Here is a 64,012-nt window from a genome sequence, read left to right on the forward strand (position 1 = left end):
AAGAGTGTGAACCTTGCATAATCTGATCCCTTTAAGTGAGTGGCAGCTAAGGTAGCAGCATCTGCCCAGCACCCAGCATCTTGTAGCTGCATCAGATATGAGAACACACTTCTCTAAGAATATTAATCATATTATATTGATGACATTTCTGTTAATCTTTTATATGGAAAAGCTACAGAAGTGTTCAGAAAATTTTCTGAGAATATCCAGAAAGTTTCACTTGAATATGTTTTCCATAAAGTTTCTGAATTGCAAATGCCCTGAAAAAAGCATTTCTAAGCTAACTAGTAAGGAAGCCATTTAACACCCCAGCACGTTGACATACATCAATCTAAATTACAAGGAATCACTTGTACCTTGTCAAAGGGACTTACTTTAATTGCCACCTGAAGTACCTCAAATGTTGAGTTCTATGTACTCTAAATTGGAAGCTTCATTAGTTAAAGGTTGGTATGGCAAAATTTATGAGGAGATCAGTACCTCCTCCAGTTGTGTAGCCCAAATTCCGATGAAACATAGTAATAAAAAAACTTCCAAGTGCATCATTTAATTATTAATGTGTGTTTAATAATCCCTAGCAGCTTCTGCCACTAAGATCAAATTAAGGTTGGAATCTGCAGATTTTAACTGTCAAGGTTGCCTATTTTGGAATGCCACAGTTGAAGATATTTTAAACTGTAATAGAATTGATTCTCACAACCCGTAAGTTACAACATTAACAATTTAATAAAAAAATACTTTATTAATTGACAAGAAATTCAGAGTGATGCAATAGTTAGAAAAGGAACTGCTTGAACAAATTAAAAGTTTAACTTCCATAACATTAAAAATTCTGCAGCCAAACTTTTTCCTGTCAGTTTTTTCCTTCTGTTTTAATGTTCAGTAAATATGCTAAATTGTGCACCCAGTTCTCACTTAAAGGAAGAAAACAAAATTTCCCTGAGATAATTAGAACTTCAAAATCACCAAATGACCATCAAACATCCAGGCTCTTGTTTACAACATTATAAGATTAACAAACTGTGAGCAGTCAAGGGAACTTTAAAGTTGTTTGCATATGGTTGGATGTTTTGGTAAATGCTGCCTAACCTGAGAACACGCTTCTTGATATCTTCCAACTGCACATAGAAGATGAGTGCCAGATAGTGACCTGTCAGCTCTGACCATGTTGGCTGCAACAACCTAATAAACAAATTTCATATTAATACATGAAATATATTTTGGTACACTAACCATGATTTGTATTTTGATGCCTAAACACATACATGCATTTCCCAGTTAAACTCACCTTCACTGCAAGTTCATGAAGAGATCTTGAAACAGCAGAAGAGAGAGCTACAGCACGAAGCGCATTGACATAGAAGTAAGAACTCTCTGGAGGTGTAGAAAGCAATAAACTAACTGCAGCTTCTAGATTTCCAACTGACACAAGCCTGAGAGCCCCAAATGCAAAAGGAATTGCAAGTGAGTATATAGCTAGAAAAGTAATAATCACACCCAAAATATTAAAGGAAAACAACATTCAAAGTGGTTTCAATCACAAAAGAAGTGAGACCTAATACAATGTCTTGCACATTATAATTTCAAATAGAACAGCACTTAAAAAATCAATATATTTGTACAACAACTACCTTGTTTCAGAAGGAAGAGTTCGAGCCAAATAAATAAAGATAAGCCATATAATATCAACATAATGATAGAAGAAATATAGATTTACTTACTCATGTACACGTTTCTGCACAGCCTCTTCACCTTCTAACTTTTCATGCCAAGAAATACGCTCACTAGCACTTTTCCACAACTCTTCTTGGTCAAAAGCCATCAACCTTTGTTGACCATGACTCTGCTAAACAAAAAGAAAAACTCGGTAAGCATTTGAAATTTTAAACAACAATTCAAATGTGCGCCACTAAAAGGTATTCATGTGATAGAACCTCAACCGATGCTATAAATAAGTCTTACCAATGCATCTCCCTCCATTTCTTCTGTCGGTTTTCCCTTTGATGATATTCTAGACAATAAAGATGTTTCATCAACCTCAGAGACAGACTTTGTTGTGGGCCCTTTTGATGGTGGCTTTCTTGATAACTTAGTAATCAAATGTTTAAGGGCTTGAGGCAGCTGAAGCCAAAACAGAGCTTCTGAGGATTCACCAAATACTGTTGCTGCAAAAGCAAACCTTGCAGCACAACCTTTATCCACAATACTGGCATACAACTTGGCTCTCTCGTCGTCAAGCATGCAACCTTAAAAGATGGAAATATCGGTAGGGTTTCTAACACCAAAAGTATAAATCTCATGTGGAAGAATTCTCATAATTGAAAACTCAGCATAAGAAAATAAAAACCTTCTTTTCGATATGGTTCCAATACTTTTAGAAGCATCTCTGGCACCACAGAGTCTCCAAGAGGTGGTATGTTGATCATGTATGTGCGAAGATCCCCCACAGATGAAGGAGCTCCTGGAATTAAGTGAGGCCTCTTTTCTATGGTCGTACTGCAAGTATTAAACCAAGAAGGTTTAACACCCAATTGCAAAATCATTTGCAGTGCCTGCAGATATTTAATAAAACACAATAAATACACAAAGAGCTGATGACAAATATATATATATATATATATACTTTATATTTATACAAGAGTAGTAGTTATTCCCTCCGTCTCATTATAAGCTTCCTATTAAAAATATTACTCCGTCTCAAATTATTTGCCCCTTTAGCCAGTATTATTTTTTTCAATAACATGCTCATTTATTTAAATAGTCTATCCTCCTAAACTACTCTACAACAACTACTCCAATTAATGTGATGTTTTACTTTTTTGTAAGGGTATTTTAGTCTTAACACTGTATTTTACTATAGAAATTAGCACGACTGATCATTTTCTTAAACAGTGTTCATTACCTTAATCAACACTTCTAATGAGATGGAGGGAGTAGTAAAATTAGTAGAAGTGTTTCAAGAAAGGGAAAATAAAGTGAATTGTGTTCACTTAAACTAGCAAGTGGAACATAAAACTGACTTGTATTTCTTCACAACGGAAAGAGGAAAACTCGATTCATTTTCCTAGTAGAAAGCTTGTTCAAGATCTACAGATGATAAATTCAAAATGACTCAGGCTCTACATAATCATTCCATTTTGTGAGTATATTAGTGTTAGCTTGGTCCAGTGTCTCAACTCTCATGTAAGCACATAGTTAGTTTTTAGAAGCTGCCATTGTTGAGACAAACTCCATAATTATTGTTTTGGAGACAAACAAACAATTAATTAAATCACTAATTATGATGCTGATCATATTATCATTTAACTTGTGTTTTTGAGTGATATCACATGGTGAGTTTTCAAACAATCAAAATTGATTTCATCATCAAATCCTTGACTCATCTCATATATATAGACAAGAACACACTTTTATGAAGTATGAAATCATTTGGAAGAATACTCAAAGGAATGTCAAACTAGATTGATGGAAGAATGATTGCAGAACATTTTGGTTGTTTAGAGAGTGTTCAAAAGAACCATCTGGTTATCCTTTATAGAAGACAAAGTCAAGACAAATTAGTTTGGTAAGTCCAAACTGTAAATTAAGAATGTCAAAATCGCACATAAGGCTGTTGAGATTAAATGAACAATCAAGAGACTCAAATTGAAGGCCCAAATGTTCAAAAGAGTCTCCAGATTGATGGATCGTGAACAAGGAAAATAGGACACTGTACTAGCACTTTTTTGCAGAAAGCTACACATGCTTCTGATCACACAACGTCAACTGACATTTGACAGCTCATTCTCACACTTGTTCGCGTTTTCCTTCAATCTAAATCAAGAACGTTTCGGATTGGTCGTAAACATTCTAGACAGTAATATAAACATGTGTTTAATTGTTTTAAAACAAATCTGACACTTGGCTAATGTATCTAACAGCTATATACAACTTTATCTGAGTTTTCAAACCTTTCTTCATCTATAAAAAGAAGATCAATCAACATACAAACGCAAGAGTTTCAAGAGCAATCGATCTACACTTGATCATTTAAGCTCAAGTTGCAAAACTCTTCTCTCAAGCAAAACTCCAGTGCTCTCACTATATACGCGGATCATCTTATCTGAGTGTGTTGTAAAAATTATTTCTAGACTGAAAGGTGATTGTAGAAATTCCTTTCAAAGCTCAAAGGTGAATGTTGTAATTGATCAAAGTGTGATCATGAAACATAGTGCAAGGCAATACGTTCTGTGTTGAGCACATTAGTGGAAATCTCATAGATTGTGAGGATTGGACGTAGCCTACTTTGGATGAACCAGGATACATCCTTGTGTGATCTTCTTATCTCTTCTTTATATTTATCTTCCATCCACTAATCACATTTCACTTGTTTATAAATTGAACTGTTTCATTTAAACTAACACATACAGAACGTTCTAGAGATTAACTTATTTCAACTAAAATTGTTCTTAAGTTAATTAAAGTTAAGTGCAAGAATTAAATTTTGAAAAGGAATCACATTTCAAACCATCTTTCTAGTGATTGATATTGCGACTTCAGCCATATCAGCATAAACTATTGTAACTGCTTTTGAGTTAGTTTTCAGAGGGAGGGTGTAGGTTAACACCTCTATTAGTGTAAGTTCGCTCTCATATAAATTCTTGTAATTTGATCTTTGAGTATATTGGTTTTAGCTTGGTCCAGCTGTTCAAAACAGCTTGTAAAGCTAACACTAATATACTCGCACACATTTCATTTGTTAAAATTTCCAATTTAATGTTTTACAGCTGTTACCACACATAAAATCTATCAATAACGATTACAGTGATTGCAGACATTCACTGTGGGAGTTGATTATATATAAAGATTCCAGTTTTATAAAATTGCAGCCAAGGCGCAACATGTTTTTAACAAACCTCCATACAGAGGTTATGGCATTGTGGATTTTGAATGGTGGGCCATGGAAGTGATGCTAGTAGGTCAAAAGGCAGGAAATGGATACATTGACCCAATCCAAAACCCACAATTGGCATTGTGGATTTTGAATGGTGGCCTTTAGCCTCACGCTCTCCACTGAAAATTTTAATCCTCAAACTCCCATCTCCGGCGAACTAGCCTCTCTCATTCTCATTGTTATCTTAAAAAATCACTTTTCTGTCATCACCTTACCTTTGTTTCTATTATCTTAAATCTGTTCTCATGGTTCTGGTATTTTGTCCTCCACTAGTCCACTTTTTATTTGAGCATTTTGTTATCTTCGTTTTATTCTCATCCTGTTACTTTCTTCTGTTTTTGTTTCACTAGTCCACTTCTGATTTGAGCATATCAAATTTCCTACCCTTTTGTTTCACTACTTCTGTTAATATTTTGTTTTTTAATTATACTCTGGAGATTCTTGGAAGGAAGGTGTGTGTGTGTTTATTATGGCCGCCACGCTTACTTCATAAGTTGCAAGGCCATCCACCATATTTTTATGGCAAAATTTTGGCTTTCCTCCCTGAACCGTCACCCACTATTCATAACATCGATAGTTTTGGTAGAACACACTGAGAGAATATAAGATTTAGCTAATTTAGTAAATCAATAAATTTAATATTGGCACATTACCAAAGCATGTGGTGAAGGGAGAAGTATGGGACAGCATATAGGCATTGCCCGGAATCTCTCCTTTGTATTTCTGTTCCGGGGTGCATAACCAGGTCGTTTATCATTTCTGCATGAAAAGAATATATATGTCATTCATAAAGTCAGTCCATTATAGAAATTCTAAAACTTGGAACAACTATTTAGCTTATCATCTATACAACAAGATTTGATGATCGATTCACCTTGAATATCTATCAGAAGATTCATAATGCTAAAACGTTAGAAACATAATGAGCTAAATATCCATCGATGTTGGACTGTGTTGAGCTGAAAAAATAACTCCTCATGAAAAGGAATATTTAAAAAATGTGTATAATAATTTAAACTTTCTAATATCTTTTATACTCCAGCCAGCATGTCCAATACAAAGTCTTCCCTACCTACTTCTCCCTCTTTGGTATGTAAGTAATGTGTGTATCAAGTGTGAGACTCTAACAGGGTCTTTCTTATGTGAGAGTGAGAGGAGCAAATCTTGACGATACATATGCGGTCATTGGCTCCTCTCACTCGATACCTCCCCTAAATACATTACATGCACATAAAAAAATCTCTATAACTTAATAATGTTGGGACCATTAAATCTTATTAATTTAGAGGGGTATTAATCAATTGATAAACTAACAATATATTAATCGAAAGAATGTTTTCTCAGTTATATGAATACAAATTTAATTGCATATAAAATCATTGTATATTATAACACTCAATTACATGAATCAATTTTTTAAAAATTCTTTGTTCATACATATATTTGTGAAAATAAGTAAATGGTATTTGTGGTTTGTAGTATTTGAACAGTATTCATTATATTTACTAGTTAAATACAGTTCAATACAAGTCATTTGGATCTATGGTTCGTTGTACTAGAAATGAATAGACATTAGAAGGGAACTACTATGTAAACATGGAGAAAAATCTTAAGATCATACCCAACAAAGACTTCTCATCTAAAAGGTGTCTGAAAATCAACCATGAACGATCAAAGCGTATAGCATTATGTGCGTATATGAGAGATCACCCCACATGCACTCAAATATTTACAGCAATGGCTTGATGAAAACTGTCATTTTTGGTAAAAGTACAATATCAGACATTCTCAAGTGAGGCAAACTAAGAAATAGGGGCCAATTGGAATTTATAAGGGAAAAAATAGACCGAATCTCTATGAAAGGTGTTTTTAATATGGATGAAACTGGTCTAATTTACAGGCTAAAAGCTGATCATTCTCTTGATCGAAGCAACTTGAAGAAACAAACCATGACAAAGAAAAACTTACAATCGTTAACGAGGATAGCTCAGAAAAGTTTCCTTTGTTTATTGGAAAGAATACAAAACTAACGGTTCGAATTGTCAAAACCATGCCAACAAAAGAACATGGATGACTAGCATGCTTTTTGACAAATATGTTTGTTCACTTGACCAAAAAATGCATGGTAGAAGAAATTTGTTGGTAGTACATAAATATGCATCCTATCCAAGAAATATTGAACTACAAAAAGTTGAGAAGACCTGCAGAGGCACTGGTAAGGGATGGAGGATAGTCCTATAGCTAGAGGTTTAGGGGTACTAATGAAAACTCTAAGTCAAACCATTAAGAGAGATTCAGAGAATATCTTTAGGCCTACATGACCTGATGACAGGACTTTATGACATCCGCTGACCCATGTATCTGAACCCATCTAGTTGAAAAATACTTGGTTTTTTTTTTTTTGAAACGGCCAAAGTTAGTAAGTAGTTGTTATGTTAGTATTTTTTCCGCCTGGTTTGAACCTGGGTCCTCCAATTATTATCCCTTAGCTCAAACCAGTTGAACCTGGGTTCTCCAATTCTTAACCCTTAGTTGTTGTGGTTGTCTATGTTGTTGTCAAAAGGATCTAAATAAAGGAACAACTGAATGACATGACATCATTTATGCCAAGGCTATTTTTTTTAAGAACATTTTAATATCAAGATGAATGTTTTCATAATTACTAAAAACATTTCTCACCATCCGCCGTAGTCCAAGACATTTGACAATACCATTTAGACCAACCATATCTTGATAATAACACCAAGGAGGGAAGTAGCTAATCACTCTAAACTCCTTAGAGTAATTTGTGGCACTTACACATTAATATCAACGAGGCGAAAACTACCATCTGCCCCAGCAATGCAGAGTACCAGTGGATCATTCTTATCAGTCCGCAAGGGCAACCAATCAAGTTCCAACACAAGGGTTCCGGGAAATTGAGGTTGCAAAAGTGAATTGGCCAAGGGGTCAGGGGAGTCCTGTAAAAGATATGTTTAGAATTATGATTGAAAAATAAAAATTGAAAACGGGAAACATTATTTGTTTGCATGATAGTATTCAGTTCTAAAGATGCTTATCATAAGAAGTTCAAATATTTTATAGAACACATGAAATAAAACAACAACTAAACAGCCCCCATAATCCAGTAAAAGTAAAAGCCTGTCTTACCAAATCAAAAACAGAAAAGGTATTGTCATAAAACAGCACAGCAACACGCCCCCGGCTATGGTCCCCTGGTACAAAAGGTGAGAATTTGATTCGCCGAATTCCCTCTCTATGAGTGTTGAATGAGGAAGAATGTCCAGTTGTCACATCCCACCATCTTATGTTCCCCATTCTGTCTCCCATGACCTGGAAAACTAATTTAGTCAAAACCATTATCCAATTTAGAGCAAATTCAGTTTATCTCTGTGAGAGAGATTGAACCAATTCTAAAGCAATGATGTATACCACATGGGGCAAGCGGTAGGCCATTGCAGTTATCAATCCATCTGATGATACAAATGAAGAAGAAGGCCATTTTGGTCTGTGGACAATGCTAACTTTATCAGATAAAACAAAGTACTGTATGAACGTATTGTATATTAAAGGTAATATGCACATCTTAAAAAAACATTGATTATACTGATTACCATACCATGATAAAAGAAAGGGTTAGTATGTTTTTGTTCCATATAAAATTGGCAAAATTTGATTTTAGTCTCTATAAATGTTTATTTATTATAGTTCCTATATTTAACAAATATAGTATGTTTGTAATCCCTGACGGACTAGAAGAATAAAATTTTAATAGGGACTAAAATCCATTTTACAAATTTCATATGAACCAAAAATATATTTAATCCTAAAATAAAATAACTTCTTTGGCCTATAATACCCTTATTGTAGTAGTTAAAAAAAAAGATTGCTTAAATTAATTAATATATTGGTGGTTGAGTTACCAATAAATAATGGGACTATAGGAAAAATTAATTTATGCTTTCTTAATATTATAAAGCAACAAATAATTTGAGACAAATCAAGATTCTAAAAGAGACGGATATAACAAAATGGAGGGAGTAAATCAGATATTAACCGTAGAAGCAACAATGATAAGGATTAAATAGCGGTTAACACAAATTTCACAGTCAATATATCATGAAATACATTTAACACAATGGCAGTAATGCACATTTTTCTCAATGGAAAATTGTTAACACCTGAAATCTCGAATTCTCCGACCGTGCACTTCAAAAACTCCAAGTGCTCCATTCACCAGAGCAAATGCAAAACTTTCAGAAGTATCATCTTGTGGTCCCTCTGTGCTTGAACCCTCTGCTAATATAAATTAAAATCAGTAATCAGCTTACTCTTAATCTTAATAAAATGGTAAGGAACCAATAACTCTACACTAGCAACTATCCCGATAATATCTTAGAACTTCTAACAAATAACCCACTTGAATCTGATGGGGAAGCCTTTGATGGTTTAGATGCTTCATCCGATGCCCCAGATGTTTGATCCTTAGAAGGACGTGGAACTGTTGGAAGAGTCCATTCCAATACCGTAAATGGAAGAGCTAATGATCTAAGCTACATAGAGATAGCAAGCATTATTAACATTCAGATAAAAGAACATAATGTCAACCAGACATCTGAATCAAACTTCCTAATTAAAAAAGGAAGAATGCTATAAAATGTATGACTTCAAAATTAAAAAAGTAAAGTCCAGGCACCAATCAGGAAAGAGAGAAGCTTGTATGAACCAAGTCCAAGTTGCAATCAATAAGGAAGCATTAGAGAAAAACTAGATATTGATCCAAGTAATGGATGCCTTTATCAAGGAGGTGTGTACACTTAAACTGCAATGCCAACTTAGAGCACAATATTTATCCTTGTCCATTTTTAAGAATTCAATTAGATGATATGAAAATATCTTCTAATATCTCAATATTATCTTGTATATCATAGATTATATCTTAAAGATTAGATTGCTATCTTTGAATATCTTAGAGATCTCATAGAATTAGTCTCTATATTTTATAGTTATTATTATCATGATTTGTTTCCCAACTAGCTTAGTCGTAGGATAGGAATCAGTTCCAGTATGGTATAAATAGAGGTTGGTGCTAAGTCTTTTGTTTCACCAACCATAACAAAACATAGTCATAATTCAAAGTTTATAATTCTTTCTTTTCCCTCTTTATAAAAAATCCTATAACTTCATCAAAATAAACAAAACATGACCAAATATAGAAGTACATTAAATTCCTTGGCTTTCAAAATTACGAGTCAACAACAATAAAGTATCCCCCAGACCCTTCACAAGTGATTGCACTCAAGACCATACATACTTAAGCAAGTTTTTGAACTACATTACATACTAGAAAATATTATTTGAAAATGAAAAACTTCAATGGCTGGGTTTCAAGTGCATCTACCATGATAGGATTCTTAGTCATTGCCCAAACTTCCACGGGTGCATCACGAAACAAAATTAGAAGATACCTGAAATATTGTGAATGTCAATAACAATAATCTGAAAGTGAAAATCAATGAAATACTACTGAAAGTGAAAACCATGATGTAATAACAATAATCTGTTAAAAACAGGTGAAAGAAAAGCAAACAGTTCTGATAGACAGAGTTAGAGAGTAAACATGACCATAGAACCACTCCCTTCAAGAAAAAGAAAATAACTTGTGTCCCTTGCTATCAACAATTAAGTTTTAGAATATTAGGAGGAGAGCAAATCTTCACAACAAAAATTTCTTAACAATCAGAGTGGTGAATCTGAGAGAAAAGATAGGTTTTGAGTTCCAACACATCCATCATCTGCAACTCAGATCACAAAATTCTACAGGACACCCCAGAGACATATCAACATCCTTTAAGATCCCAAAGGTAGTATACACAATCATAAATACTTGAACTAAAGTATGGTTCACTTCCACATAAACTCAGCTTTCGTTCAGCTACTAAATTCCATCTTGATAGTACGAATTAATATGACTAGAGCTGTTAAAAAAGCCCCCAACTCCAAGGCCCCCTTAAATTTATTTTTATTAAGCCCCTAATATTAGACCCTCTATAAAAATAATTTTTTTAAAGCCCCGGCCCATTATTTCATGGGGCTTAAGGGAGTGGGCTCAGGGGGCTTATAAGCCCCCAATATTTTGTTAATTTTGAGAATTTTTTTCTAGAAAAATTTTCGAAATGTATTTTATTCGAGAAAAATTAAAAAATATTTTTTTTCTCAAAAAATTTTGTGAGGAATAAAAATCAAAAAAAATTTATCGGTGAAAAAATCGATTCTTTTTTTAAAAAAGTGGGCCTATAGGTCCACTAAGCCCACAATTTTAGGGGGCTTTTAGAGTGGGAGGCTTTTTTTTTTGGGACCTTTTAAATTATAAACTTTTTTAGCCCCTCCAACATGTGGGCTGGAGCAAAAAATTAGGGGGCTTGTCTAATTGACAGCTCTAAATATGACTAAGCCATGCCCATCAGGGCATTCATGTTTTGTATTAAGATGTCAGTACAGAAAAGAAATAGAAAAATGAGCAGCAAAAAGAAGATTCAGGAACTAAAGTAGTAACAAATTAAAGGATCATAACATAAATATAACTTTGACATTTACCTTCCAGATGAAGATGTTCTCAACGCTCTTATTGGAGCACGCTCTGGCTTTTGCAAAACTCGGAACATCTTGTTAAGACCACTTCGAAGGCAGGTCACAACTAGCTTGTTAACATATCCTCCTGATTTTTCATTAGCCTGAGTCCAAAAGCATATGCATAATAATGGAACAAAAAGCATAAATACTGTACAGAAGTATGAAATATAATAAATAGGCAATAAGCGATATGCACAAATCATAAATTACACAGGAATGAGGCCAATAGAAAGAAACGAACTATTTAGGGACTAGGAAAATAAAATAAATAAGTAAATAAATAAAACAATGTAAACAAAAGTATTAAATTATATACCTGAGTATAAGAAAATGAAACCAATCTGGAATTTCCTAGCCATCGTAGTCCCCTAACTATGCCATTATGTACAGATAAACTTGATGTAACAGCATTGGCAGAAACATCAACCACATCTATTGTCCCACTCTGTGTTCCCAAAGCAACCAGGGGAACAGCTGCTGCAGGATAATTTCCTCCACCTTCAATAATATTAGCTCATTAAACAACACTGAAAACACGGTACGCATAATTACAATTTACAATTATAAAAGTTTAGTACAAGATTTGAACAAATATGGGAGTTGGTGGGAAGATGAACTAACGAGCCAGGGTAGCAGTTAGAGAAGGGGTTGGTACTGCCAGCATAGTCACTGTTGAAGAGAGAAGCTGAAGCTGTCCAACTAAGCTAATCTGCATCAGAAGGAAAAGACAAGGAGGTTTACCAATACTAGTAAACTTCAAAATTTGAAACCAACACAGAAAATCTTAATAAGTGCTACCTAGCATTTAGATGCAGTTTTCCAGCATAGATAAGTCAGGACCCAGATTAGGACACATATTACGAGTCAAATAATACGAACTCTGACCCCAGGTTTGGAATGTAAGATCCTATTATCTACCTCTAGGAAAAAAGAACCCATTGGAATGTTCACTATCGTGCAGGACAAAATGATAATAAGAGCAGGAAGGGGGTTACAATTTGGAAAGTATTAAACTTTTGCATCTTTCTTCATCATGTTTATCATCTGGGAAACCAATTAAATAGGAATGCAGACTGCATTTCAATCCTTGCATGTGTGAGTGCAGATTAGTTTTATACATATGCACGTAAAACAGAGGGGCAAGGAATCATACTTGAACCTTGTCCCAATTAAAATGCACAAGTCGATTGCTCATCAATAAGTCAATAAACTGAAGGTACTACTGCACCATTGTTTACTGATTTCATTGTAATTGCCTATATCATGAACTCCTGCAATTTATGTTACCTGCTGTCTCCCGTCAGTATCCAAACCTGATGCAGGACCGAAGCGACTAGGTAGCACTATAACATATATCCTAATGTGACTTTAATCATAGTATACGTCACCTTAAATTATCCTAAAATAAGCCCAAAAATTTCCAACAAGAAAATAACATTTATCATTGAACTACATTTGCCCGGCATTAGCTCTCCTCTGCTTGGAAAGGAAACTTAATCTTTAGCATTTTCGGTTGATCTGGAAATCTTCCATCCAGATATATAAAAGGCACCAAAAATATTTTGAAGAACTATAATTTTTTTTTCTGACTTGCTCTCCAAATTCTATCCAACTAGGATTCATCCACATGAATACTTTACAAACTTGATTGACCAAACGTAATGGAATTTAAGTAGAACAGATATAACCTAATGAAACCAATGTATTACCATCTTTAATGTTCAAAAGTTTGTGGGTCTTAAAAGTTACATCTTGGGCTCCTCCAGAAGTAAAGGTGGTTAAATTCAAAAAAAAAAACTGGTTCTTCCTCTATGAATTTGCTCAGCTGCCTGCAAGAGTATCATCTAGGTAGAGATATCTTAGATTGGTGGAGACTTCAAATCAAACATGCCATCACAAGTGGTACATTGGTATTTGTAGCCTAAATGCTGGTTGGTTTCATTGTATCAAATTGTTAGGGAATTGGGTATTATGGGGTGCCCAAGTCCCACATCGAGTAGTATGGGATGTTCAGCGGAGTATTTAATTGACCAGGTTCTTCCCTCTTGGTAGCTAGCTTTTAAGGAAGGGTTCCCCGAGTTCTCAGATACTTATATAGTAGTATCAAAGTCTGGTTGCTAGTGGCTCGGAACGGGCTAACTATGAAGGGACTGACAAAAAATAGTCGAGTAAAGCGTCGTAAAGTGCAGCCATCCCCTCTCAAGGGCGGTGTTATAATCAGGAATTGGGTATTATGGGGTTCCCCGAGTTCTTAGATGCCAATCACATATCTGCTCCAATGTTGATTTGGTTCCAATATGTAGACTTTATGTTGAATCACTGTTTGGAAAAGCAATTAGGACTTGTGTCAATTACTTGGGAGGGAGATCAAATCTTTAAATGTTGGAGTAAATCCCAAAGAGATCCCACTTCCTCGTGAATGTATCTTGAATAGGAGTCTTTTGACTTTACTTGATGTTTGCAAAGGGAGCAACCCCGATGCATTCATTTATTAGTTTCCTTTGAAAAAACATCTCTTTCTTCCAATCCACCACCTCATACCATTTTATTAGCAGGTCCAATGTCAAGAAAGGAGTTTCATCTTCTCCATCTTTAGTTTCATCTCAGACCACTTCTCAAAGCATCCAAAGGATTGTGGTCACCTTCCAGAATCTACATATAGACTGGCCGCATATTCTCATTCCTTTAAAGCAAGCATTGCACACATACAAACTTTCAATCATAAACCATAACCCGTCCAGTACTGCTCTATGTCTTGCCATGAATGACAGAGACTAGATATGTTTCTCAGCTTCTCGCAGATAACTTAGAATATAGAAACTCCAAAAACTACCAGGAGAGGAACAGAATAAGATATTGTCATCAGGAAAGACTATCTCATCAGTGTTCGGAGCCTCCTCAATCTTTCTCCATATCCAACATGAAGGTTCCCTTAAACAAGCCATCATCCGAGCAACAAAGAGAAGTCATAAAAAATTTATTATTTTATTATTTCATGATAGCAGTGTTAACGAGATAACAAGGATTCTGGAAAATGCATGCATTATGCTTTATGTTAATACAATTTTTCTATCATAATTGAGTTAGAAATGGCTTGTATTTAGTTATAGGCAGGCAGACACAAATCCAATCTGAAAAGAAAAATGACAGATATTCAGTGGTTAGTGAGCCTGTCTAGGTTTTTTTTTTTCTTCCTTTTCTCTGATGTATATCTGGTTCTAACAAATTGGATTACAATTATTTATCATTTATCACATAGGAACCCCCTTCATAGGCATATTTTTACTTAACTGACACTGGCAAATTTAACGATATGCCTGCCATAACACCTCTAACCCACATAGAATCTAAATAGTACTCTAGCTGTACTAATATCATCAATAGTATATCATGAAAAAATAAGTAAATTCTACAATAGTACACTGTCTATTTGCTTGCAACGACTTAAAATAACAGAAAACATGTAGGTAAACATTGAAGTGCACAATTTATTATTTAATATAATTATGTAAATATATAATAGGCTATTAAATGTGTATTCTCTATTTTGTTGTTCTCTATGTTTTCCATTTGAGCCATTGATATGGAGATAAGCCCCCCAAATTTTTTTAACCATTGTTCAAGGTAATGGTAGACAAATTAAGAATTAAATTAATTTTCTCATTTATTTTAAAATTTTCTAATATACCATTTATCCTTCACTTTTTCTTTTTTTGACTAAGCATTTATCCTTCACATTATTTTCTTATTAATTGATAAAGTGAAGATAACGGATTAATAAAAACACAATTTCTTCTGAACTGTCAATTAGGACCGAACGGAGGGGGGTATAAATCAAAGCAAGTTTGTATGAACACTTACTTTCATTGAAATTTCTTCCTGTGGCCTGCCTACATTTAGTTCCCGTCCACGAGCAAAAGATACCATAGTGTTAGAGTTGGCTCCTTGTAATGGTACGGTGCAATCATCATTGACCAAACCCAACTTCTTTTCATCCTTTTGATTGTCTGCATTCCCTTCAGCAGTCAAGAGCCAGTTCCATATTTTTCCATCATCAGATATGGAGATCAAATGTATCTTAGAAATGATTTGGGATTCGTCACAAAAGTCAAAAGGATTATCAAAATCCTCATGAAGGTAAGGAGAACTAGGTACATCGGAACAATTCTTGCCAATGTTCTGGAGAGTGGTATCTGATTGGCGTAAAAGGACGGAGAGTATTGAAGGAGAAGGGACAGAGGTGCCAACAGATGGCATTAACTCTTCCATGGAATACATAATGTGTACTTGCTCCCCACTGTGATCACATGCAGATAAGAATAACTCTTAGTTACAGAAACACGCTTGCAAGTAAATCAGCTAGACAGTGATTTCAGGAAATGGAGAGGGAAAAGAGTGTGAGACAGACCAGAAATGTACGTAGCATCTACTAAGATGTATGCATAGATATTTTTGGGCACTATATACTTTATGTACGTACACCCATGGCCCAACAGTGCTTTGGAAGCTCAAATGACATCAGAAATAATTATTATAAAATATAAAACAGAGCAAAGCAAACCCAATATGGTTACTGAAACAACTCAAAAAAGCAAAATCCACATTCAAATTATAGTTACTTATAAACAATCAAATGCTGCTGATCTGTATCAGGACTAGAGTTGCATGCATCAAAGACTAATATCCTTGGAAAACTTATAGAGAGCAAATGACAAGTAGAAAACATTAGGAAGATAGAATCCTTTTCTCAATTATCCCCTATAACAATAAAGGAAGACATCATCACAAAGATACACCATCTCCTCCCCTGAACATTTGTCATTTGCCCACCTCACTTAAAAAGTCCGTTCTCTAGTCGTATAAGGACAATCTCACATCAAATTCCAGCATTAACATACAGGTTTCTCAAACACCCGAAATTCAAGCATGTTTATACTTACAACAACCAAAATTTGACAAACAGAAAAAGCAATTATAGACTCAATATATATAAAAAGAAAGCTTATAGTTCCAATCAACGGATATTGCATTATTAAAGCACCACTATGTAACTCTCTCACAACCCCTAAAATATATTAAACTACCAGTAACAACCACTACACGGTATTTGACAATTTGTGTATGCGCTAGAATATACTAACATTGATAGGAAAAAGCATTCGAATATAAGAAAAATCTAACACAAGAAACGCTTACGGTTTCCTCCTCCAGGTGCTGAGCTTGCCATCGAGATGAGCACAGTAGATCCAGTCGTTACTCGGATCAGGTAGCACGTCAAGAAGCTTGCCACAACCACGAGGCAAGGCGGAGGAAAATATCACACACTCATACTGCAAATCAAACACAATCAACTCCCTCGGAAACGTTACAAACAAAATGTGGCGCCAATGTTGGGAGAATGCGAACTTCGCTACGTAAAGAGGAAAAGCTGCAGACGCAGGTGCCGCAGCAGCAGCGGATAAACCACCGCCGGAATCTCTCTCAAGCTTAAGCAATTCGCTAGAATCAGTGCGAATCTGAAGCTCCTTAATAACAACACCTTCTTCAGAATCACCGAGATGAAGCAGCGACAATAGAAAACCTTTGAGACCGATCGCGCAGATGCGGCGCGAATCGAACGGATCACGTCGAATACAAGAGAAATATTCAGGCGAAGCATCGTATTTCCAAACGCAACGTCCAGTGGAAGCATTGAAAAGAGAAAGTGTGGAAGGTCCGGTAATCGCGGCGAGTATGAAGAGATCAGGTCGTGCCTGAATCCAACAAAGATCTTGAATACCTTGTTTAGAGTCAGTATCGAACCAGAGAATAGCAGATTTAAGGCGAAAATCAAGAAGCGCAATGCGACCTTGGCGATCGCCGGCGGCGATGAGGAGGTGAGAGGAGGAAGGTTCGGAGGAAAGGAGATGACGGTTGAGAGGAAGAGGGATCCAGCGAATGGCGGTTACGAATGGTGCGGCGGAGGAAGGTGGAGGAGGGATAGGGAATGAAGAGACTAATTGCATAGAACGTGAGTCGATAATGGAGATTGAACTGCCGGAAGGGAATGCGAGGAGGCCGTGTGGACTCAGATCTGAGGATCCGAAGTTGTTGCGACTTGATGGACCTGGGAGCATTGATTCCCATGACTCTTGTGATGATGATGGTGATAATTGTGAATGTGGTGATGATGTTGCTCTTGGAGAAGAACTACTTAACAACATCTTTGATCATTCAAATTTTATTTCATTCACTCCGGTCTCGATAGAGCGTTGCCGTTTCCCAGATTTTTCTACTCCGATACTCTCTACAGACACAAGGTACGGTCAAAGCGCGGAATGTTCTTTTGATGGATCGCTGGCTTTTGATTTTCGTTACTTTGCCGCAAAAGGAAATCAAACTCGCTTCATCATTAATTAACAGTATTAGAGCTCAAACTCATTTTTCAACACCAAATTAAATAAAAAGACTTCAAATTAATTTTTGTCCTATTGCTATTGCTATGTTGAAGTTAGACTTTAAAATATTAAATATAATTTTTGGTCTTTGAAAAGAAAATGACAATTTAATTCACACACTTTATTTAGGTGAGAGAGAAAATATGGAGAAAAAACAAATAAAAAATCATTTAATATTTAAATAAACAACGATTAAAATTAATTTTGACATATATTTATATTTAGATATTTATGCAAAAATAAATTTTATTAATTTATTTGGAAAGTGTAGATCAAAATTGCTTTTGATATATAATAACTATTTTGATTATGATAATTCTTTATGTTACATTATTAACTATTATATGTAAATAAAAAAAATGTATGTATTTGGTAAATCCATCTACGTAAAATAAATAAAACAAATAAATGTAAAAGTGTAAAAATTGAAGATGAATAATATTTTTATTATTATTATTTTTTGAAGAAAAAAAATATTACTTACACTTCCAATTATTATTATTATTATTATTATTATTATTATTATTATTGTTATTATTATTATTATTATTATTATTATTATTTATTATATTTGGAACTTTAACTTTATTTATCTAAAGTTTAAAAGTATCAATTAAAAACTAAAATTAATAACTTTATCGTAAGCATATAGAAAAATAAAATAAAAATTTTCTACTAAGTACCTCCACTTAAACCTTTCATCTCAATCTATATGAAAATTGTCTTTTAATTTGGTAAAATTTTAAAATATTCAAAAGTTTTAAAATAATAATTTTCAGAATTTTTAAAACTTTTAAAATAAAAAATTCTAAAAATTTTAAAAATTTTCAAAAATTTCAATTTTACGAAATAATAATTACATTTCGGATATAAAAATTTAGTAATTGACTTGCATTTGGTGAATCAAACTCAAAATAAAACATATGTTTATTATAAATTAAAGTTTACTTCAATTTATAAAATAAACTGTGTAAATATTAAGTGCAAGTTTTGTTTTAAAATTGAGATTGAGATTGGCAAAAGTTATCTTGAATAACTTTTGTAAAAATACACTATTTATTATGATTTGATAAGTACTACAACATAACCAAACATGCATCAAAAATAATAAAATATTAGACCTATTTTATATATTATGTAAGTTTGGGGTTAACATATTTATTCAATAAAGAGATTTGACTCAAATGATTAATGAGTTATAGTTAGAGATAAATAATTTAAGAGGGTCTCAGTTGAAACCACAACTAAAATATTTTATTGTCGTACTTTAATTTTATTCTGATTAAACTTTAAATTATCATATTTTCATTCGTCTGAAAATTAAAGGATTAAGAAAAAAAAATACATTATCATTTCTAAATTTTATTTTCAAATACATTACCAAATATGAGATGAAGAAAAACGCGACATAATTGAAGATTAATTTTTTTCACCTAAAAAACACTTTAAAAATAAATAGACAAACACAAAATAATTTCCCAAATTATAATTTTTTTCATCTAAATTATATTTCCCAAATTACAAGTGATTTAAAAAAAAAACACAAAGTGAATAAAACTATTATTTATAAACGACATATACATAAATAAATGTACTCTACATCTGAACTTAAAAATACACTAAATTACTTTATTTTTAATGAATCTTGAACTCCCTAATAGTTTTTGTCCATGTTTATTAATCTCACGTAAAAAAATTATTTCGGTTCTTTTCTTTTTTTTTTCTCTTTTTCTTGATTTATATTCTTCTCATATTTTTTTTATTTTCTCTTCTTCTTCATCTTCAAACTCTCTATTACGCTCTCGTCTTTTTTCTATTTTTCTTCTCTCATATTCTCTTTACTCCATTTTTAACATCTCTATACTTGTATGTAATTTTTTTTAATATTCTGTATTTTTTAATTATATATGTATGTGTTTTTTTTAATGTAGTTTGGAAGTTATCATATTTGTGGAAATAATGCTTTATGTCAAATTTGAATTGTATGTTCGATTTTTTAATTTTATGTAAATTTGTATTAAAAAAATGTATTGTGTACTTATTGTGCAAATTTTTTGAAATTTAAAAATATGTTAGTATATTTATTATGTATTTATTGAAAATATATTACTTTGTATATTTGAAAATAGGTAAATACTATTTTATATTTTAATAAATTTTTATTCAATTTTATATAAATTTAAAATTATTTATTTAATTATATAAATGATTTATTAGAATGTTTTATAATTATAATAAACAATTATATATAATACATATTTAATTAAACTTTTTCCAAAATAAATTTATACAATTGAATTTAAATTGTATAATAAATAAATTTTATAATTTTTAATAAGAATAAATCAATTATTTAATTATTTTAACATGAATATATAATAAAATAATATTTTTTTTAGTAGTAACATAATTTTCGAGGACAGGAACGTGAGGACGTATCTGACACATAATATTTGTAAGAATCATAATTCTATAAAACACTCTGACACGTGAGATTTGTGAGAATTGTAACTCTAAGAAATGTTTCGAACCACGACAATAGTGAAAGTTTGAGCCACTGAAAATATTATGTAACGTGACAATGACAATAATGAGGGTCATAGCTTTAGGTATGTTGTGAAAGTAAGAGCTTTGGATAATTTGAGATGATTTTTGTCATATGAATTGTTCTTTTAAATAAATATATATATTGCAAATGTTTTTGTCTAACTATGAGTTTTCGACCAACATTATAACTAAGATCGTGTTGCCTCAACAATGCTTCCTTTCCCGTTACTTTGTTTTTCATTATCATTGTTTAGGACTTTTGACCTTAATAAAATCCCATAAATTTTGTTGTGATTCCGTTTTATTGTAATTATATAATTATATTTAATTAATTGTCTTATAGTGAATATATATATATATATAGAATAATATTATATTCAAAATGATTTATGCAATAGAATTGAATTTTAGACCATTAATAAATAACAATGTAAGTAATATATTATTATAAATTACAATAATAGTATATTATAAAAGAATTTTAAGTTGACAACTAAAAAAAAAGAAATTGATGCAGCAATTGATATGACAATGATATATTTTAATCCCCACATTTCGAATAGAAGAAATACATAATCACAATCTTAAATAAAAATTATTTAGACATACATACAAAATTATACATATTTAATTATTTATTATTATTTTTTATGTATATAAATATTGTGTCTAAAATCTTGTAACCACTAAAGATTTTCTCTTCAAATATATATAACATAATAGTAGACAATAAACAAAATATGTGAAACAAAAATGATTACTACTTACTCAACCTACAAGCTTTTGTAGTGTGAATAATATTTTCACAAAAGTAAATAGGAGCTCAAGCTCCTCGATAACTAATCACAAATTCGTCCCTGTCCACAGTCCACCAATCATCATTAGAATCCTTCTTAGCTTTATTTAAAAACTCAAAAAATGCACATGTCTCACAGTCGTCACGATTGTAATTAAACACTTATTGAACAAAAAGTAAATGGACGACTTTTCAATTTTCGGATTTGAGAAGCAAAAAATTAATAGATTTGAAAAAATTTAATTGATTTAAATTGGACTTTATATTATTTTCAATAAACAAATTATTTAAATAAAATTATTAATTATAATTCTATACTGATTTGTCACATATTGTTAAAACAGTCACGTAAGCACCTTTTAGCCGGTTTGGACAAAAAACTAAATACATATTGTACGACTTAAAAGACTAAATTATTATTTTTAAAAACTAAAATAATTACTTCCATTCAATTAAATAACTGAAATAATGGCATTAATGTATTTGCCTTTACAGAAATAAAAAGGAAATAGTTGTAAAGACATGGACAGAGTGTCTCTTTGTTTCAGCGTGTGTTTGGAATCTCTTTTATGACTAAGTGTCTTTTATTTATCGACATCTACATAACATGTGAGTTGTGACCTTAGACTTTTTTTTGAAATTTTTTAACCAATTTTATATATTTCTACCCCTCTTTCTTTCTCAACACATTATTCAGAGTGTGGGTTCCAATACAAATTGGATGCAGGGGAGGATATGTGTACCAAGAGATTCCTTCCCAAATCCTAAAATAACACAAATTTAAAGGCATACTCCAAAATTTAAATTAATGCCCTTTGAATACCGACAATAATAAAGTTGTAAATATTTTAAGGTTAACTGTTTTTACCACTATATAGAACGACACAGTAATTAATATCAAAGATATAGATGATTGATTAATTTTATACTAAATTAATTAATAGAAAAATTATTAAGTCAAATTTATACAACGGGCTTAATAATTAATGTTGATAAAATTAAGAGTGAATTTATTATTATTATTTTAAATAATTAATTTTGAAAATTTGTATCCGTTTGTTACAATATAAAAAAGTTTAAAAATAGTCTAAAAACTGATTTTTTTATAAACTGCTTTTAGTAATTTCTTAAAAAAAATAATTTTTATAATTAATTTTTAAAAAGTAATTTTCATACGATTGACAAGTATAAAATAATTTGTGATTTTTTAAAAAATAATATCTAAATAATGAAATATCAATATTTTTCTTTGAATCTATAACAAATAAACCTTAATACTATTATCTTTGCAGATAAAAATAATAAGCTTGAAGCCTAAAAAGAATGTGAGGCATAAGACAATTGTTTTACTTGCATCACCTTGCCTCAACCCTAATGAAAAGTCTTTTCAGACCAATACACAATTATTATGAGTTTAATAGTAAAATTCACGTCCAATAAATAAAGAGAAAAAGTTGTTTTTAATTCAAACATGCATTCAATATATTAAATATCTTTTAATTATTATATAAATTGTGTATTTTTTATCTTATAAAATATAGTAATTTGCACTATAATTAACTTAAATAATTGTGAGTTGTCAGGTTGTAGTATGAGACAATACGTTAAACATAACAATATCGACATTTTCTAGTTGTTAGAGCTATAAGGACATTATACGAATTGTATTTACATGACATACAAAAATATTCAATTGAATAAAAATACTAATATTTATTTATATGTAGTATATTTTCATAATTTTAAATATTTGCATAATTTTTACTATAGCATATTAAAAGAAAAATATCAAATGAGATGCGTTTTATAGGTGAGATAGTTAAATTTTTATCATACACTCATGCATATCATAATTAATAGTTATTTAATTGATACATCATCACTTAAAAAAAATCACATGAAAAAAAAGTTACATGATCATTAATATATAATTATGTAATTAAAATTTAACCTTTTCAATATCTCAATATACTCTCACCTCATAAATATCTTATGAAGTCATACAATACGTTAATATAAATTAAAGCTACCAATATTTACGAGCATTTCGATAACATGATACATATCATTCTCAAATTAATCAACCATATTAAATTTGAATGAGTCTTAAAAATGTAACAACTAACAACCTTGAACTCTCAAGAAATAACTTATAATTTTGCATAGTTTAAATGTTTAGTCTTAGTAGTTATACAATAATACCCTACCCGAAAAATTCCATATTTATAACTGTTTGTTGCAATTTGCTACTAAAATATCTTTAAAGTTTTTATTTACGATGTTATTTCTCTGTCGTGAATTAACAAATTATAAAATAAATTTTTTATATTTGATTTATTCACACACGTCATTAGATATTTCTCAGCATTTACCTATCTTTAATTACTCTATTTACCAAATAATGTATCATCCCTCTTTGATTAATTGAGAATAACATAGTTTCCCAGTCAAATTTTCACAAAATTAGAAACAAAAATTCAAGCAGCAAGTAACAAAATAAAAAATATGATTAGCCGAAGTTGGGTTGAGAATCTTCCCTTACACATAGATGATACACCCCCACATGTGTAATGTAATAATCGATTGATGGGAAGTTGCTTTCTTGGCCACATTTGTCTTTAGCCTTGGTACTATTATGCTTACACCCCCGCCATAAATGCATCAAAAATGAATTGAAAAGCAACAAAAGTTAGTACAACCCTTTACTATCATCACAACAACATGACTCTGATATGACACGCACGATGCATCTATTGCATCTGCTCCTCTCATCCTGACCAAGTAAATCACCCAACAAAATTAACATAAGACAAAGAAAATTCTTTCATATCACTTATGCAGACTTCGATTCAGGCAAAGTTGTTGGATACTTCTTAATCAAACATTAATAATGTGTTTGATTTAGCTTCTAATGATAAGTCAAACAATTTTTTTGACCAAAACTTACATATTGTTTATTTTATAAGTTAACGTTTGGAACCACACGGCAGAAATATTGTCGACATGCCCACTAGAATTAAGCTATATGTTGACTTTGTGTGCGTGTGTTTGGTTATAAACACCGTTAGAAAAAATAATTTTGATTAAACTTGCTTATAAAATTAATTTTAGTTAAAAATAAATTAAATATAAATTAATTTATATTTATATACATTTTTTACTAAAGTGGATTGAATAATACTTTTAAATGTAAAATTCACGTTTAGAGTTAAAAATTATAATTTTTTTTTTTATCAAATTATAATTAATTTAATAAATATTATTAATTCTACTCGAGACAAGTCAAAATTAATTTTATATATCTAAAATCAATCTCGAGTCTTCCAAAAATATAATTAAATATACATTTAGCTTCTATGAATGCTTATTTAGATGTATAAACAAACATGCTATATAAATTGTGTCTTGTTGCGATTATATATACAAACAAAATTTTGATAATCTTGGAGCTGTTTGAAATAGTAAATGTTGAAATAGTCCTACATCACTAAACATCGTAAAGGAATAAGAATGTTAAGACATATTATATGCTTATAATTCTTCATTTCAAGATCCATGAATCGAAAATATTTTAACTTTGTATATTACGTTATTTTTTCTCTTATACTCTTATGTTAGAGTCGTGAGGACGTGACTCTACCAAGGGTCGTTGAATGTTTAAGAAAAGTTTATATATTATAAAAATTGATTATGTTATTATTTGATTGTCATTGGACAACAACCATAAATTTTTCTCCAATTTACTTTTCACTTTATATTCATGTTTGAGATTATGTTCTATAAATTTTTATATGTTCATTTTTTTCAACAAGCGATTTCATAGCCTTGATTTGTTTTAATGAGGTGTGAGTGAATTCTGATGTATTAGATATTTGTATCGAAAATCTTCTTGATGGTATAATGAGGAGATATGTTATGTTGACTATAACGAAAGTGGAAATATAAGATGTGTGAAATTCACACTTGAAAAAAAAAATATTGAATTAAAGTATGAACGACTAATCTCACATTGATTATAAGATAAATAATTATTGTGTAAAGTTTTCAATATAAATATAAAATTTTGAGTAAAAATAAAGTGTAAAAATTTGATAGTCCAAAAACATATAAGGTGTTGTTATTCCCGTAATCATGAACTTCTCAACATTAATAACATATTGTGCTTGCTTTGATAAAAAAGTGTAGTTAGATTGGTCTTTTTTTATATATAAAGAAATGAATGTAATGAAAGGCTATACAATTTGTATCCATTTCAATTGATTTTTTTTATGGACATTTCAATTGATTTTGATACCTCTCACAATTCAATTTATTGCTAATACGGTAGTGGTTGGGTGATGAGGTAAAAGTAAACATAACCTTTGCGTTTATACTTCAAAGTGCTAGTTTGAAGATTGTGGTCCCAATCTCTTATGAAATGAAAATCAGCATTTAATGACTTAAAAGCTTAAACAATCACATAGCAAGCAAAATTTAGGTAGATAATAATGGCTGAAAAATGTGGCACATGCATTTAGCAATAAAAGAAAGATTCACTTCCAAACTAATAAGTCACTCCATTAATATTATTCCTACGACAGTGAGCATGCTTTGTTGATTGGATGGAACTCACATCACAAAACCAACGAAGGAAACTGGCTTATGATTATGGGCATATTATGATCCTCGTCCCTTGGATTTGGATATAGCTTCACTAATTAATTTATTTTTTCATCCTTATATTGTACTTTGGAGATTATTACGAACATAAAAAGTACCTACTAGAATTTTTTATCAAAATCAACATCGTGCGTCATAATTGCCAGATAAATCGATCTCATAAGCATTATATAAAATCAATCCTGACTTATGCATATAAAAAAGAGATTTTCTAATTAACAGTTGAATGACTTTAAAAAAAATAAAAATTTATCCTATCATTTAAAAGTAATAATAATTAAATTTATTTATTTAAAATGTCAGTAAAATATTTGTTTATTTAAAAAAGTAAATATTGAATATTTTTTATAATAAAAATTAGTATCGTATTTATAAATAATAAAATATAATATTTTTAAAATACAAAAGTCAAAAAATAACTTTTTAATTAACAAAAGTAACCGTTAATTTATTAATTAAAAATAATATAAAAAATTATTTAATTTATGAATGTATTATAAAAACTTTCTATAGAAAAACACATACTGAGATATATTAATCTCTTAAATGGATCTTCTTATTTTAAATAATTAATGTGTTGGTTGAGATTTACTCTGGATCTTGGTGGCACAATAATAATATATTTTATATAAAAAAAGTAGCAAGTAGAAACAAAAGAGAGAACTGTGAGGTGAGGGGGATTACACTTATGTAGGAAACATTAGGCTTTTATTTTTGCCTTCAAGTACTGTACCTAAAATAAAAGGGATAGAAGTTGAAAGTAGGATGGTGAAGGGTTACATAAAAACTGAAAAAGGAGTTTGGCTTTGTACAGCCGTTGTCAAGAGTGGACGTGACATGAAGGAGTGGGGAAGGCCCATACAGCGTCAGTCTTCCTACAAAGGCTGTTTTCATCACATAAATATTAATAAAAGGCTTTATTTACACTGCAGAATCCAGAATGTACCCGTTTACCCATCAATGTGATCACTGCACATTCAATGCACATACTATACTATCATAATCTTCATCTTCATAAAATATCAAATAAAAATCATCAATAATCTTCTACTTGACACGGGTCATTCTCATTAAATGTCTCAATTATACACACCCGAATTTCTTCAAATTTGACCTTTTCAAACAACAATTTTTAAATTGTCGTGTGTGCACTTTTTGGGTGGCACAATAGTCTAGCACATCGGAAACAATAGTGTTGAGATGTCCGTGGAATTAAAAGCGTAGACAAATTAGAAACATAATTTAATTAACCATAGGGTAAAAGAAATTGGTGAGAAAGGGGTTGAAATTTAAAAAAAAAAAGAATCTGAGTAGCTTTATTAAGGAAGAATAAGAGAGAAGGTGATGTACCTGGATTCTCTTTGGTTACTTTATATCGAAGTTGATATTAGTTTATGTTTTGTCATTTTCCTAGCAGTGTTGGTGTTATATGGTACGAATATGTTGGCAATGTATATGGTTGTGCAATTATGTAGTTTAAAAAAAATAGAGATAGAGATAGATAATTGCATGTAACAACCCAATATTAAATATAGGTGGTAATTGAATGGTATAGGGAGGGGGAGAATTTTTAATAGACTTTATTATGCAGGTACTTTTTGATAGTAACATAACCCTCCCCACTCTCCTTTTCTCAATAAGAGGTGTGTGACCAGACCCCACACACCCTAGACACAAAGAAAAAAAAAAGAGAGATTGAAATTGAACAAAACAACACAATACAACACATCAAAGGAACAAAAGAACCATGTGTAATGGTAAACCCTCTAAATTATTGAGGAAGACAAAAGAAAGAAATAAAAAAAAGAAAAGAGAAAGAAAAAAAAGAAAGGTATAGTACCCCTTTTGTTTCGCTACTACTGTCCCAAACAAAAACCCTTCCATCAGAAATTGTGGTATGAGAATTTGCAATAACAAAGACAAGTGAGGCAAAGTTTAATCGACCCTTCTAATTAACAAAACAAAGTTACAAAATCCCATTTATATTGTAGAGTGCTATGTGCCACCACCACACTGTGTGTGTTTGTTTCTGAATTATTAAAATTAAAAAAAATAATATTATAGTTTATATGTAAGTAATTAAATTGTAAAATTGTAAACACTTCCCCCAACACAAACACAGAACACAGAACACTAGTACTCAATTATTTCTGTCCATTCCTTCTTCACATATTGTTCTGTTCTGTCTCAGTGTTTGTGTTTTGAAATTGTTGAAGATGCCGCGGCCAGGGCCAAGGCCATACGAGTGTGTGAGAAGAGCTTGGCACAGTGAGCGTCACCAACCTTTAAGAGGTTCCATCATTCAACATATTTTCAGGTTCTGAATTGATCTTTTTTTTTTCCCTTCTTTTTTCGTCTATTTTTAAGCTTCTACATTTTGTTGACTCGATTGCACACCATGTGTTTGATTAGGGTCGTCACTGACGCTCACACTCCTGCAACTAAGAAAAACAAGGAATGGCAAGAGAAACTTCCTGTTGTTGTTCTCAAAGCCGAAGAAATCATGTATTCCAAAGCTAATTCAGAGGTTTTTATTTTTTGTTTTTAATTTTATTTTATTTTTTAGATTTTTTCTTGGTGTAATGTGGATTTTTTGTTTAAACCCTTTTGTTTAATTTGTCTTGATTTGGTTGTTTAAGGCTGAGTATTCGAACCCTGATACACTATGGGACCGTCTTAATGATGCTGTTAACACAATTATACGGAGAGATGAGACAACTGAAACTGGTGACCTTTTGCCCCCATGTGTTGAAGGTACTCAATTTTTCATCTTTCTTTGGATCCATTTCATGGGTTTGTGTCAAAATCCTATTTTTATGTCTCATTTGGGATGTTGAGTGTATATTTTTTTGAGCTGCTAGTGATGTGTTTTTTTTGGGTTCATTTTCTTGTGTTGAATCAGCTGCACTTAATCTGGGTTGCAAACCTGTGAAGACTTCCAGAAGTGATCGGCATAATAACCCTAGGACATACCTTGGTCCAAAACCTCAACAACCTCCTTCAGTGTCTCCTAAACCTGTTGTTGGGAATTCCTTAAACTATGCAAAAGGGACAATTGCTTCTCTTCCGTCGATTCCTGTATCGGATACTAACCAGCATGGTCAGCAAAATAGTAATTATCCTTATGGTTTCACATCTGGTCATCACCAGTCATTGACAATGGAAGCTAAACCGTCATTGAACATGGGTTCTGTTTACCCTTTGTACTACGGTAGTGAACCCAGAGAGCCTCAACTAAGGACGAGCGTGATACACAATACCTCTTTGGATACAATCTTTGTTGGCAGACCGGTTATTACTCCAGTCCCTGAGTCTTCTGGAATTGGTCTATTGGAAAACTCCTCCTATGGTAGGTTCCATCATGTTGGTAGTAGAATTGTACAAGAAACTGGGTTAGGCACTAAGGAGCCACCGGATGGGCAATGTGATTTATCTTTGAGGTTGGGTCAATGTCTGCGTCCTTGTTCGAGCGGCAAAAGTAGTTCAGCATTTGAAATAGATGGTGTTGGTTTAAGTCTTTCTCATGAGGGCAATAAGTATAGTCATATGTCTTTGCAGAGAAATAGGGAATTATTTCTTTACCCTAGAGGAGGAGCCGGTTATGGTACCATTGACTCCAATTCTAGAGGCAATGTACAGGGTGAAGATCAGAACTTAGAGGCGATGTTTCGGAAGCGCAAAGCACCTTTAGCTAACAATGAGGAGGATGGGCAATTTTGCCGGCATCTAGGGGTCCCATCCAATCGTTTTACGGGTAGGCCAGGTTCGTAGATAGTCTTTCTTGTTGTGTCATATATGCTTTTGCAATTCTAGATGATCCAAAATGTTGTTGAATCCTCTTATGTAGACTCTCTGCATGTGTAGCTCTGCTTGTGAAATAGTTTAGAAGCTGAGGTTGAGTTACTAGTTGCATTGCTGCAAATGTGAACTGTATATACAAATCTTAGCTTGTTTTCTTTGATTTCTGCTTTGGCTCTTAATAGATTAAAAGAGTAAAGTATGAAATTCGAACTTTTGAAATGGAGTGTCTATAAGCAATCTTATCCCCTTCTGAAGATTAAAGAAGCACACTGGTTTAATTTTGATGCATGGCAAAGACACGGCCAATGTGTATATGTTGTTATGCCTGCTTTCTGCACCAAGCCTGATTCATTGTGGCTGAGACTTTGATCTGCTAGTTGAATCATCTATTTCTCAGTAAAAAACAGGATAGTGACATTAGAATTTACTAAAAAAAATAAACTTTAGCTGCGTATAACTAAATCTGAATCATAATTTTAAAATCAGAAATAGGAAGCAAGGAAATAAATCATTTTAGAAGACATTAGAATATTGTGAAATTATGACATTTAATTGAATGATATCCAATGTCACCTTAAAATGGTAGAGGGGGTGGTTGCTCTGATTGTTTGCTAGGACATTAGCTGGAAATGAAGGGTTTGGGGCCTAACCAATCTCAAATGAGCTTCTCCAACTTGTCATTGAGATAAAATGAGAAATTCCTAGGTGGGCATTGCTACCTATCACAGACAACCTCCCTTTCAACACTAAACATAAAAAACATGTAATGCATTTATACATGTCTGACTATTGAATTGCCTAACTAAAGAATTTCTCACGATCTAGAAACCTATATACTCGTCTGGACAGAGAGTCAGTTTGATCTGTCTGATCAAAGTTCATTAGATGTGAGTTTCAAGTCTCTGTTCAAAGAATAACAAGCTGAGAGTTGCTCTCTAAAGCATGAATTGCAAGTTTTTGATTTTCGGTAGTCTTTTCGGTCCCCGACATCTTGTGTACAAAACATCTAATCCCGTAATAGTCTTATACTTCATAATAAAAAATGATTACTCTAATTGTGAATATTTAGCTTCTGGTTTGAAGCATGGACACATTCGAACGTCGCATACGACATGGGTACTGAATATTAGACACTGACACAAATGTAGATATATATCATAATAATGATATTAAATTAAATATGAACATCATTTATAAAATGTCCAAGCTGAAATGAAGACAAAGACCGTTATGGATGAAATAGGAGTCTAGAAAATGGTTATCAGATAGATTATGTTAAATTATCAAGACGAAATAGGTGAAGACCATTAATGCACATCTGGTAAATTATGTTTTTTCATGTATCAAATAATTTCAGTGATTTACCATCGAAGGAGTTTGAGAATGAGGTTCATAGTTTGAGTCCTGGCTATGAACGTAATATACTAATAACTATAGCATTTCTCTATAAAAAACTGATATATTGTTATGTATCCAGTTCTATTGAGGCATTAAGCTCCCCTGAAATACTATGTATAAAAAGTGCTCCTTCAAAATAAATACTCTTTTCATTCTATATCTAGTTGTTTTTGCCTTTTATTTTTATTTTCAAAACAATGGATGTTTTAGAAATTAGAAATTCACAATTTAATTAACCTTTATTTTCTAAATTTATCCTACACTTAGTTTTGAAAAAAAAACAAACAATTTTAGTACTTAATACATTAAAAAATAAATGATATGACAAAGAGAAAGATTTATGTTATAAATTGTGTCTTCATTATATTTTGATTTTTAAATTTTTCATTGTTCTTACAATAGTCTTTAAATTTATTAAAATTATAAAAATAAATTTAAATGTATTTTTTATTAGTCATTTTAATCTTAAAATGTCTTTAGTTAATTGATTTAGTTCACAAATGTATTTTTCATTTACTATTTTGATCTATAAATTATTAATAAAAGAGATACTTGATGATATATTTATAAATATAATTAGTTCAGATACTATAACATTTAAGAAATTGAAATGATTATTTTTATTTTATTTTTTTTATATACTATACACATGTGAAAACAATCGAAAGGGATATGGAGTTGTCACTAGTTAAAATTTCAGCTTTCTGGCATCCCATGAACCAATTATGAGACGGAACATCAGAATATTTTTTTTTTTCTTTTTACGAGACATGAAAATATCTAGGTTGCTGGAAAAAAAGTATTACTCCTAGAAAGGCAAAAAGTTTTGATAAATAATAACATGTGATTTATTTATTTATTCCACAATATAAGACATTCGTTTCTTTTCTTCCTTGATAGACGCTATAGTCCGGAGTTTAATTTATAACTTTAACCAATAGTAGACGTCATGCGTCAAGAGCGTTTCAATTCTCACGCAATGTCGTAAATATTAGTATTCATTTTTCTTGTGCCATTATTAATAGGCTATAGTATGGTGCTAAAGGAGGGGGTCACTATTACTATTAGTCGCTCTCAAAAACAGAGCATTTAACAAAATTATAGGTCCCATTGGGGGTAACGGGTGGTGGGGGTAGGGCTTAGGACCAGTCACGATGTGTTGTTGTTTATATAATGAGATGCACAACGCACGGGGTTCCATTATTGTAGGGAGAAGTGGATTTCATGTTCAACCGAGTTGGATATTATCGTAAGGTTGGAGTCTCATACTCATATGTCAAAACTCTAAGCTTCACCTATTCAAATTTGTGTATCTTTCAAAGTTCTGGAAAATTAGTTTTTCAAACGTAAGTAAAATAAATATAGTCTTAAATATGCGATTACTTCGACAAAATACAAGAAATTTAGTTTTAGTATCTTTAAAATAATATTTTTAGTTTAAGTTTATACAAAATACATACGTTTTTGATCTCTACGTAAATGTAGAAAAACACATAAGTCCTGATAAAATGTAGAAAAATTAGATTTTGATCTCTACGTAATAAAAAAAAAATTTGTTTTACTCATGTGTATGATTTTTATAATAATAATCTTTTTTACTGGTTTTATTTTCATTTTTATTATAAAAATTATATATGAGACAAATTTTTGTTATAAAATATTTAATTAAAATTAGTATTTTATTAATATCATCATAAGAACAACTATAATACAATAATTATAACTTTTTCACACTCGGGTTTTTTCATATTTTTTTCTTCTATAAATGAGTAGCAAAATAAGTTGTTGGAACTTACAATTCATACACTATCAAGTGTTTGTCTTGAATCAATTAATTAAATTTAGTATTTTTTCTATCTATTTTAAATAAAAATAAAAATAATTATAATACTTATTACAAATATATTTTAAAAACCATGCACAGTCAAGTTGAGTCAATAAATAATTAGTTAAAGTTAATGTTTTTTTAATATCATCAACATAAAAATAAAATAATTATAATACACATACACTAACTATAATTTTTTTACATTTGCTTGAAAATGAGTTGCTAATGAAGTTGGTGATATACAATATAAATATTTGTCATTAATCAATTAGTAAAAATTAATAATTTTTTTATATCTTCTAAATAAAAATATAATGATTTTAATATATTAATTATAATTTATTATAAAAAATCATACACATAACTATTTTTTTATTGGTTAAATATATTTTTTATTTTTATAAAATTATGACATTTTAAGATTAGTCTCTAAATATATTTATTCACTTTAGTCTCTATTTTAATTTTATAAAGACTTTTTTATTGATGAAATATATTTTTAATTTTTACAAATTTATGGCATTTTAAGATTAGTCTCTAAAAATATTTATTCACTTTAGTCTCTATTTTAATTTTATAAAGACTTTTTTGAAGAATTAAAAATATCAATTTTTTACGAATTTTTTTTAAAATAAGGACTAAAAGTGAATAAATTTATTTTTAAGGACTAAATAGTTGAAATTTTTTATGGAGACTAAAAATCATATCTTTATATTTTATAAGAATTAAAACTTGATTTAAACTTTTATTTATTTATTTATTTATTATTATGTAGGAACTGAAATTAGACTTCTTACATTTTATAAAGACTAAAATAATAAAATTACTTTACTTAGACAGAAATCAAATTTTTTAAAATTTGCATAGACTAAATTTAAAATTATTAATTATTAAACAGTTAAAAACTAACGATGTTAAATATCAAATACTAAATTTAAAGCCTTTGCATTTTACAGAAACGTAGACTGGAAATTTGATTTTATGAATACTAAAATCAATTTTTGTACATTTTATAGATGCTAATTTCATATTGAAGTCATAAAAATAATAGCGTCAGGTATGACCGATGCAAAATACTTCTAAAACTCACGCTTCTATGGATGAAGGTTAGCGTTGACTATTATTGACGCTACAGCCTACAACTAACGAAAAATTTCTTCCAATAAAGGCACCATTGATGCAAGGATATGATGGAAGTTTTGTGAAAAATTATGTGAAAGAAGATATATTTATGTTTTCGCTTTTATAAAATGTGAAAATCCGTTACTTTGAGTTTTAAAATAATTGAAAAATATAGAATTCAAGATTATTAAAACGTTGAAATTTAAATTATTCGAGTATTTGGATCATCTCCATTTAAATATTTTTTAATTTCTCTTAATTTTTTTTTCTATTTATCTTAAATTTATTTTTTTTTCTACAAGATTTTGTTGGTTCACATTAAAAGTTATATTATATATATTATGCTTATAAAGTTTTACATATATAAAAATTAATTTGATATGTTATTGAGATATAGTATAAAAAGTAACATTTTATACACTTTAATTTAATACTGTTGATTTTCAAAAGTCTTAATAAAATATTAAATGATTTTATATTTATATTAATTTTTACATACATAATTTATATAATATAAACTATAAATCTATCAACAAAAATAAAAAAATAAATTGAAATAATTGAGAAAAATTTAAGGAGATTTAAATTGAGATAATTTAAATTTAAATAAGATAATGTGTTGAGATAGAGTGTCAACTAAAATTTTGTTATTTTTATTTGTTTTCATAATTTTATTATTTTAAATGGTAAGCCCATATGTTGGGTTTTGGGACCGAAAGAGCCCAAATTCCTCCATTATGTTTCAAAGACTATCATTATGACTATGATCAATAGTCTAAAGTAGAGATGTTATTTTTACTACGAAACAATATTTTTAAAAATTGATATAAGTTACATCAATTGAAAATAATAATAATAATTATTAATATATTTCAAAGTTGTTAACATAAAATATATTGAATTTAAAAAAAATCACACAATCAGGTTAATATTATAAAATAATAAAATGTTATAATTATGATAAAATTGCATCTAGACGATGAACAACACAATGTCATGATTACAAACAAAGCACAAAAACATAGTTGAAAGGTTGATATATCTGATTAAAAAATTAGCCTAAATGCATTATTTTTTCAATTATTAATTTTTGTTTGTATTTTATTTTGAATAAAACATATATAAAAAATGTTTATTTATTTAAATTAAAAAAAAAGTTAGATGAATGATTTTACGAAGGAAAAAAAAACATTAATAAACTACCCGCTTCATTAGAAGAGCTCGGAAGATATAAGAGAAAAGTAGTGTTACTAATGTGTTTCTTTTAAATTCCAAATAGTAAATACTAAAAAGTTACATTTTGAAAGAAAATAAGTAAAAAAAGAAATTGTATGCTGTTATTTTGAAACATCAGTTAGATAAAGAAATATAATCATTAATTCAAAAAATATAGTTGCAAATAAAATAATTTCAGTAAAGGATGTAATTGGAACCGGAAAAAAATACAATTACACTAAATTTGGTATCCCCTGATATATAATTAGTATATATAACAGTAGGTTTATATGAAATTAAAGATAAAATATTTAGCATTTCTTTAATTTAATTTTAGGTATTAATTGAGTTCTCTATTCTTTTTTCTTTTCTTTTCTAATTTGATTATTTATTTAATTTTAAATAATAATTTGATCTTTTATATTTTTAAATATCAACAATATTATCATTTTTTATATAAACTCAAAATTACTATCATATTCAAATAAAACTCAGAAAACTCATTATTAATTTCTAAAAAAATTATATATTTATCAAATTCATAACTCAAATATTTAAATAAACCAATTTCTTCATCTCCAACAACATAAAATCTATCAAATAAAGAACTCACTCTTTAAGATTTGATTCTAAAATCATCAAGATAATATCTTCATCTTCTTTCTATCATTCTCCAAATCAAATTCTTAAGCTAAATTTTAAAATGTGAGTTTTTTATTTGATGAATTTAATGTTGTTAGAGATAAAACACGAGTTTATTTAAAAATTTAAGTTATGAATATAATAAAAATATGAATTTTGTTGAAAATAATTACTAATTTTATGAGTTTTGTCTGAAGATGATAATAAATTTTTTGAATTTCTATAAAAAAAAATTAATTTCGTTGACATTTTAAAACATGAATATTAAATCATTACTTAAAATTATATAAATAATTAAATAAATAATAAATAATTAAATTATTATTTAAAATTAAGTTAAAAAACTACATAAAGTATTTTGTCTAAATTAAAAATATATAATTATTAGGGGCACAACTTGTTGTCGGATCACGGTGGATTACATCACATATGCATTGTTAATTTTTTAAATCTATTTAGAGTTTAATTTGTAAGTATTGTTAGTATCCAATGGTTATATTCAATCACATATGAGCTTATATATATAATTATATTCATGAATTTTAGGAATAACATTAAAAGCGGTACTATGATATGTTTTCTTATTTTAAGAAAAAAAATGATATGTTTTAATTGAATATATTTGTAAAAAAGTTCATAATAGTTATTCATTCTGTCTAATAATAATTGACCTACTATATTTTAAAATTAACAACTTTTTTAATTTTTAAAATAATATAATTTTTTTTATCGTTGAATTACTTCTCATAATAGGATTTTTATAATCATCCCTATTTTAGGTTTTTTTTCTTCCTTTCAGAATATGACCTATTACTACTAAAATCAAGAAAAACGTGATGAGAAAAAAATATTGTGCTTCACATGGTTGCATCATGGAATACAACCTAGTATATGCCCCATAAAATAGTGAAGATTGGTGTTTATTTTTTTTATTGTTTAAAAATAGATTGATTTAAAAAAAATATAAATATTAATAAAATCATGAAAATTATTTTAAAAAAAAGAAAATAAAAACAAAAAAGTCTAAGTTGAAAAGATCACTTTTTAAAAATCCTCTGATGTCCCTGTTGAATTTTGAACTTCCTTTGGAGTTAGAAAAAAATAGGCTATAGGCTATGAGCCTATGATAAAAGATCTTCTACTCCCTTTGCACCAAAATAAAATTAAAAAAATCACTTTATTTTAAAAGAAAAAAATTAAGATAACAACCAATAAAATTTTTATATCGATAGGAAAAGTTGAATCTATATGTTATTTTGAGATATAAGATATTACTGACTTTTATCATGTTTTTACTGAACAAATATTACCCTACCACATATTTTTCTTTTTGTAGTTATGTTCTCCAACTATTCTTTTTGAATAATATTAGGAATTTCCATACACTTTACAGATAGGGTGGGTTGCATATGTCTGAGTTGATTTGTTATTAAAGTAAGAAAAAAGAAAAAAAGAGATAAGTTATAAAAAGGCAAGGCACATTTAGTCCTGAAGATGAAGCCCATTAACTAGAGCTACAATACTATAATGCACAAATATAAGCTAGGTGCATTTAGAATTTTATTAGTTTATAGGTTTGATGTCCGCGTTTGCACGTTGCATACCTTCATATATTACTCCCTCTATTTTTTATTTATTTTAAATTCAATATATGATAATTAGATCCAGAAGATCTAGTGGATACCTATAAAAAAAATTTATAATAAATAAGGTAAAAATTCGCATAATAGGTATGGTACATGGACGGATAATTACTTATAAAATTAAATGGATATAGATGCGGATACGAGTACTATAGTATCCACTCCGCCTCTCATTTGCACTTATATAAATATATTATTTATTTATTATATTAGTGTTTAATTTAATTAATTGTTTTCTTTTATGTTTTAACATCTATTAATATCATTAAACCACTATAATATTTATAATCGAAAGATAAACATTTACAAACTTATAATTTGATTATGATGAATATGTAAAAAATTGTGACTTTATAATTAAGAGTTATGTCATATTAATTGTGACTTTATAAGTATACTTGCAACTTCCTATCAATCGTTTTTACAAATCTCGTATAATATTATCGTAGTACTTGTAACTTTATAAAGTATTATTATGAATATTTGAATGTGTCCGAGTGTTCATATTAAATATTTTGAGTTAGAAAATATTTTGATTTATTATACTTTATGATTGGATTTAAGATATCAGGATACTTTTTAAATTTAATCACAACAATAACATTTATTTATCGATCTATTTTAGTTAAAGCATGTGTAATGAATATGATATAAGCACTTAGGTATCTAAAGAGGGTAAGAATACGTGTATTAAAATTGATATATAAGAGGATACGAGTATATATATAAATAGTTTTTTAAACTGCAAGTATGAGGATATGTAAGTGGCTGTGATACTCTAGCCAAACTCTATCCATTGTCATCCATAAATACAATGCGACCATGATAAAAAAAATTGGGAACTAGTCATGAAAGTGGCTATTCGAGCTATACTATATTGGCATTTCAATTGTTTTTTTTGTTTTTTCCAAAATATGAAAGGAAAAGTATATATATTAACAACTATTCATTGCATAATGCATAAGACATGTCAAGTAGCAAAAAATTACAAACAAAGTCCTCTATGATAGGGACGTAAACAATGTTCGACTGGGCCGGTCTAATCAATATAAAATTATTTAAAAATTAATAACAATAAAATTAGACGCTTTTTAAGTTTAATTACTTTTATAAAATGAAAATTTTCTTTTTCGACAAATACTATATTATACAACATATACATGATTGGGTAATTTTTTATTAAATTAATTAGTACTAAAATTAGAGAGTGAAACTTATACTATAAAGATTAAAAGATTTAATTCTAAAAAAAGTTAATTAATAATATTAATTAAATCAATGTTATAAATTTGAGTCTTAAAATATTTGAGGTCCAATGTGACTCTCTCACTTGCCTCATTCCCTTGGACCAACCTTGATGTTTGGTTCCTACCCTAATAAATTGACTTGATAAGTGAGGTGATGAATTAAAGACCTCTAATAAACAATCAAGACAATAACTTATTTAAGGTGATTCCCACCCTAGTAAAGTCCTATAATAAACGATCAAGATAATAATTTAACCATATTAGAATAAAACTCCCTTACTTCCTATTGATGGAAAACCAAATTACTCATCTATTTCTAAATAGAAATGTAAGTGTCAAATGATTATTAGACATAAGAGAACTTTCAACCATAGTAAAACTTGCAATAAAATCATTGTAAAAACAAAACACTCAAAGAATAAATGTTGAGTTGTTTTCGTATAATCACAACCACTTAGACACAATTGATAATTCAAATTTGTAATTCCTCTCCAGATCAAGTTATCCATTATCCTTAGTAGATTATCATAGAACAATCGTCTTGCTAACAAAGATAACTTCAAAGGAACCAATTTATTCAAAGGTACACAAAAAAGAGACAAAAGATTGAGACTCTTATCTTGTATGAATACATGATAAGCTTTTTTAACCAAATAATGTCATTGATAATTTAAGTTTCAAGACAAAAATTCTTTGACCGTATGTTAGCCAACAAAATATTGTACTCTTCAAATAACTCTTCTTCTAAGACAAAAAATTATTTGACACCAATTAGGTAAAAATATTTGTTACTTAAAATATTAAAATGAAACTAAAAAAAATTGATGGACCAAAGTGTTTGATATTTATAATTTAAGAAATTAAAATAGAAAAAAAATTATATTAAATCATTACATCTATTATTATAAACAATTGCAAGTTTAACAAAACACCTAATAATAAATTTACAAATTATCTAGGATAATTCCAAGTTCATATTGCCAACATGGGTACTCTCAAGGATTCGTAACAACCATATGTTTCTTAAAAGAAAAACAAGTCTCATTATAATAATTAATCAAGTATTAAGTATAACATGCAAAATGATGTACAAGGTAATAAAAAAACAAATCGGTCAAAAGATAATATGGTTTATTATTTATATTATAATTCAAATTTTTATCATTTTTTTGTTAAAACAAAATTTTATCTTTTACTACCGCATCATTGTGAGTTCAAATCAGACGTGAAAGTTTTAAAATTTAAAATTTATGTACTATTTCTAACTTTTAGATATATAATTATTGCATATTTTTGTTTTGTTTTATTGTCTTCTATTAAAAAAAATATTAAAATTTTTTCAAATTCAAAATTTAGTATTACATCAATAATATTCATTAAATGAAAGAATCAATTGTATTGAAATAAAAATATAAATGTGAAGCTTAAAAGCAAACAATTTATATTTTTATTTCTATTACTGGATCATCTATTGAGAGTAGTTTTTTAAATTGAAATCGTTAAAATTGAATGTCATGCGTATGTTTGGGTGAATATATACATGCTTAACTAATTTTGCTATAGTTCAACTTTGTTTGGTTTTAGTTTGATATGAAATTTTTCAATGCGTAGATTCTTTGTAATATTTCACTTATACGTTGAAGACTATCTACAATATGTGCATGGACATCAAACTCATCACTCGTATAAGACACTCAAAATCTCAAGGACGACCCTGTTGTTTATAGTAGTAATACAAATAAGACACAATATCTCTTGCATTTCTTTAACTTAATTTCAGATAATACTTTAGTCTTTTATCTTTTTTTTTTCTTTTCGATTTGGTCGTATATTTAATTTTATTACAAAAATTCGAAAAATGAGTTTATTTGAAGATTTGAGTTATAAATTTGATGAAATTTGCATTATAGATAATAATTAATTTTATGAGTTTTGTTTGAAATTTTGATGAATTTTTGTAAGAAAAGGATAATATTGTTAACATTTTAAAAAATAAAAGATCAAATTGTTTACTTAAAATTAAATAAAGAACTAAATCGAAAAGAAAAAAAAGATAAAAAACTAAAATGTTATATGAAATTAAGTTAAAAGATTACAAAAGCAATTATGCCTACAAATAATCAATGAAAATGTCCTAGTATAAAAATTTAATTGTTTGGTTTTTAATGACAAAAAGTTAACTTCCTAAAAAGACATGAAAATTAGTTTATATTTTGTTTATTTTTAGTGTTCCATGTTTGGTAATTATCTGAGCTATCATTATTTTTTATAAACTAAAATGTAATCATTTTTTAATTATACTTATTATAGAATTTTTTTAAAAAGATGATCTTACAAAATTTAATTTATATATATCGTTAACGTATATACTTTTTAATTTGTCAAACAATTATAACTATTAAATTATTAAAATATTTAATTTTAATTATAAATATTTTTATAATCACAATTATGAATTAGTGTGATGTGTTGATTTTATAATTTTTTTTATATTGTCATTAATAAAATTAAACTATATCTTAAGATGATAAATACAACCCCTGCACAGCTGGAGTTCCTACACTAGTATTATTTATACACAAGAGTCAGAATTCCAACCCTAACTATAATTACTTAAGGCAATCACATCTCTTATCACTTACATAAACCACATGCTTGTACACAACTTGATAATTTTTTGAGTATTTCTAAGTTATAAAGTGATTCTCGACAGTTAATTAAAGACTATAATTGAACTAATTAAGTCATGCCAATTTATAATAAAATGCCAAAGGGTGAATCACTCCATTCATAAAACCGAGTAAGTTGGTAATACGCTGCATTGATCAATGAATATTTTTAGTTGCTTTGAATTATTGACCCAAAAAATAAAAGAAGAGAGAACATGTTCCACAAAAATTCACAAAAACAAACTCACAAAAATTCAACTAGTAGCTGCTTCATTTTGACCTATATGTATATATGAACAACATACAAAATAAATAAACCGTTGACGAAAAAAATATAAGCACATTCATTTGTAGGAGTAATTCTAATGTATGATTCAAAACTTATTTTTGGGCGGTGTAAGCATTTAATGTGATGTCTTTTTTGGCTTTTGATATTTTCTTGTGTTTTCTTTTCAACTTTTGATCCTTTAGAACATGAAAAAAAAAAATCAACTTTTCCAAATTATAACTTAGATATTAAACACTCCTTAGTCTCATATCAACTATATACTATCACTTTAAGTGTTTCATACGTTATATACTTTACAAATAAATAAAAAACAACAATTTTACAAAAATAACATTATTAACTATTGAGTGTTAACTATTGACATACATGTCTACTAGAATGTAATATATTTGAGAGTGATGCAGAATCGCATATCGTAACGATTTGGGTAAGTTTTGCATAAAATATCTAATGTTGTATTAAAACATAAGGGAAGTTTAATTTAGAAAAGAATTATTTTGTTAATATTAAGAAAAAATCAAGAAGGGGTAAATGATCTCTAACATTTGATTACTGGTGAGTAGCTTAGAAAGTGTTATGAATCTTGATTTAAACTATTGATAAAAAATAAATGAAAATTTGTAAGTTGAATAATATTAATAATTGAGAGATAATTACATCAAAACATATTAAGAAGGAGATCCTGAGTTCAAATCCGAAAATTAACATAATTTATTAATTTCTAACATTTGTTTACAAAATAAATAGAAAAATATATTAAATCTGATTATTACTGTTGTTTCGAAATGATAAATATATATATTAAATTAAAATGCAATTGCAAGCATTTTTAAGGAAATAACTACTTATTAATGAAGTGGACAAGAAGTGCACGAGGTTTAGTCACCATTAAAAATACTACAATAAGACCAAAAAAAAAAAAAAACTGCTATAATGCCAATGGCTCAAGGCTAAGACAACCCACGAACTTAAGATTGATCTCAATTAAGTGAATCAACTTTCATTAGGTCATAAAATTTTTGTAAAGAAAATATATGCCCGCAATAAAAATATGAGATGTCTGAATAAGAACGCTCACAAATATCTAAATTTTAAACTTGGTATTTTGTCTCTATAAAGATTACACATAGATATTTTGTAATAAAAAATGATTTTTTGGAAACAAAAGTAATATAAAACAATTAATATATTTGATTTAAAATTAAAATCATATACATTAATTTTTCAACTACATTTTTTATTTAAATTCCATTTCGGAACAGTACTTAAATAAAAAAAACTGTTAAAATTTTCTCTTTATAGTATAATTAAATGATTATAATTGTATTGAGAAAAGAAAAAAAAATTAATTATAAGCTTAATAATTTAGTTAAAAATGTACTTTGTTTGAAAGTGAGAGGAAATGATCTTTCCAGATCACAAATGCACAATGACATATATTCTAGTGATTTTCAAGGGCCGCAAGATATCAAAAGTGGATTAGTATTACTTTAGCTACATGTTGAATCTCGTGACCACAACGAACTGGAATGAAAAGTAGAGCAAGTGACTTCCAAATGTCACCACTTACTTTAACACAATACTATTCTTCAATCAAATTAATATTAGTATTTTCAAATTTCAAAGAGGTTAGTTATCAACCATCGTCCTAATTCAAACCCAAAAGGACACATTTTCTCCTCGACCCACACAACACGTGGTTGCCATATTGTGTATTAAAAATTCATTCAACCCACCAATAATTTCTTCCTCTTCTTCTTCTCAAAAATATACAACCATCTTTTCTAAAATCTAGAATCCAACCATATGAGAATTTTGAATTATGACTTTTTAATTAAATTTAGGATAAATAGATGGTGCTTAAGTGATTTTAAATTTTGATTAAACAGTTTGAACTAAAATAATCTGTCATCCTATTCCTTAAATATTTGAACCGAATACAATGTTGATCGATTTAGGATTCAACTATTTTTTGTCATAATAATTTTTGAAAATATCAAAATTATAAAAATATATCTAAATGTGTTTTTAATAATTCTTTTGATCTTTAAGTATATTTTTGGTTAATTAATTTAATTTTTGAATGTATTTTTGGTTATTCAATTTTATAGTGATAACTTTTTAGAAACCAAAATCAGCAATACTTACCAATATTATAAAATAAATAAATAAAAACTAGACATTTATTTTAAAAAATAATTATTTATTTATAGCAAACTAACACAGCCTTATACCATCTATGTTACTCATCAAAAAAGGGGAAAAATTGAAACCAAAGGTCCAAAACTGTGGTAGGTATGAAATGAAATTAGCATAAGGCTAATAACACATTATTGTAAAATAAAATGTCCCCTCACACAATGACAAAAAAAAAAAAAAAGAATGACGCATAGAAATGAAGAACAAATAATCCATAGTCCTAACCAGGATCTCATTTCTCTAACAGAAAAATGCAGCAGCAATTGAGAGAACGGTGAGAAATAATCCCGCAACTCGAACGGACACAGCAGCCGAGTTCTGAGGAGGTGGACTGACGGCAGTGTTTGGAGACTGAGAAGAAGGATTGACGGTTGAAGAAGACGACGATGGAGAATCGGCGGAGGGTGAAGGCGATGCGGCGGTTGGAGAAGGTGATGTGGCAGGGCTGATAGTTTTAGCACCAACGTTGATTGAAAGCTTTTGACCAGCGGAGCAGTGTCCCGAGAAACCACATATGAAATAATGAGTACCAGTTTTGTTGAGAGTGATCCTTACTGGTGGCTTGCTGAATGTTGCAATAGGTGAAGCTGAGTTGCAAGAATCGTACTTTGCCTTTGTCACCTCTTCTACGTTGTGTGTAGTGAATGCGAAATTGAAAACTGCATACAGGGGTATTCTATTAACTATTAACCAAATTAAATCTAGATTATTGCCTTAACTATTTTAAATGTTGTAAAATGAGTTACCTAGGACGTCTCCAACTTTGAAAGACTTGCCAGAAGCCCAAGTTGTATAAGCAGAAGCACCGTTAGCAGGAATTGTCCAACCATTGATATCACCAACTGTATAATTAACGCCTCCACTAACATCAGCTGGAGAAGGTGCTGGTGCTGGTGTCGCTGTTGGTGTTTGTGTTGGTGCTAGTGCTGGTGCTTTTGATGGTGCTGGAACAGGACTTGACTTTGGTGGAGAAGAGGAAGCACTTGGTTGAGGAGCAGAAACAGGTGGTGAAGTAGTAGAAGCTTTTTTAACAACGTTAATTGACAATTTCTGACCAAGTGAACAGTGAGTACCAAATGTACAAATGAAATATTGTTGTCCTGTTTCTTTTAGTGTCACACTAGCTGGACCGTTTGTTAACAATGAAATTGTTTTTGCTCCATTGCAACTGTCCGAATCTGATTTTGTTACCTTCGCCACATCGTGTTGTCCATTTGCAAAATTGAACACTGCACGGTTCATTCAATTTAAATTTAAATTAATTAAAGACATGTTAGTTATGAAATCTAAAACAAAAATTTATGTATCGGATCTAGATTTTTATTTGTTACCGAGAGTGTCACCAACGGTGAAGGTTTTGTTGGAAGCCCAGTTGACATAGAATGAAGCACCGTTGGATGGGATGGTCCAGCCTGTTGCATCACCAACCACGTGTTTTGTTTGTGCTACTGATCCATCGAGAAGGTTGGCTACTGTAAGTACCATAAAAATAACAACATTTAGGTTCCTTGCCATTGTTGTGTGTTCTTTTGAACTTGGATCGCCCCTGTTTTGTAGGATATGCTTTGTGTTTTGTTCTATAAATTGGAACAAGTTAAGTAAAGGGTAATGTGTTTTGTTGGTATTTATAGGAAAAAAGGCTAAGACTTAAGAGTCGTTGGCGTTTATACGGAGCCTAAATTTCATGTATCCGAATATTATGGACGTACTACTTTTCAAAAAGAGTATTATTTAGAATATAAAATATAGTTACTAGAACTAGAACACGCCTTTGTGAAAAACGATAGTAAGGGAACATCTCGTTTTAGTAAATGATATTAATTATTAATAATTGATTAAAATATTAATAATAATAATTTTTTAGCTATGTTTAAAACACTTTTTTCGAAGATTTAATTAAGATATATTATTAAATTTGTTTATATTCCAGACACTTTCAAATATATTTTAAAAATATCTTTATAAAGAGTATTGATATCTGTTCTTTTGTTAAACTTTGTTGATTAAGGACCAAACTAATAATAACAATTGATTAAGTAAGTACACGAAATTTAATAGAATAATATATTTGAGTAATATTTTAAAAATAAAATGAATTTAAATATTTATAATCTCAATAATTTAGTTATTGTGAAAGTAAAATATTGATAATTTATTCATTTAAGAATAATTTGAGGGCGGTGGAGTTTGTGTGTAATTTCACTACTAATTTGTTAGGTGAACAAAATTAGTGTTGAGGCTGCCGAGAATTGAGACTTTGAAGAATATAGATAGATGGATAAAATAAAATAGATAGCCGCGTGAGATGAGACCAAAGAAAATAGATGAAACTCAACAAATCAATTTGACTTGTAGCGTTTGCAAGTCTCCAACTCCTTTGTTTTTACACGAGCCATGGACATCGATGGAGTCAATCATTGAAGCTTTTTACACGTTCTTTACTTTATTTGCTTTTCAAATTATTATATTATTATTCATTAAAAATGATGAAATCCTTACGTTATTTTTTAAAACGGTTGCCGGACTCTTACAACCATATCTCTCTTTTTTTATTTTTTATTTTTTATATCAATTAACTTTACTATTGTTGACCAGAAAGAAAAAACTTTACTATTAATGTACATATTTCATATTTAAAATAACTAGTTATTGTATTATTTTAATTAAAAGACTTATTTAAGTGGTGAGAACAAAAAATCAAAAGGAAAGTATTTCATTTTAGATCCTTTTCATGAGAAAGAATCCCGAACATGTTGAGTGGAAAAATTCAAAATGCAAGTGTTCTCAAATTCTCATGTGGAAATTTGAGTCAACTTCGAGAAGGTAGATTTTGTTGGATGAGTGGTCTAATACAAATATCTTTTCTTTATTTTTAATTTCTCTACATTTTTAGTGATTTTATTTCTATCTTTTACTTTCATTCAACTAACTTTTATTAATTTGTTTTATTCAACAATTTATTTTTTAAATACACTGAAGTTACGAATATCAAAATTAGGAGAACCAAATTCATGTAAAGGTCTTCTGGTGGTACGATCCACAAGGGAAAGTACCTTGAGTTTTTATTAGGAATTTTTTTTTATATAGATATATTAAAAAATATATTCAATGGATAAAAAATACGTCGATTGAAAATAATATAATTCAAAATTACTAAAACCGAAGAAGATAAATTTATAACTAAATTCACAATATTTAGATTAATAACATAAATCAATAAAATTCTTACAACAGTGACATAACATATAAATACAATAAAATTGAAATATTTGGTGTATACATGTATCTGAATATATGAATTCCTCTTTCTTTAATATATGAATTCCTTTTTCTTTAATAATTGAAGTTACTATTCATTGAAGTTAATATATGAATTCCTCTTTCTTTAATAATTGATTTCTAAATTGTTCAACTCCAAATTCTGATACGTTATTTAATAATTCTTAGAAAGTGGATTTAAGTGTTACTTCACATATGTTAATTGATTTGAATATATTTTACATTGAGACACCTCTTTAATCTAAAACTTTGGTTACTATCCCAAATAAAACTCATGTTAAGGCTTATGCAATATGGTGTGTAAATCTGAGTCTCACAATCCAACTTATCAATGTCCTTTACATTCGTGAATTCATGGTTAACATCATTCTTCTACTGTTGGCACTATACCTGAGTGTAATTCTATTAGTAGTCATATAAACTATATAAGTGCTACTTTATATTCCAATTCTTTAGATAAAGAAAAATGCAAATTATGGCATGCAAGAATTGACCATCTTTCTGATTACATATCATCTTTTGTCCATCATATCTTTCAAGATTTAAAATCATGTTTAGATATTAGCATTATGTGTTTTCTTAGGAGACTCTTTGATCTCTAAGAAGTCCAAGAAGCAGCCAAATGTGGCTGGTTCATAAGATGACGATGGTGTTCAGCCTAGACATCAAAGGCTTTTTCCTCACTGAGGATGGTGTTCAAACAAGGGGGAGGTAAAGTGACAAAAGATTGGTAGAGAGATGAAAGGGTCGATGCTCAACCAATATAGTCTATTGAGGACTACCTATAAAAGTTGATCCATAATAGAATCACCATGAAAAAAATTAAAATAGGAGAATAATTTTTAAGTTCAAAAATAAATAAATGGGGTACAAAATGACAATATATGTAAAAGCAATGAATAAAATAAAATTCTAGTTGAACATTATATATTGGATTAAAAATAAAAACCTCTCAATTATATGCGCCTAAATGTCAAATAACATTTACTACTCTGTCTACTAAAAAACACAATTGTTAAAAACTAAAAGAAAAGGGGATTGCAAATTCCAGCTAAAGTCGACTTAAAAAACTCTGTTTAAGTTATCCAAAAACTCTAAGAGCTACTTTTTTTTAATTATTATTTATTAGTAGTATTGTTTAATAATAATAAACTCCTTTTACAATAGCTTTCTTAAAAGCTGTAGCATGACTTATTCTTTTAAGAGAAGAGAAGCAAAACATGGTCGTTCGAACAAACAATCTCTTAATCTAATATGCTTTATCCAATCTCAAATATACTATTTCCAAAACAAAATATAAATACAAATAATAACTAAAAAGTTATATATACTGTATACATATACTTTTCACTTACCATTTTACTTATATTTCGTTTCATAATAGTAAATAAAAGAATGGTCAAAGAAAATTACTATAAAATATAACAATTTCTTTTATTCATTCTTTTACTTATATTTGAGACTAGATAATTATATAAGTTTCTTTTCACATTTATTAAAATTCTCTGTCCTCTTTTTTATTTTACTTTTTTAATGCAAATTAAGAAGAGCAAAGCATGTCGTGTAATTCTAGTGTCATTTTTTTTCCTCAAGTGTAACATAATTGTATTGATTTAAAATGACTTATAATAGTCATGATGCGCTGCGTTTTACTTTCAGCATGTCTTGATGAAGTCCAATTAGTACGATAATGAGGTTTGCCTATGCCACCAAATTAATAAAGTTTTCAAGTAGCAAGATGTTGACTTCCTTTTTAATCAGGTGATTAAAACTTAATTATTTCCACTTACATCCAACTATACTAAAATTATTTCTAGTGACACACTTAGACCATACTCACATGCATCCATACTGTTAGCATTTTTTTACTTGATTTTCTTAGCAATGTTATTATAAAGTAATTTGCTGTCAATTTGTAAGTTATAGCAAACTCAAAGTCAAAATAACGTGTACATGTGAACATGACATGTTCAGATGTTCCATTTTACACCTAAAATACTTTATATATTAAAAAACTGAATTAGAATTAGCCCATAATGCAGACTCCATCTCTACAGAAGGATATTATTGTAAGTTTACTGTATAATACTATCTAATCTATTTGGTTTAAGAAACATATTCTGCTAATGACACATGTGGGAAACTCTCATCTGAATTTCAGAAGCTTAAAATGGAGACAAAAACTTGAAGGCAAATAGTAATGAAAAGAAGAGAGAAGGTTGCAAGCATAGGTATGGCTGAGCTCTGTGGTGGAGGAGTAGTAACACTAACACCTGTTCCAGTTAAGGATGATGGAGCTTCAGCTGGAGCTTTCCCTGTTACAGAAGAAGAGGTTGTATCTGTGACTTTAATCCTTAGCTTTTGTCCACTAGTACAATGTCCTGATAAGGTGCATGTAAAGTAGAAATCCCCAATGCGATCAAGGTTTATTTTGGTTGGTCCTTTGTTAAAGATTTGGGTATTGTCATTCATGTTACACTTTTCATAGTTAGACTTGTTAACTATAACCACACTGTGGCTTCCAGATTCGAACTTGAACACTACAATACAAAAGCAGGGTACTAATTATACAAATAACTTATAGTATAGTATGAGAATAATGTTAGAGTACTATGATACTATTATTTAAAAAATGAATAATTTGTGATTAACTACCTAGATTGTCGTTTAACTTGAATGTAAAATTTGCAGCCCATTTGGAATAGAAAGAAGAACCACCTGGAGGAAAACTAGTCCAACCTATGAAATCTCCTCCTACCTTGTAATCTTCAGCTTCTGAGGTTTGTATTGTAACCACAATGATTACAATGAGAATTGTCACACTTTTTATTTGAGCCATGTTTTGATCTGTTTGGTGGCTCTTTAATTCTGTGTCTCTATGTGTATTTGAAGAGTAAGGCTAATTTCAGCCTTTTGTGTTGATTGTTGCATATATAAAAAGAGTACGTGCTAGTGGCTAACCCAAAATAAACATTGTTAATAAAAGATTTTATATCAATTCTCATCACTTGGTGACGATTGACTGATACTATTTTCTAGTAAAGAAGTTATTGCATCCTGCCTGCAGAGAATGTCAACGGATGGAAATGGTCCAATATTAACATGCCTCTAAAATAATTACACTTGTGTCTATGCACCCCAACTTTAATCATTCCCTTAACTACTTGTATTTGAAGAAAATAGAACGACAATTTTCTTATTCTTATATACAATGTGATATGATTTGTAGGAGACTCTCAAATTAAATATATTTGAGTGGTAAGGGACTCAAACACCTTAAGCAAGTGGTCAGAAGTTTGATCTATACCTCTTATATAAAGAGAAAATCTATATAAGAGAAGATTATCCACCTTATGTGTCTAATAAATTATCCAACGAAGATTAAGCAACAACATCCACATACTCCAATAGTGATTAATTAGTCTTTAGTTGAAAGTTTTGCGGATAAAAAAACTGCTTCAATATTTTTGTGCATTGTTATTTTATTATGTAACAAGCTCAAAGTCAAAATAGCCTAAATAATATTATTTGTTCAACGTGTTTGAATCATATTGTACAAACGGGATATTTTCATGTCAAGAATATTTATCTTATATTATAGTTGAATGAATTTAATTATGATATCGCTTGAAATAAGAAGGAATAATGATATTTATCTCTTGAAGCTAATCTTTCATTTAATTCAAAGTTGTAGTCATCAATGGAACCTAAAGAAGTTTAGATTGGGGGTGAGGATGTTGCAACAAATATGATAATAATGAAGAAGATGATTGTACATTCTTAAGCGCATATAGACACTAAACTTTAGATTCAATTTGCCTCGGTCTAAATTTAATGCAATAGGATGCCATAAAACTCATTCAAGATACTTAGTAGTTCTTTGATATGAATTCCAATTCAAGAGACAAAGCAAGATGTGGGAGTAAAAGAGTTAAGTTTGGATCTATTTCATATAGTCTTTAGTTTAGGTCTTCCATTGGATAGTTGGCTCCTGTACTCCCTCAAATTATCTTATACCCCTCATTTAAAAAATTTATGTTTAAAATGTTTAAACTACCCTTATTAAAACTGTAAAAATTTAAAAGAATTTTTTTTTACCGGAAATTTTAGAATGAATGAAATTTCCGGCAGTTATAAATGAAATTTCCGGTAATTATAAATGATTGTTTTTTACCGGAAATTTCATTTCATAAATGAAATTTTCGGTAGTTATAAATGAAAAACATTGTTTATCAGAAATTTTAAGATAAATGAAATTTCCAGTAGTTATAAATGAATGAATTTTTTTACCGAAAATTTTAGAACGAATGAAATTTCCGGTAGCTGTAAAAGAAATTTGAGAAATAATGAAATTTCTAGCAGTTATCATTATTATTATTTTTATTTATAAAAAAAGTTATTATAATATAACAAGTTGTTTGATTAAATGTGTCACATACAAAACGTGTCCCTAACATTTTACACATAAAATAACAACATATTTTCTTAACAACTCACTCCTATTTTTATTGCGAATATTTTATAAAATAACAACTTATTTTATTAACAACTCTCTCCTATTTTTATTCCGATCTAATAAAAAAATTAATAAAATATTGTTAATATAATTAAAAAATAATAATAAAAATATTTAAAAAATATATAAAGTTTTAATAATATAATTTACTTTACTTTATTATTATTATTACTTTTATTATTAATTATTAATATAATTTATTTTGTTAATTAATTTATAAATAATATTTGATATTTTAAAATATTATAATTATTTTTGTTTTACTAATAAACAATTTTGTAATTGTAAAAATGAGAAGAAAAAAAATTTGTAAGCCTAATCCATGATGACATCGTGGGGAAATTTCAATGAGGAATGAAATTTTCCTCTTGTAGTTATAAATCAATACCGGAAATTTCAAATTTCCGGGCGGTACTCCCGGAAATTTCAAAAATGAAATTTCCGGTATTCATTTATAATTACCGAAAATTTCAAAAATGAAATTTTCGATATTCATTTATAACTACCGGAAATTTCATTCAGTCTGTAATTTCCGGTAAACAACATTCTTTCATTTGTAACTACCAGAAATTTCCGGTAAAAAAAATTCTTTTAAATTTTTATAGTTTTATCAAGGGTAGTTTGGACATTTAAAAATAAAATTTTTAAATGAGGGGGTATAGAATTAATTGAGGGGGTACAAAAGCCAACTTTCCTTCCATTGAGCCAATAACAAGTGTACAACAAAAAGCCTTATTGTTCCCTTGTGTAAGCCCTTGTTAACTCCAAATTCTACTTGTGATATGTACTTTTTTAAGGGAAGAAAAAGGTAGCTCAAGAATTAGCTAGATGGATTCTCCATAAGTCAGGACAATGTACAAATCAAGGAAAATTGAATTCCTAATCTTATTGACTTGGATATTTTAAGTCTTGGGAATGATCCATGAGATCGGTCTCGTAAATCTCAAGAGACAAAATTCAATTCGTTTGAGACAGTTGGGAGTAAATTAATTTAATTAATAATAATTTTTTCTTTAATTTTTTTTAAGAAAGTTCCTAGAACTAAAATTTTACTCCCATTTTTTTTAAAGTGACACTCAAGTTGAGTTACAAAATAAAAGCTGATTCAAACCTGGCCGTTGCTCAACCACCCCCCCTCAAATCTTGACAAACAACCAGATTCTCCCTTCTGGGAGTCTTAATTTTAGTGAAATACCTTTTCTGGGGGTTCATTGTGTGCTTCTATGTTAAAGTGTTTTGATCAACAGAAACAAAATGATAGTGTATAAATGATGAACTTAAATTTAAAGTGTTGAAAATTTAGAGTGTATTTAAAATTAAAAAGTTCTACATATGTCATCTAAGTAAAGAAGGGGAAATGCTTTTATAAGGAGAAATAATTACGCATTTTCTAAATATATGGGAAAATTACATCAAAAATTTCCAGATTTTGCTTTATGAAATATGGCATTCAATTGCATAATTTTGATCTATACTGAGAGCAAGAAAATCCAAGGGAAACCCCTTCATTGCTAGAAGCTGGTTTACCTAGGAAACTAACTCTAGAAAATCATCAGTGTGAGAGCTGATAGACATAGTATAATGGTGATGGTGTAGGACCGCGACATACCTTGATTATTTATATCCTGCAAAATGAAATCAAATAGGAACCAGTTAACATCAGATAAGAAGAATACATAACATGGTTTCAAATTCATATTTGAGCAATTAATTTCACTTTTATAATGTAAGTGGAAACTTAGCAATTTGAATTAAATATATATGAAGTAATATACATTCATAATATCAACACATTTTCCCTTTGAAGTAATATACACCAATTAATAAACTACCAAGATAATCTAGAAAGGTGGCTGCATTTCTAATTTATGATGATATCCATAATTTCTTAAGCTCTAAACTTGATAACTCTAGAATGATCCTTTTAACATAAGAATACAAATTTCCTGGAGGTGAAGAACACGGGAAAAAGCTTTGATATTCATAACTCTCAACTTGGTCTCAAAGGAAAGTTTTAACAATTTCCCTTTTTCCTTATGAGTAATGAAAAACATCTTATACATGCATGGGACCAAGTTGAATTTATTAAGAAAAAGATCTTCTGAGTTCCCCATAGGTTTATACAAAGAGTGATATTGATATTGGATGGAAACCTTACATGGTTGTCTAATGCATGATCAGGACAGAAATCATAGCAATTAGATATTCTTGCTTATCCAGCATAAATTAGATTTACAGTTGATATTCTAGCTTTGACATTATAACACAAATATGAAAGAATACAGCAAAATAAATTTTTTGTAGTACAACTTTTCAAATTCTTAATTGCTAAGTCATCTTTTGTTAAGGCCAACTTGTGTGTCAAATTTCTTAAGATTTTAGTTGTTTTCATTTTACCTTTCTTTAAATGCACTTTTGAGAAACACAAACTTCCATCGAATTCCCTAAACCATTTATGGTCCTATCACTTAGGAAATAAGAAAAATAATTTCCAACATGGTAGTCTCTTATAAGTATAGTAAAAGACTAAAAGTTGATAAATGAGCTTAAAATTAAACAATATAGCATCAAATGGAATTTATGGTACCTTAAGAGACAAATGAGATGAATCTCCAGCATTAAGTCCATGAAACCCAATATTGTACGATATGCTCCCATCAGCCTTGAACAGGCCATAATTCCTCTCAGAGGTAGGACCAGGCTTCGAATCCTCATTGAAAATCGCAAAAATGTATGCCTTCACAACATTTTTAGGCCTATGTGGGGTTCCTTTCTTCATCGCAAGCCTCTTACGCAGGTTATAATTATACGTCCTTGCATTAGATGCATTTGCTCCAACCTCGTTTTGATCTCCCGCGGAGGCCCAACCTGTCTCGGTAACTATGACTTCCATTTTGTCAAATCCTGCATCCTCCAAAGCAGCATAAGCTGCATCAATCTGAGCATCGAGCATGTTATCGTAATGCCGTTTATACCTTTGATCATAAATTCCCTTATTTGGTTGAAAAAGAGCATAATTTATATCAATATGTTCTGGATCACTGATGTAAGCCAAGAACGGGTACGCATTCAAGCAGAAAGGAGAACCAATTTCTTCGAAGAACTCTAATAGCGGCTTCATATACTGAACAATATTTTCGTTAAATGTACAATTGGATGGAGGGTAGGAATTGGAAAAAACAGCGAATGAGTTTGCGGTAGAAATCTGAATTAGCTTATCCAGATGAAGTTTCTTGGTAGCATTATAAATATTTTTCGCAGCACCCAAAAGAGCGCCCCACCAAGCATCGTTAGACCCGCCCAAAACTTCATTGCCCACAGCAATTCCTCGAATGCGTGTCTCGGGAAGAAACGCATGCACATTCTCTTTCACCCAATTCAAAGCATGATCTGCGTTCGAACTCATGTCTTGCAGTTGTCCATTGGGAAGTCCAACTACAATTTCAAGACCAGTTCCACTAAAGGCCTTGAGGACACTGTGATCAGCATCGTAGATTCTAACGTTCCTTATTTTTGCAGCTCTGAGAAGAGTAACAACTTCATCAGGTGAGGGGATGTTATCTGCAATTCTCCCATAATTTATACCATAGGTTCCGGTGAATGCTTGCAGCGACGCTGAAAGCCAAACAAGGAAGAATACAGCTTCATTAAAATTATTTAGTTGATAAAAAATACATGCTAGAAACTGCTCAATATCTCAAGCCTAACATTAAATTTTTCCATCACACTCAGTGAGATGAACAAAATTGGTACTTACATGTACATGGAAAGTACAAGGACAAATCATAACCTTTTTACAAACCCCAAAAGGAAAATCCATCCACAATCAGAACTACCATTTAATAGAACCAGAATAATAATCATCTATCAATCCAAGAAAAACCAAGTGGTTGAACTCAAATCGATCAGAAGTACCCGAATTCAAACCCTGGCCGGAACAATCTTTAGCTAGACTTTACTTATTTTCTAGTGGAACTCAATATTACTAGAGTTCCTTTTCCCTAGGACCTAGAGGGTTAAGACAAAAAAATATCAATCCAACAAACAGTGGTCCCAGGTGAAATCAGGCACAGGTATTAAGGGAGGACACTCCTCAATATGAATGTTATCATAATGGTAGCATAAAAGGAAAGCAATATATATAAATATTTTCAAGAAAAAGAAAATTAAAATCTTAACCCAAAAGCTAATAAAGCATGAAAATTCAGTCTTTAATTTGATATGAAAATGAAAAGAAACCCAAAAACAAAGAAAAGTGTAAAGCAATAATATGATCAAGAACATGCTCTAAATTCAATACAACACCGATTCATGATCAAGCAAAACCATAGGCATGAATATAACTAGGGAAAAAACCCCATAGATAAAAAAACTGAAAAAGGAGATACTATAAAGATAGAGAAAGAAAGTACCAAATTGAGTAAAGAAAAGCAAGAAGAGAACAAGGAAAGGGTCAAAGAAGCGGAGAATCATGATGTGATTGGAATTGATGATGAGAGTGAGCAAGTGGGTTGTGGAAAAGAGTATCAAAATTGAAAATTGAAACGGTTTGATAGCAGAGTTTGTTGTTCCTCGGACATGCCATAAGACGAAGAAGAAACGCTTTTTGTTTTTGTTGTGCAGCGTTGAACACTACATCTCACTCTCATTTACTCACTCACTAACTCACTCACTCTATGACAAAGCAAAACAAAGGATTTGAAAATAAAGGGAAAAATTAGAGTGAGATTTGCGAGGTTTTAAGGATTTTGAGTTAGTATATGAGAAAACGCGGAAGAACAATTAGTAACAGGTTTCAACTCAACAACCTTTTTTATTGGTCAATTCAATTCTAGGTTCGTCTTCGTGCGTTTCTCTTGTTTCTTTCTTTCTTTCTTTCTTTTGTTTTTCATTAAAGTTTTGCCTTTTTTTATTCTACAAAAATATCTTACATCGTTCTGTCAAAAATATATGACTAAACCTTAACTTATGTTTTTGATCGTCTCTTTAATTATTTTTGTTAACGGAAATATAATTAAAGGATTAAAATAGAACACAAAATAATTAAAATATTCAAAATAAAAATAGAAAATAAGTTAACGAATTAAAGATTAATTTCGCCAAAAAATTATATGTATTAATCTCCTTAGATATAGTTTTTGGTTTTATGTTTTCGATTTTCAGTTTAATTATGAATTTAGTTTTAGTTTTTATTTTTTTATAACTGAATAACTCAATTTCCTCTGTTTTATTATGAATTTACATAATAAAAAAAATATTGACACATAAAATAATTATAATTAAAAAATGATATTTAACTTTTAATTATTGTAAAATAATTTAAATATTATAAAATTATAATTTATATAATTATAATATTGATAGTAACAATGGTCGAAAATAATAATTATGAAAAGTGACTATGTAATGGTAACCAATTGTTGAAGGTGGCAATTGTATAGGTCAATGGTCATATGTAGTGATTGATGGTGAGGGTACTCGAAGATGGTGGTGGTAGATGGTAGATGGAGGTGGTGGAGTAGTCGGAAGTGCTAGCAGAGTGGTCGGTAGTAGTTGAAGTAGTAATTAAGTTTATTAGTAGTGAATATTAATTTAAAACAAAAAATAGTTATAAAATCAGTTTTTTTAGTTTCAGAAAAATTGTTACGAAATTAAATAAAAAATCAATTTGGTCTCATTTTATTCAAAAGAAACAAAAATTCACGACAACTCTAAACCGTGTTGTATATTGTCTATCACAGATTCATTAGTTCTTGTATTATTTTGGTTTAAACTTTTATTTATGTTATGATTTCAAAATTACATCTATTTTCAAATATGTAATCAGATGTGAAATTTGAAAACTTAAGTTAATAATTGAATTGCTTTCTTAATTTTATTTGCAATAATATTGAATAGTATATGTTCCTTAATTATTTTGAGTATCTTTTTAATTATAACAATAATTGTGTGGATAATGGTTTCGGTGAAGACATCGTCTTTTTTCTTGTGGATAATTTTATGAATGTTATGCTTTGAGGAAATTAAAACTATTAGTTTTGATATGAATTTTAACGGCGCTCAAGCGTTATGATTTTGGTGCTTATTTTATTCAAAAAATTTAGGATTTAGTTGGTCGTGTTTTTTTTCATATTGTTGTTCCATTTTTGTGTGGGATTAGATTATTCCTAATTATAATACAATATTTTTGTGCTTATTCTTAAGATTGACTATTATGGTACAATCGAGCATTATAGATCCATTGCTCTTGACAACTTTAGATTCAAAATTATTACTAAAGTTCTTAATGATAGATTATATTCCCACCAATGTGATCTCCATTATTGATGGACAAATCTGTCACTTTGATGGACAAATCTGTCACTTTTTTCTTCTTTGTATTTCGACATAAGAAGGTGTAGTCTCCCTCTCTTCTCATGCAAAAAAAAAGGAAAGTTACCTCTAAAGACCTAACGCTAGGGGGAGAGAAATTACCACTATTATGCCTAATATCATATTTCTTCATCAAAGAAGTTTCATTCAAGGTTTCACATTTGTCTCTCGTCAAAAAAATTTAATATGCTTGAGACTATAAACTTTGTTAAAAATATGACTTTCAAAATTGATATAAGAAAAATCTTTAACAATATAGAATGAACATTCCTTATCAAAGTTCTACATGTGTTTGATTTCAACAATAAATTTTGTCATTGAATTAATACTATTCTCAAGTCCGTTGATTTTTTCATATCTATTAATGGAAAGTATATTGGTTTCTTTTCTTGTCTAATGAGTGTTAGACAAGAAAATCTGTTGTCTCCTCATTTATTATGCATTGCTAAAAATATTCTGAACAAAACTATATTTAAGTTGGTTGATGAATGTTCTCTTTATTTGATAAATAATCCTAAATGCATTGTTTTCCTCTCCATATTTTGTATATCGATGACTTGATGATTTTTCGCAAAGCCTCTCTTCCTAATTAACCACACCTCGAAAACCTCTTTGTTGGATTTACCAATATCTCTAGTTAAAATATCATCCTAATAAATCATAAAAAAAATATAAAAAGAACATACAAACCCCACAAACATACTAGTAGTCGATAGTCAAAGGAAAACACATTCAACTGTTTTTGATATTGGACACTAGTCGAGAAAGCTTAATGGGGATAACTTGAAATATATATATATATGCAGCCAACATAAGAGTGCCTAATTATTATTGCTTAAAACAATAATACCTTGTTCTATAGCACTTTTCGCTTTTAGAGAAAGCAACTAAACGTAAAAGCACACTTTTTTTTGGTGTTGTTGTTGAAACGAGAAGCCTTAAATTTCTATTTAATATAAGATGGTACTCTCTCCATAATTAAATATGAATATAAAAAATAATTAAAAGATTGATATATTTAGTTAAAAATTTAATCTAGATACATCAAATTTTCAATTATCTTTTTATTTATTGAAATAATTTAATTACAGCATTGAATGACTTTATTTTTTATTTTTTATTTATAAATAGTTTTTTTATTTATAAATAGTCGTAGACCTAATAATATCGATGTATACAAAAATCGATGCAGACCACAAAGTTAAATTGGTGTATATTTTCTTTTTAAATCAAATATCCTCTTTGCGCAATTATTGTGACTAAATTATTTGAGTTAAATAGAATTACATTGAACGACAGAATTTTCTTAAAAGTGAGTTTGAGAGTTTAGAAGCGGAGATGCGGCTTTGAAGAGTTTTGGAGGACTTTGATCAATTCTTCAAATTCAATTTTTTTTTTAGTTTCACATAAGTTCCCTCCATCGGATGTAATCCTATATGAAATGTCGAACACTAAATATGGATATATCTCTTAATTTAAACCTGGACTTACCATATTGTGAGAGTCTTACCCTTTATGCTAGACCCAACTCCTGTTAGTATGTTATTATAATAGTCTAAATATTAAAAATATATTAATTATAAACATTTATTTATCATTCTATACAAAACACTCTCTTAAAAAAAATGAAAGAATTCTTTATTTTTTTCCTTTATTATCCTCCTCTAAAACTTCTCATCTAAATTCTCAAATAGAGCCCAAGATGGTTGAGTTCAAGTCCTTTTGTTAAATTCAAATAGATTTCATCATAGCGTTTTTTAAGTAAATTAGAGTTATACATATAGGAACAACCAATAGAGAACATTAAGACAAAATTTGAGACTATTCAAGAAGGTGGATGCACTTTAAAAATCTTAAATGACCCCAATATAAATATAAAAGCTAAGTTATAAAAAAGAACAAAACAATGAAAGAGCTTTAACATTGGGATACACGGTTATATGCCTCCCCTTTCCATTCATAAACGCTTAATCAGTAAGGAGAGTGTGATCATATATAATCTCATCAAGAATGTGTTCCTTTAGAGCTGGCTTGGGAGGACAGTGTTTGGTTTAATAATTAAACAAAAATGTAAATAAAGTAGCTTTTAGATTCAACCACTGTTCACTGGCCACGTAAAGGAATCTACTTTTTACGTCTTCCTCCATAGTTTATTTCAAAAAGTGGTAACAAATAAAATTGGAGAAGCTCACTTTTTACGTGTGTGTGGACCAATGTTTACTATTAGAGCATAATATTAAAACACAAAATTTGATATAAAATAAAATATAAATATAATATTATATAAAATATAATAGGAGTTATATTTTAATTTTTTATAAAATATTAAAATAATATATTTATATCTTATTTTATATTTAATTTTATATTCTAATAATATTACTATTCGAATCAAATGTTTTAATGTTCCAATGAAGATAAAAATAATAAAAACTATACGATCATGAATCAGCATAACACCTGGAAATATTACTTACTAGTATTATTATATTAGCCTATAGGTGTTTGAGTATGACAATCATAGAAGATAGATGGACATGGATTCCATAAACATTGAAGATAAAATGACTTGGATTCCATACATGAAGAATAATTTTGTTTCGATGCACGTAATTTCATTTGTTTAATTTTAATAAAACTTTTTCCTTAAAACTTTTTCCTAAACTTTTTTTAGTGTTATTTATGACATTGCAAAACAAATTTATTATGAACTTTTATTTCCCATGCATTCAGATTTGTGATGTGAGCTATCCTATTTTGATGTAACGGTCCAAATTAATTGAGTGCGGCATTCTCATCGTTATTCAATTATGGAGAGTCTCATTCCGATGTCTTGTATAGTTATTTCTTTTTATAGAAAATGTCAATGATTAGTTTGTTAAAAGAAAAAGAATATAGATCAAACTTTAAAACTCATTTTATAATACTCCTTAATTTAGTGTTTCAACTCAATCCCCCTTAGTAAAAAAAAAACGAAAAAATATAGAAAGACACCAATACTTCTTAGACACTCTGAGTAAAAAATATTAAAAGTGATGTTATATAATAATCATGTGATAGAAAGAAAAGAAAAAAGTATTAAAAAAGTGTAAAGAAATTGTAAGTGTACATATATTATTACTATTTTAGAAGGAAAAAAATGAAGTTATATACAAATGAACATCAAATTTGATAGTAATAAATTAATAATTGATGGATGAAAGTCCTTTTCTTTAAGCTGATGGATGAAAAGCCTTTGCTAGACGAGACAGGGATAAAATAAAAGTAATCAACATGTCATGGCAAATTTGCATCCTTAGAAGGATATGATTGGCTGAACTTCTAAAAAATCAAAATTGATATTAAAAGTGGAAAATTGATTTTGAATTGGTTGATTATTCTAGCCAATTTAAATTATATCCAATTTAAATTATATCCAATTCAACTCAAATTTCATAAGAATCTTAGTTTAATTTCTCTTGTTGTCTATAAAATTGATCATAGTATGAAATTAGAATGTAATTTTTGCTTCTAAAATAAATTTTGTTTGAAATTTTTTAGTCAAATCATTTGAAAAAAATACATCCAAGATAAATCAATTTATAAAAAAAATATTTAAAATCAATTTTTATGACATGAAAACCAAACACATACAAAGTGAAGTGCCACCGTGATGGTAAATAATAGATTACACGGTCAAATTTCAATGACAACATCCAAAAAATGACTGGATCAGATTACAGAATCCAAGTATCCAACAACAACCTTATCCTCCAAATGTTCCAAATTGCCATGTCTTCTAAATTTTCATGCCCCAAAAATTAAGGAAAAAGAAAAAAGAGAGAGAGAGAGAGAGAGAAAAAAAGACATGGCAACAAATTTTCTCTCAACAGCAAACCCCTTTCATCTAGCATCTTCATCACAATCCTCAGTACCCTCTAACTCTTTGCCTATCAAATTCAATGTGAAAAGACAATTAACTCTTTGCAAAGTTGTTAATCAACAAGCATTGAATTCTTTAAGTGTGACCAAAAGAGGCATATCAATAAGTTTTGTGACCAGTTTGGTTCTTTCATTGGGTGGTAAAGGTTGGTTTGATGCTAATGCTGCAATACTTGAAGCAGATGATGATGTGGAGTTATTGGAAAAAGTGAAGAAAGATAGAAAGAAGAGACTTGAGAAACAAGGTGTCATCAGTTCATCCACCAAAGAAAAAGGTTTGATAATCCTGCAAATATTACATTTTTATTTTTATGTGCATTATTGATTTGTCCTATTATGTGTTTTTAGAAATATATGAAATTCATTTTCATGTTAATTCCTTAAATTTAATGTTTTTGTTCACCTTCAATACAAATAAATTGGAGATTCTGCACTGTAGAGACTAGTAGTAAGTAATTGAACACAATTCTTGAGCGTTTCTAACTATGAAGCCCCATAAAAACAAATATACCAGACAGTGACATTGACTTGTAAGTAATTGAGATAATCCACACGTGTCGGTGTTGTGTCGGTATCAGACACGGACACACGACTTAGTGTTACATAGGTTTATCAAAAATAAAAAGTCTCATAAACTGCAAAGCTTGGCTTCTTGTTCTATTGATTTTTCACCAGGAAATTTTATAGGTCTAATTTTAATGCATTATTAGCGTAATAAATTTTAGTATTATGTGATTTTGTATTGAATCTCATTTGCTATTTACTTAATTATATGAGGTGCTTTATTACACTTACATGACAACAACTCTGGATACTAAGTTTAGATTTTTTATACTACCACTGCATTAAAAGTACATTCTTGCTGTATTCAATTATGTGATTCTTTCACATATATTAATTGAACTACTTGTTTCATGGGAACAAATGTTCAGGTGCATGTTTGGATTGGTGGTGAGTTTGGTTAAATCACGGTGGGACTGTGATTTTGTTGAACCTCTAAAATGTAGTTTATGTCAAAATCACAATGGTCATCATGATTCTGATAAAGCCATCACTAATCTAAACATGCATTAAAGAAAACCTCAACATATATGGAGAGTAGATAATAGAGCGCACTTCTATTAGCACTGTTGAGGCTTTCACTGGCTCTGGCGGACCCCTAAGACTCAACTCGCCTAAACTTTATCACATAAAAAAAAGAAAGTAGGTAATAGAGTTATATAGAGATATACATGTTGTATGTATTCTGCACGTGTTAAATGCGCAAAGCTATTTATGCCATGCTGGCAGCTTCTGTTATAGTCAGTTATGCCATGCCGGCGCTGGTAGTTAAAGCTCTACCTTCATCAGCTTGTATATATACTTACCTCTATAAAAATTTGAAATCAATGAATATTTAATCAAAATGTTGAAGAGCAACACTTCAATGAATTCTATCAGTAGATGTTTCAGATTATAGTGGCCCATTTCTTATGGATCTCAAATGAACAATAATTCCACCCATGCTGCTGAACTGATACATTTGACCTTATCCCTTGTTTAGACTGTAATGTGAATAATTTATTTATTTACCTTAAGAAATTGAACACAGCATTACATTTCAAAATCAAGTTGTTTGCTCACTGCATCTACAAGGCTAGTAACTTGTTTGCAGTTTCAACTTAGGGAATAAAGTGATATAGTAAAGATTTGAAATAGTCAGAATGGTTTCTATATCATTTTCGTTTCATGATTATCTTCTATTCTGTAGTTCATGTTATTGTTTGATCAATTTCCTTCTTGAAAAACTCAAAACACCACTTTCTTTCTCGGTAGAATGAAAGAAAATTTCAGGCTGCCTTGTTTTGCATAGTGTTATCAAAATTC

The 64,012-nt window shown here is 29.5% G+C and overlaps 6 protein-coding genes and 1 long non-coding RNA gene across 13 annotated transcripts in view; 2 read left to right on the forward strand and 5 right to left on the reverse strand.

Moving 5' to 3' along the window:
* Positions 1-17,977, reverse strand: part of LOC101503114 (uncharacterized) — a 19,474-nt gene extending 1,497 nt beyond the window's left edge. Inside the window, exons 1-18 of one of the 4 annotated variants that reach the window (XM_004508418.4) lie at positions 16,763-17,976; positions 15,428-15,863; positions 12,188-12,275; positions 11,883-12,064; positions 11,531-11,667; positions 10,335-10,401; positions 9,354-9,486; positions 9,115-9,229; positions 8,366-8,441; positions 8,084-8,266; positions 7,733-7,893; positions 5,587-5,692; positions 2,348-2,552; positions 1,963-2,246; positions 1,722-1,846; positions 1,289-1,433; positions 1,090-1,182; positions 13-86 (exon numbers count right to left, since the gene is read on the reverse strand). In XM_004508418.4, coding sequence (XP_004508475.1) covers positions 13-86; positions 1,090-1,182; positions 1,289-1,433; positions 1,722-1,846; positions 1,963-2,246; positions 2,348-2,552; positions 5,587-5,692; positions 7,733-7,893; positions 8,084-8,266; positions 8,366-8,441; positions 9,115-9,229; positions 9,354-9,486; positions 10,335-10,401; positions 11,531-11,667; positions 11,883-12,064; positions 12,188-12,275; positions 15,428-15,863; positions 16,763-17,769 — 3,617 coding nt within the window. In that variant the 5' untranslated portion in view covers positions 17,770-17,976. Of the gene's footprint in view, positions 1-12; positions 87-1,089; positions 1,183-1,288; positions 1,434-1,721; positions 1,847-1,962; positions 2,247-2,347; positions 2,553-5,586; positions 5,693-7,732; positions 7,894-8,083; positions 8,267-8,365; positions 8,442-9,114; positions 9,233-9,353; positions 9,487-10,334; positions 10,402-11,530; positions 11,668-11,882; positions 12,065-12,187; positions 12,276-15,427; positions 15,864-16,762 lie in introns of all 4 variants that reach the window. The other 3 variants (XM_012718050.2, XM_012718049.2, XM_012718052.3) reach the window with 3 other exon arrangements.
* An 8,632-nt stretch (positions 17,978-26,609) lies between these two features.
* LOC113787813 (uncharacterized) lies at positions 26,610-27,508 on the reverse strand. 2 transcript variants are annotated; one of them, XR_003474329.2, is made up of 2 exons: positions 27,356-27,508; positions 26,610-26,974 (listed from the first exon to the last, which is right to left on the reverse strand). It is a non-coding gene; the product is annotated as an uncharacterized lncRNA (long non-coding RNA). The 2 variants fall into 2 exon arrangements; XR_012161450.1 differs by having other exon boundaries at positions 26,610-27,177; positions 27,356-27,474.
* A 186-nt stretch (positions 27,509-27,694) lies between these two features.
* Positions 27,695-30,090, forward strand: LOC101503440 (uncharacterized). 2 transcript variants are annotated; one of them, XM_073364044.1, is made up of 5 exons: positions 27,695-27,836; positions 28,222-28,322; positions 28,418-28,532; positions 28,645-28,759; positions 28,908-30,090. In XM_073364044.1, the coding sequence occupies exons 1-5, from the start codon at positions 27,753-27,755 to the stop codon at positions 29,774-29,776; spliced, it is 1,284 nt and encodes a 427-aa protein (XP_073220145.1). In that variant the 5' UTR covers positions 27,695-27,752; the 3' UTR covers positions 29,777-30,090. The 2 variants fall into 2 exon arrangements, with proteins under 2 accessions (XP_073220145.1, XP_073220146.1); XM_073364045.1 differs by having other exon boundaries at positions 27,700-27,836; positions 28,197-28,322.
* Positions 30,091-44,041: 13,951 nt separating this feature from the next.
* Positions 44,042-45,667, reverse strand: LOC101503780 (blue copper protein-like). The gene is made up of 3 exons (XM_004508420.4): positions 45,390-45,667; positions 44,805-45,287; positions 44,042-44,717 (listed from the first exon to the last, which is right to left on the reverse strand). Exons 1-3 carry the CDS (start codon positions 45,571-45,573, stop codon positions 44,299-44,301), a joined length of 1,086 nt encoding a protein of 361 aa, XP_004508477.1. The 5' UTR covers positions 45,574-45,667; the 3' UTR covers positions 44,042-44,298.
* Positions 45,668-49,494: 3,827 nt separating this feature from the next.
* On the reverse strand, positions 49,495-50,176 carry LOC101504103 (mavicyanin-like). Its single transcript, XM_004508421.4, has 2 exons — positions 49,993-50,176; positions 49,495-49,877 (listed from the first exon to the last, which is right to left on the reverse strand). The coding sequence occupies exons 1-2, from the start codon at positions 50,174-50,176 to the stop codon at positions 49,495-49,497; spliced, it is 567 nt and encodes a 188-aa protein (XP_004508478.1).
* A 2,959-nt stretch (positions 50,177-53,135) lies between these two features.
* On the reverse strand, positions 53,136-56,771 carry LOC101504414 (glucan endo-1,3-beta-glucosidase 14). Its single transcript, XM_004508422.4, has 3 exons — positions 56,266-56,771; positions 54,441-55,468; positions 53,136-53,478 (listed from the first exon to the last, which is right to left on the reverse strand). Exons 1-3 carry the CDS (start codon positions 56,324-56,326, stop codon positions 53,395-53,397), a joined length of 1,173 nt encoding a protein of 390 aa, XP_004508479.1. The 5' UTR covers positions 56,327-56,771; the 3' UTR covers positions 53,136-53,394.
* Positions 56,772-61,973: 5,202 nt separating this feature from the next.
* LOC101504734 (thylakoid lumenal 16.5 kDa protein, chloroplastic) overlaps positions 61,974-64,012 on the forward strand; it is a 3,863-nt gene continuing 1,824 nt past the window's right edge. Inside the window, exon 1 of one of the 2 annotated variants that reach the window (XM_073364008.1) lies at positions 61,974-62,421. In XM_073364008.1, coding sequence (XP_073220109.1) covers positions 62,073-62,421 — 349 coding nt within the window. In that variant the 5' untranslated portion in view covers positions 61,974-62,072. The remainder of the gene's footprint in view (positions 62,422-64,012) is intronic. The other variant, XM_004508423.4, reaches the window with a different exon arrangement.

This window comes from Cicer arietinum, chromosome 7 (genome assembly GCF_000331145.2).
Source record: "Cicer arietinum cultivar CDC Frontier isolate Library 1 chromosome 7, Cicar.CDCFrontier_v2.0, whole genome shotgun sequence".
Lineage (NCBI taxonomy): Eukaryota > Viridiplantae > Streptophyta > Magnoliopsida > Fabales > Fabaceae > Cicer > Cicer arietinum.

Coding starts and splice junctions, on each gene's coding strand:
- LOC101503440 (XM_073364044.1), top strand. CDS start 27,753: ATGTGTAATGGTAAACCCTCTAAATTATTGAGGAAGACAAAAGAAAGA. Junction 27,837..28,221: donor GAGAAAGAAAAAAAAGAAAG/GTATAGTACCCC, acceptor AAATTGTTGAAG/ATGCCGCGGCCAGGGCCAAG. Junction 28,533..28,644: donor ATTCCAAAGCTAATTCAGAG/GTTTTTATTTTT, acceptor TGGTTGTTTAAG/GCTGAGTATTCGAACCCTGA.
- LOC101503780 (XM_004508420.4), bottom strand. CDS start 45,573: ATGGCAAGGAACCTAAATGTTGTTATTTTTATGGTACTTACAGTAGCC. Junction 45,288..45,389: donor CACCGTTGGTGACACTCTCG/GTAACAAATAAA, acceptor TGAACCGTGCAG/TGTTCAATTTTGCAAATGGA. Junction 44,718..44,804: donor CAAAGTTGGAGACGTCCTAG/GTAACTCATTTT, acceptor CCCTGTATGCAG/TTTTCAATTTCGCATTCACT.
- LOC101504103 (XM_004508421.4), bottom strand. CDS start 50,176: ATGGCTCAAATAAAAAGTGTGACAATTCTCATTGTAATCATTGTGGTT. Junction 49,878..49,992: donor CAAGTTAAACGACAATCTAG/GTAGTTAATCAC, acceptor TTTGTATTGTAG/TGTTCAAGTTCGAATCTGGA.
- LOC101504414 (XM_004508422.4), bottom strand. CDS start 56,326: ATGATTCTCCGCTTCTTTGACCCTTTCCTTGTTCTCTTCTTGCTTTTC. Junction 55,469..56,265: donor GCTTTTCTTTACTCAATTTG/GTACTTTCTTTC, acceptor TTTGGCTTTCAG/CGTCGCTGCAAGCATTCACC. Junction 53,479..54,440: donor CATCTCATTTGTCTCTTAAG/GTACCATAAATT, acceptor TTCATTTTGCAG/GATATAAATAATCAAGGTAT.